The sequence below is a fragment of the Pinus tabuliformis genome, chromosome 6 (genome assembly GCF_031772625.1).
Source record: "Pinus tabuliformis cultivar Carrire ecotype Pingquan chromosome 6, CPIR1, whole genome shotgun sequence".
NCBI lineage: Eukaryota > Viridiplantae > Streptophyta > Pinopsida > Pinales > Pinaceae > Pinus > Pinus tabuliformis.
In genome coordinates, this window is record NC_142292.1 from 477,587,667 (window position 1) to 477,659,755 (window position 72,089).

Consider the following 72,089-nt stretch of genomic DNA (forward strand, 5'->3'; position numbering starts at 1 on the left):
TGTATGAATTAATCCATTGAATGTACCTGAGCTTGGAAAATACTTATTCACCCTTCTATAACCCCCCTTCACCTTATATATTCATCCGTCAAATCGCATGTAGGACACCTAAAACTACTCTCGGGTCTGTTTCTTGTAGCAAAATAGGGGCTTCCTTTAGCAATCCACCAATTACATTAGAACACCTCCAAATTTGCACTCAAAGTAAGTTTATCATTCCTTAACACATTATAATGCACATCAGACCCTAAAGAAGGAATTTAGAATATTAGAGACCCCTTAGAATCCTTAACCTATTAATTATAGCAAAATTGCTTTCTTTTCCGCAAATTAGGGTTTGTTGTTTGAAAATTCTCTTTCAATTTCAAGTTAGTTTAACATGCATAATATAATAGAATTGACCTTGTTCCAACTTTCTTGAAATGATTTGCTTTCTTTTCCTGCAACTAGACTAGGTTTATTTATTGTCTTTTTTCTATTCTTTCCTTTTCTACAAGTAGAGTAGGTTTAATTTCTATTCTTTACTTCTATGCAACTAGAGTAGGTATACTTTTTTTCCTTTACTTTTCTGCAAAACTAGAGAGATTTTACTTCTTTTGCTTTGCTTTCTTACAATTTATGAGCATTTCTCATAGCCTAGATAGCAGAAGTGGTCTCTATCTAACCTAGTTTCTCTTTAGTTGTATCAGATCAACCAAAGAAGAATGCATTGCATGTTACACACATAGTGTTGACACCTCTCAAGTTTGTATGAACCTTAGGTTGAAAATTAAAGTTGAAACTACTAATAGTTTCAACATTCTTGTCGCAATACTAAGGGCCATCAGAAGAGAAAGCCTCGAAGAAAAGAAAACATTTGTGCACAACTGATGCATACTTATATTGGGTTATGAAGGAGTAGGGATCCTTCGATTTGTTTGTAGGAATAATGAATGAAGTGGCTGAGTTTGATCACAAGTGTGTCATCAAAATGCACAACTACTTAGACGTTGTTTATGAGGAAAGAGATGCTCTATATGCACTAATCACAATGGTTCAAGCTCTGATACCACTATTGGAATATACAACTAGAATGAAAGATAAGCATGAATTTCATTTCATTAAAGGTGATACACATATAAATACACATACCTCTACAAGCTAGCCATTATCTTCCCTACACCAAAGTTCTCTACAACCTTGGAGGTATGAGACTCTTTGATCAACTACAATCACTCACCTTTAGGAACACATAACTTTTCAAGCCTGTAGGGTAACCTGGACTCCTAGAGATGGTATTGAACCATGTTCTCACCATTGTGCACATACTTTGGCCCTGTAACTGTTGAAGCAACTCCTTGAAGTCCTTATCCTTTGAATATGCCTCTTTATATTCATCATGGGTGAATAGCTCTATGTGTATTAGACTTCCCAAAGCTATTATTTTTGATGTGGGTGGCCTTGAAATCATGTGGGCCAACTTTTTGTGCTGCCATTCTTATACTTGATCACTAAATGAAATTGTTGTAGAAACCCCATCCACTTGTAATGCTTGGATTTTTGTAGCTTACTTTAGGCCTATAGGTACTACAGTGGCTGGTGCTCTGAGTGTATTATTGTCTCCTTCCCCATTAGATAGTTCTTGTTGGAGAAAAAAATATATTATAGAGGCCCAAGGTTCTATCGCGGGGTGCCAACAAAGAGCCTATTGTAGTCTAGCATAATGTTGGCATATTCGATCTTCCACAAGGGAAGAAAGTCTCTCTCCAAGGCTTGTTGAGACTTATGCATGATGATTAGGGTTTAGATGGTGATAGAATAGAATAAATAAATTTAAATAAGCATCATAGTCATTAAAAATTGTAGATTGACTAGATAACCTTTGCACAAGAGATAAATAAACACATTACACAGAATCTTGACATAGTATCTAAAATTTTAAAGTAGGCACATAAACACAGACACACCGAAACATAAAACACAACAAAGTTCCCCACTATAATCTCCTCTTATAATTATCGATCTTGATCAATATTACATCTATAAATTCGTATTAGCTTGGTTAGATTTGCCAAGAATCTCCCCCAAAACCTTCATTTCACACACATACTTACAACATGATTACAACATAAATTACATTAGTAGATTGTGAATCCTAATTCTGGTAGCATGATAGATATCTTCTACTATTTTTCTCCCTCTCCGTGCTTGCGCATTTCTCCATCCATATCTATATATAGCTTTGGTCCATTTATCTTATCTAGGTTCACTCACGCTCACTTGATGGAGTAGATTTTAATCACATTAACAAGATCCATGCTCAGTTCCTCCACATTTGTTTGATTCTCTCAATTGTAATAGCTTGATCCTTCTTTTGCAGACTTGAAAAATTCCAACATAACCACTTGGTCCTCTGCATACCACTTCATTCTTTTTTGCTAATGTGTTCTGACCAAATTAACCATACTACTTTATGGCTTGCGCTATCTGTTCTCCACAACCATATTCCAACCAAAACCCTACAGAAAAATGAAGGATCCAATATGCCTTGACCACATCCTATTGACTCGGCCTTGAGTAAATATTTTTCTTATTCATTTGGTCTTCCTTTGGTTGCTCAATTGGTCCTGATCCTTCCTTTATTTGTTGAGATGTTTCTCCTTCAAATGAAAGACCCAAATCTAAAATAACCTCCAAAAGTTTACTACCGAAATGGATATAGATATCCAAGTGGTATTTCCAAGTTCCCATCAAAGTAGAACTATTATTAACAAACTGTTGGGTTGTCTCAGCATCTAGTTTCTCATGTTAGGTGGTGAGCGATGCACTCTATTGACTATATACATTTAAATTAAGCTTGTATAACTGCAAATAATTTTCCTAGACAATAAGCTTGAGGTCACGAATCACTTATTTTTCCTTGTGAGATTCATCCTCCAACACAATAATTTGGGCATTGTTCTGAGATATCTCCTCAAAAATCTTGTTCTACTCAGCTCAATCAACAATGGATAGATCCTCATCCTTCAACTTCTTGACTTCTTCTCACAACCTGTAAATTAGCTGATTGCATTTGGCGAGAAGATCTGGCTAGTCTTTTACCTATCTAAACATATTTTGTGAGTCTTCTATGCGTTGTTGAATCTTTGAGTGAAGAGTGGTGACTTGCTTCATAACCTGGTTAATCTTCTAAATATACTCTATAGTAGGGTCTAGTTGTTATTCCAACAACCTAGTAATGGTGGACTGAAGGGATTTGTTCTCGGCTACGAGAACGGTCTAGGCACTTCCAAGCAACTCTAAACATTAAATGGGCTCATAATTAAAATATCCCTTGGCAATATAGAACTAAACTTTGATAATGATGGCCACATTGAATAAGCTTGGCCTGAATGTCGACAACTTCTTGCTTAACTTTATCCTTCTACTGTTGGAGTTGATCATTCTCTTCAAGTGCTTGTGCATGCTATTGTTATAATGAAATTTGAGTATGCATAATTTAGAGGAGTTCCTACTATTGTTGTGCATGATCCTAAAATATTTTTGACTATTTTTGAGTTGTTGAAGTCATATGTTCTTTCGACTATAATGAATAATCTCTAATAAACTAGAAAAGTTGGTCGAAAGACCAATGCTGAAGGTCTCTTGTAGATAAAGCATCATCCAATGGAAGCTTGGTTTGCAAGGGATGACCACTTGCAATCAACATATCTAGATGGCCTTGCTCAGACTATTCTGTAGTCTCCCGCTGTCCTTGGTGAATGGATTGTTGATATATTTATGGTTCCTTAGTGGAGGGTAACACTGGTGATGGAAGCAGAAGATTGGGAGGTGGTAGAAAACTAGTGGTGTCCAATGGATGATCAATAATAGGATCATCAATAAAATGTGTGGAAGGTGCATCAAAGTCGATATATGTAGGGTCATTATTCATCGGACAAGAAATTATCTAGGGTTGGCTTGTAGAAGGAATAGTAAATGGAAGTACTTCCTCCACAATTAATGTAGGCATAGTAGTTACGGGTGGTTCATCATCATCTACTTGAATGAGCTTAGAGAGGTTGATGCCAACCATCTTTGCAGAAGCCAAAAGAGAAGGAATAATGTATGTACAAGAAGATATATCAGAAGCTGCAATAGTCACTTCAAGAAGAACTGAAGGCTGAAATGGATTTGTATGCAAAGGGATTGCATCAGGGATTTGGGCACTTGTGGAAGGTGTCATTGTGGTAGGGGTGGATATGGATCAACCAAGAGGTAGGATGGTTCGAGAGTAAAGTTTCTTGATAAGCGTTTGATAATATTCAGGGTCGGAAGATGGTGGGGAATTTTGATGCTTACTATATGAGGATGATGCAACTATTGAGGGATTCCACTACATGATGCCAACAAAATCATAGTAAATCTCATTTGGCTACTGGAGTTGCTAGACATGAGACCAACTCATGATGTCCTTATGAAGATCTTCCTCTGTTAAATAATAGGGTAATGGGTGGGTATGGAACTTGTCTGTATCTGCATCCTTAGGGCACACATAACAATGGTTATGGTTGATGTTGGACCAAATTTGGTATGCATGCCTATCGAGCAAATACTATGGAACTCACATAATCTGAGTATCCTCAATCATCCAATTGTACCACACACCAAAAGTAGACTCATTCAAAGAAACATTATGGGAGTCTAAATGTATTTTCCATGGTTCATAGGTCAAAGCCAAGGCTTTGCAGTCTAGAGGAGCATGAAGAACACAACCAACAAGAGGTTGCCACTTAGACATAGCAATGGAAAAAAATTAGATACCTGTAAATGAAATAACCCCCTTTTTGATAAGATTCCTTGTAGACATGAAAGAACTCGTTAAGAAGATACTTACATCAATTCAATTGCGCACCTTAAATATAAATTCAACTAAAAAAACGGTGTCAAGTGTGCATCGGCCTTTGGTATAATGTTGAGTGACCTTTATAACAATCAGATGGTAGGAAAATTTGACTTGAGGGTGGTTGATCAGATCAATGGTTGGGCCCCATCCCTTACATTTAGTTCCATCTTTTGATATAAATTAGTTGTGCCTATCTTCTTCCTATGTTGCACCCCTCCCTGAAATGTTATAGAGACGTATTATCCATCCATTGATAGTCCTGTTAAATTATGGATAACATGCACATGAATGGGATACTCCTTATCAAGCCATAAGGACCCATTGTGGATTCAACCAATAAGAAATTTGTTACATCAAGTAATCTTGCCAGTGGTATTGAATATAGGAAAGTCACATAGCATAGAAAAATTACTCATACAACTTTTCAAATGTGGGTTTTACTTGATGGATGATAGTGTCAGACTTAGTGGGTTTGATGTCCAAATATACCTCAGGCTTCAAAGCATGAAACAAATCTCCATCGGTGAATTTGTTATCCACAAGGATAACCTTCTCATATTTTCCATATAAATCATCTAGGGTGGAACATGCGAGCCAAAAAATTCAAACTGGATTGCGGCTTTGATAGAAAAAAACCATGGTTGAATGCTTGTAGTAGTAGACTTGACAAATAGGGGAATGATAGTGAAAATGAGGAATAGGAAGCACAAAATCATATGCTAGGGTTAAAACTTAAGGAAGACTCAAAGACAGATGACAATGTTTGACAAAATGCTCGATAATTATAGACTCATACAGGAATTGCCAATATTAAAGTTATTAATTTGGGCAGTAAATGAGGTAGGTAAAGAAGGACATATAAAATAGAATTTGATTCGGAGAAATTAATTTAGTAGAGACTCATATCCCAAGACAAGATGTCATTGATGGATAAAGTGATGTGATAGACTTACTAGAAAAATAATACAGTTGATAAGCCCAAAAGCATTAACTAATTCAAGGAATTTGACCGTTAAAGCAACAATGACACAACATAAAGGTAGACAACTACAAGCAATTTATGGCACATGGAATTTTACCTTGCCAACCACTATTGGTTGCAATATGACACAACAAGAAAATAAAACCTAGCTAACACAACTATGATAAGCAATGAGAACTGAAATGACTAACAAAAGATAACCTAAAACCTAACCTACACTCCTGGACAGAGAGAAATGAATAATAAAAGTGTCAGTGACCATAGTAGGGCTTTAAACGAGAGCCATTCACCCATCTAGGTTGACGTATACCATCAAGTTGTGCGAGTTTAACAACTCTAGACTCCTTAGTTTCCACAACTATGAAATGTCGCAACCAATGCATCTGTAACGTCTCAAGGTGTTTCAAATACTCGTTGTCATAGAGAAGAACTTGATAACCAATTGAAAAGGACTTGTTCTTAATATGAAGTTCATGCCAAGCCTTTTGCCTTTGCTTCTTCATGTTTTGATGGAAATATGCTAAGAATCTTTGCCCATTAAGCTTCGATAACTCTTGGAGGCGCTCCACAACTGACTCATAATCGAACATCTTGGTGGCTTGTGCAATATATAAATTGGGAACAACGAAACCAGTAGGAACCACAACTTTACCATATACTAGCTGAAAAGGGGTATAATTATGTGTTAGGAAGGAATTTTAGAGCAAGTGAGCAAAAATCGTTTTTGTTGTTATTGGTGATGAGTAGCCTTAACACAAAATAAAAATGGATGCTAACATGCTTCAGATCTTCAAAACATTAGTTAAAAAACCCACAAAAAGATGGAATACAAATACATAGGAACGTATAGCAGCAATGTATACTAAAAACCCAAATAGAAGAAATTTGATTTTATTAAACTAAAGTTGTTTACACTTGATGAGGAGAATATGTAGACTTGGATCTGTAGATCCCCCTCCGTGGGATGGGTCCTTTGATTCCTTGTGCTTCAGCTTTAGCTCTCTCTCTCCTAATGGATGCAGTGAGAAAATGGCGCTAACGGTGGTTTGAACTCAAAAAATGGGGGTTCAAATATCATAAAACAATAATGAGGACGATGAGAATGGTCATGTGTAGAATGAGGAGAAAACCCCTCTATTTATAATAAAATATTAGGATAGATCTAGATCTAGAAAAATAATAAAAAATAGTTAGACCAAAACAAAATCTAGTCATTAAGAACATTTTATTATTTTTTTTGTAAGCTTCGCAGGACTACATCTTTATCATGTCCAATATATCACCCCAATCGAGGCAGAGAATTGAACCAGTGAATTCACATCAAGGAGTGCCTTAAAAGAGCACCCGATCACCATCTATCCAAGACCTTGTGGACCACTAGGAATATTTTGTTATATTTTAGAGAGGGAAAGATGATTTGAAATGATCAAATATATTTATTTAGAAAATGGTTAAAAGAATTAACAAATATAAAATGGTTAGAATTAATTTATGGTGATGAGTTTCAAGATGAATTATCTCCTGACAGAAATAAGGGATAATTATGGAATAATAAATAAATAATGTTTTATTTAACTATTCCTAAGTGGTTAAATAAAATGTGGTTAGAAATAATCATTAAATAATTATTTTGAGATAACAATAAATAAATAATGATTTATTTAATTATTCTTATGGGGTTTTTTGGATTCTGATGAGGAATAACTTAAGAAAATAGTTCGCTAAACTATTTCCTAAGGTGAGAGTGGGAAGCTTCCTACATGGTGAATCCAAACGAAACTTAGTAGGAAATGCACAATTGTTTATTTTTAGGTGATAACAGATTACCCTCAATGTAAGAGTGTAAGAATAGATTGTATGAAAAAAATTTAATGTAGGTTCGCTTTCACGATTGTGATATACACTACTGATTTTAAAATTATTTAAATTTAACAATAAATATCCCAATTTACACAAAATTTATTATTCTATTTATTTAGATTTGACAATATATATCTTAATCTACACAACTTTTATTTCTCTATTAATCTCTATATTATTTACTTAATATTAATTAAAAATTAAATTTATCATTCAAATACAAAATTAATACCTATTAATATTAAAATAATTATAATCTGAAATATGGTAAACATTATATAATCCCAATATTTTTGTTTACTTAATATTAATTAAAAATTAAATTTATCATTCAAATACAAAATTAATACCTATTAATATTATAATTAATATCTATTAATATTAAAATAATTATAATTTGAAAAAATCCAAATTGAAATATAGTTATGGTAAACATTATATAATCCCAATATTTTTGTTTACTTAATATTAATTAAAAATTAAATTTATTATTCAAATACAAAATTAATACTTATTAATATTATAATTAATACTTATTAATATTAAAATAAATATAATTTGAAAAAAATTCCAAATTGAAATATAGTTATAGTAAACATTATATAATCCCAGTATTTTTTTGGGTGTTGTATTAGATAAGAAATGGCCTCAACTGATTACAACTGTGAGGCCGTTTGGTTTTCAAACCAATATAAATTCAATTATGATGATAAGCATAATACTTCTATCCAAACAATATTAATTAATAAAAGGTTATCTAACTTGTATTTTCAATGAAAGTTTTATGGTGGCAAATTCTAAAAATAGTTTTTATGTGAAAGTCGTACACTGAATTGAATAGGAAATGGCTGGCAAATCCTATAAATAGCTCTTAGGTGAAAAATTGTGCAAGTGTTAATATGAAATGCAATTTCCGATTTATTGCTATGCCTAAAATCTAAATAAAAAAATAAAATTATATATATATATATATCACCATTCCTTAAGTCCAGTAGTGATCACTATTCCCTAGGTCCAGTAGTAACCCAATTCTGAGCTGGGGCAGAGGCATGCATCGTTCTATGAATTTATCTAAGTAATTTGGTGTCAAAGCATCGTCCTATGCAGTTCGTGTGAAAGCAATCCATTTGGGTAAATCTCTTCGATGCTAGCCCAATCTAATTGTTGTCAATCTACTAGCGACCCTATCCGAATTTCTAATTTTAATTCTATATCTACGCAATCGGTAATCTCTATCCAGGGATGTAAGAAATTGTCCTCACCGTTGTTGAGGGGCTACACAAACACATCAAAGCCGTTTCTGGGCACTGCATTGGTTTGCAGTTGGAGGGCACATTTGGGTAAAAAATTCCAAACTCAAAAGATCATGGCCTCTGTCGATCGGCGATACTCTCTTCCGGAGGATGCACTGTTTCTTGGCTTTGACAGCTCTACACAGTATGTTATTTTGATTTCATATCTAGTTTTTTCTCTTCTTATCTCTAGTTTTGTCAGAGAAAAGTTATGTTGCCATGCAGGTGCTTTTATTGTATGCATGCATGAAGTTCCAAGACTAATATTCTATGTAGCATTTTTTTATAAGAAATAGAAACATATTATAATATACTTGTTTAGCATGTGGGTATACTTTCTTTTCCCTGTGTGACAAGATTTTTTTTAGTTCATTTGTAAGTATGCTTTCTATTGATCTGTCTGGAGCTATGAAATCCACTCTGCATGAGCATGATAAAATGTACTCTTCAACATGGGATGTGAAAGATTTAAATTTTGTGCCCCTAGTTTGGAAAATCAATGACCTTACCAAGTAACCATGGAGTAATCCCCTGCATGCGGCCACACTGATTTAGAGGTTACATGAATGGAAAATCAGGTTTTATTCATATAATTTAGGCATATTATTTACTGTAAATAAGTTTTGCTAAGTTTTATTCGTTATACCAAAAATTAGAATCTTGCAGAATATCAAGTCCCTGGGATTCTTCTCAGGCTTTAGCAATTGGAAGGCACACCTGATAGTAATAGGTAGGTATGATTGGATAACTAACAAATTTTCAATGGTGTAGCATCAAAGCGTTGCTCTGTCTTCTGCATTTGGTGTGTTCTACATAATATGAAACTCTGTTGAGTTGGTAATAGCCTTTATGTACCATAGCCCATGTAGACCACATTATAATTGAACTTTCAGCCCTTTTGTGATGCATTTCAAAGAAATATGAATTTGAGACACACATTGCACAATCCAAACTTTGATGTTTGCTATAATTCCATGCACAATGCATTTGATTTTGATTTTGAGTTGGCTGAGCTTGGGTTGTAAATGTAATTCAATGCTTGTTAGGCATTGATGTTTTCACCATGGCTTGAGATGTCTGCACAAGCGGCTTATGAATTTTCAGTAATCATAATCTATATGCTTATGCTTTTGCTCATATAGGTTCATCAAGTGCCCTATGACGATCTTCAAATCAGCATGCACCAAAAGAATCTAACAAAAATACTAGAAAGAGGTAAGAGTGAATGGTAAAAACCCATTAGTTCAGCTCTCCATGTCCTGAAAAGAGGGCAGGTCCTTCCCATATGAGTGTCAACTCACTGTAAAGACATAAGATGTTATCAATGCAACTGCAGAAGTAGTAGCTAAGCTTAATTCAAGTAGTACTTTATTCCCCTTTCTTGAGAGGAGCTGGATCATTACATTTGGTGAAAGAATAATTTCAACGTCTGAAAGGAAATTACAAGCTCACAACACCCTTTACTGTTGAACAAATCTTCGTCAAGATTAGATAGACAACTTTTTAACACTTTCAAGGATACATTACCATGTATTTAGACCTTCCTAATGTTTCTGATCCATTGAATTCTAAGGATACACCAATTACTATGCCAATAAAGGCAATGGAGGAACTAAATGATGACACTTCTCAACATCTCTCTTTTTATTTTTCACAGCTTTGAATGGAATCTTATTAGCTCTAGAGAGTTAAAGTATTCTATTAACAACTACTTTAATCAAGATGGCTTGTCGAACATGTGTTAATCTGGCAGATCAAACACCTTCCCTCACATGCACACAAAAGCTCCACACCCATCAGGGTTTGAACCTGGGTTATTTGCATAGTGATAGCCCATCCCAACCACTAAACTACAACTCGATGAATTGATTGATTGATCATCTTTGACCAAGTCTAGTGTTACAAATATAAAATAAAAAGTTAGGAGTGTGATCATCTTTGATCAGATTTGCTATGAAATATTACAATGACGTAGGTGAACTACAAAATTTGAAGCACAAAAAAAGGCAATTATATTATTTTTGTGATTTCCAAATTCTGGAGTAAGAATTGTTTATTTATCATGTTTTGGGAATAATCTATTTGATAATTCCATAACAACATTTCAAACCTCACTTGGGTTCATTTGTAACCGCCTCCTCCCACATTTACTCACTTTCACCGGTTTGCCCGGGGTAAACATGAGCTGAGGGTCACTATGATAAGACTCAACCTCCTATATGACCTTAAGGAAATGGAGTCAACAACTTAAGACCTTATTGACTTCCCTCAGGTGCTACAGGACCTCCAGGAGCAACCCAACCCCTCTAGGTGTCCACCCCTGAGATAACTCTCTTTTTCACTGACCTATAGCCCCAACTGCTCCCTTGCCAAGGCATGCAAGTGACTGTAGCCCTCCAGTTGCACTGATAATCCTACCTCCATGCGACTGTGGACTTTTCCAGTCAGTTCTATGCCAGCGACCCCGAATTCTGAGCCACTTTTTCAGGGCCAGGACTTAGGCCTCTGCCCAGAACTCAGTGAAACTTCCAGAAATGATAAATGACATAGAAACAAAGCTTATGAACCAAAACTTGAACCAGGACTTGACCTGACCTCTCCCAACTAGGATTGACATTCTGTCAAACACATGGTGAACATGCAACCTACAAGTCATGAATGCAAATCTGAACATAATGATCTGAAAACTTATCTGAGGATAAACAAGAAGGAACAATTCCTTCTCACAATAGCTGTCATAACACCAATTAGGTCTTGCATTCATTATCTAGACATTCATTAATAGAAATGTGTTAAAAACCATACTTAGATATGTCAATTAACCATGCTTATAAACAACATATAACCAAATAAATAACAATGAGAGAACAACCATTAAAGCTACATAATAACAAGTACATTTGCTCATCAAAAGCAAGAGGAACTTGCTCTTATTAACCATATGCAAAAGCCAACCAAGTCAGGGACTTCCACTTACCACCCGACCATAGATTGGGTTGAACCAAATCTTTATTTCAGCCAATCACCCCCGTGCCATATTCCAAGCATGAATGTGGTATCTCATGGAATAAAACCATCCATAAACAACCAAGGGAATCCCGAGGTTAAGCCACCTCCACCCTCACCACACTGTGATCTCACATAAACCGGTCCCGAGATCACAAAACCAAACCGAACTTGGATGCCTCAGAATTCCTTCACCATCTCTTGAGGAATTTTCCTGTCTCCACCCACCTGTTGAGGGCTTCCCTGAGAAAGCCATATCCACCCCTAACCCTTGGGATTTTCCTGAGACCATCTTATCCATATTCAAAACCTTCCGGAAGTCCATAGCTCAACTGAGAAAGAGTCCCATCACACCATGACTATCTGAAAATGGAAAGGAAAGGCTGAAACCACTATCAAAACCTGGCAAAATCCATGCCGCCGACAACAAAGAAACCAAAATACACGCATTTTTTCATTTTTCCATTTTTCCATTGCCTTTGTTGATTTCCCCTTAGCCATAAACACAACAAGTGATGCCCACTAGGATATTTTTCCCAACATTCAGCTTGGAATAATTGTCCCATGACCTTGGTCTCATTTTTCATTTATTAACTTTTTTGCATGAACATTTAACCCGAGGCTGTTACAGACCTCTCCTCCTTGGGGGAATACTATCCTCGGTGTTCTATGACACCTACAACCAACAAAATCGCTGAAAACTAAAACATACTGCCCATGGAGCTTTATAACCTAACTCGTTGCAGTATTTACAATGAACAACCTGCTCAAAAGAAAAACCATCATGACAAACATGATAACATAACAACCATATCGCTTATTGGAGCTTTATAACACAACTCATTGCGGTATTTACAATAAAAACCATACATGAATATGTACAAATACCAAAAAACTCATTTGCCTCCACCAACAAATAATGAAGGATACATAGCCCGCATTTGATCAACCATCTCCCATGTAGCTTCATCGGGCCCAAAGTGCTTCCACTGCACTTTAACTTGCTCGATTTCTCTGTTTCAGAGCATGAGCTGTTTCCGCTACAATATGCATTGAGGTTCCGGCTGTAATTCTCTTTCTGGTTCCACTTGCAATACATACCAATCAATAACATGATCAACATCCTTTACATATCTTTTAAGCAATGAAACATGGAAAACATCATGGACTTTCATTGTTGGAGGCAGTGCAAGTCTGTAGGCCACTGGTCCAATCCTCTCAAGGATCTCAAAAGGCTCGCAATACCAAGGTGTCAACTTAGCACATGATCCAATCCTTAAGGAGCTCTTATTGGGCTTGATGCATAAAGACACATGCTCCCCAACTTGAAACTCCTTAACTGCCCTGTGCTGATCTGCATAACTCTTCTGCCTGTCTTGTGCTGCCTTTAGATTCTTCTTTATAACCTAGATTTCTTGTTCCATGTCTGCCAACATGTTCGGTCCAATAAGTACCCTATTCACTGGATTACTCCAATTGATGGGAGTATTACAACTCCGCCCATACAGTGCCTCAAACAGACTCATCCTCAGTGACTCCTGATAACCATTGCTGTAAGCAAACTCAACCAATGGAAGGTACTCCTCCCATCTCCTCTGCTGATGCATGACATACATCCTCAGCATATCTTCCAGAATCCTGTTGACCCTCTCTGTCTGTCCATCTGTCTGCGGATGATAAGCTGTACCGAAGGCCAACTCTTTCCCCATGCCTACAAACAGCTCCTTCCAAAACTTGGAAGTGAACTTAATATCCTTGTCTGACACAATCTTCTTTGGAATACCATGCAATCTCATGATCTCCCTGATCAAGACTTATGCCACCTCACTAGCTGAATATGCAGTCTTCATTGGAATGAAGTGAGCGACCTTGCTCAATGTGTCAATCACAACCATGATAAAATCATGCTGCCTCGATGTCCTCAAAAGACATGTACTGAAGTCCATGGAAATGACCTCCCATTTCCATTCTAGAATCAGAATAGGTTGAAGCAATCCACCTGGATGCTTACACTCTGCTTTCACCTGCTGACAATCCAAACATCTAGCCACGAACTCTGCCACTTCCTTCTTCAGATTCGGCCAGTAGTAGAACTTCTTCACTGCTGTCAACATCTTTTGGTATCCTGGGTGTCCTGAATAAGGCTTGACATGAAATTCCCTCAAGATAAGCTTCTTGAGCCCACTGTCATTCGACACATAAATCTTGTCCCTGAATCTCACCAAACCATCTGCCGTGAGATGATAGTCCACATCCTGATCACCTGTACCCTACTGCTGTAACCTGTGCCGAAGCTCCCTGTACTTGTCATCCTGTTGTCCTGCTTGTAAGATCCGATCCTGTAAATTTGTCCCATACGAGCTCACTGCTACAACATGGTTCATCTGCACTCTCCTGCTGAGAGCATCTGCAACCCTGTTCTCCTTACCCTTGATGTATCTGATCTCAAAGTCAAACTCACTGATTGTGGCCAACCATCTAGCTTGCCTGGCATTCAGATTCGGTTGGTCAAATAGATATCTCAACCCACTGTGGTTGCTCATCAATACGAACCTCCTGCCAAGGAGATAGTGTCTCCACATATTCAATGCATGGATAATAACTGCCAACTCAAAATCATCAGTCACATAGTTCTACTCGTGCTCATTTAGTTTCCTCCACTCATAGCATACAACCTATCTCTCCTGCATCAAGACTCCACCAATTCCTCTCTTGCAGGCATCTGTACACACCACAAACTCGTTATCTGGATCTGCAATCTTAAGAAGTGGAGCATTTGTCAGCAACTGCCTCAACTACTCAAAATTTGCCGCACACTCCTCTGTCCATTCAAATTTCTTCCCTTTTCTCTACAAAGATGTAATGGGATAGACAATCCGAGAGAAGTTCCTGATGAACCTCCTATAATAACCTGCTAACCCCATGAATGATCTGACTTCATCCACATTCTTAGGAGCTGCCCACTCCATGATAGCCCTTATCTTTTCTGGATCTACTGCTATGCCTTCCTTGGAAACAACATGTCCCAAGTAATGCACCTATGTCTAAAAGAAATTGCACTTGCTAAGCTTGGCATACAATTGATGCTCTCTTAGCAATCTCAACACTGTTGCTAAATGCTCGACATGCTCTTCCTCATTCTTAGAATATATCAAGATGTCATCAATGAATACAATAACAAACTTGTCCAGATAAGGACGCAACACACTATTCATCAAGCACATAAAAGTAGCTGGAGCATTAGTCAAACCGAATGGAACTACAACAAATTCATAATGCCCAGACCTGGTCCTGGGAGCAGTCTTGTAGATGTCCTCTTCTTTGATGCGTGCTTGATGGTAACCTGATCTCAGATCAATCTTTGAGAACACTGCTGCTCCCTCCAACTGATCAAACAAGTCATCAATCCTCGGCAATGGGTACCTGTTCTTGATTGTCACCTTGTTCAACTACCTGTAATCAATGCACAACCTGAGAGTACCATCCTTCTTCTTCACAAACAATACTGGTGCACCCCAAGGCGATACACTTGGCCTAATGTATCCCTTATCAAGCATTTCCTTTAGTTGCAACTTAAACTTCAACTCCACTAACTCTGGTGTGCTCATCTTGTAAGGTGCCTTTGATGCTAGTGCTGCCCATGGTACCTGTTAGCTTTGTTGGTGTTTGGCCCAAAAATGGACCCAAAACACTCCCAAAGTCTCCAAAATTTGCTTAAGGAGCATTCAAAGTCAAAACCATCGCATGCCAAGAGCCCTTGGAAGGGCGGAAATACACTATCGGGAGGCAAAAACACATTAAAACAGTAAAAAAACCAAAATCGCAGGCTTAACAGTCCACTTGCATGACAGCCGTCCGATCTGGCCGATCAACGGTCCAGATTTGATCGGCAGATCGCATCGGCGGATCTGATCGGCATAGGCGGGTAGTGGTAATCGGCGCAAGGCACTGCCGATCAGCAATCGCCGATGATCGGATCGGCGGGTCGCAATCGGCGAAAGCGAGTCGGTGGTTATCAACACAAACCAGGTGGAATGAGCGATTGCGATCAGCGATTAAATGTGGACCGTCGATCGCGCGCACGGATCGACGGCCCACGTTACATCGCTGGATCGCTATCGTCGGAAACCTTAAGGTGCGGGGCCTATGCACAGGCATATGTGCGACCTGATGAGCCGGACTCGACGACATTATAAGTATGAAACACATAATATTTCAGGTTCGCGGAAAGCCAGTTTTCAATGCATTTGTCTTGTATTTCGTTATTTAACGGAATACAAAGGGAAGTTGGGTTTTGCGATTTGCGATAAGCCTTGGACCCGAAAGGGTCTGGGAAGAAAAATACATAATATTTGAGTTCCATGCCAAAGCTATTTTCAGTGCATTTTCAGTGTTTTATGTATTTCATAATACAAAGGAAATATGCAGGGAACAGGCCGAATGCGACTTGCGATAACCCTAAGGGCAGACCCGATAGAACAAAAAGCCATGTTTAAGGACTTTTTAAAGTCCGGAAATGTAGAGATTGGCGGGCTTTTGCTGCGTGCAGCGACTTCTGTGTAAAAACAGAAAAACAATATTTAAGGGATTACACAGGCCCGAAGACCCTTTCCATTACCTAACAGAGGCCGGGAGACAGGGACAGAGGCCGGAAGGGGAATACAAAGGGCCACAACACGCGCAGCTCACCCCAAACCGACAAGCAGTCATGGAGCAGCACAGCGCAACACAACACGACACAGCCACAACAACAAATGATCATGGAGCATCAACAACCCAGCGCAGCTCATCAAAACAAACATTGTGGGGCATCTCTGGCACGAGAGAACTCCCAAACAGCGCATCAAACTACCTGAAGGTGGTTATTCCTCTGTCAGAAGGAGAAAACCTCTGAGCCATGCTTGCCTATTCAAGGAATCAAACGGTTAAGGGACAGAGAGGACAGATTAAGACTCCGAGCCTTTGAGAGCTCAGGAACATTGTAAAAGGCCTATAAAAGGCTGAAAACTAGATGTAACAAGGGTTCAACTTCTGGAGACTAATGAGACTTTGCTACTCAAGCTTCTCATCTTCATTCATTAGTAATACAAGCTTCTTTTGCTGTTATATGTTCAATGTCCATTTTCTCTTCTGCTCTAAGCTTGCACTTGAACAGGTTGTTCATGTTTCTTTTGTGTCTAATGCCAGATAACTGTCATCTTATCTCTGCGTTGATGAATTAGATTTGCAAGCTTCTTTGCTGCTTGTAGCTAGCCATTCATATGTGGTCATATATGCATCTGCCGGTATAGTCAGTATTCTCTTTTGCTGCCTGTAGCTAGCCATTCATTTATGTTTATGTATGCATCTGCCGGTATGGTCAGTATTCTCCATCCATTCATTGAATCTACAAACTATTGAGCATTAGTGGTCTAAAGCCTTGTAAGCTGAGGGTGTTCATGCATGTCTTGAGTAAAAACATAGTTGAAATGGTTATCTGGCTTGATCCAAACCATCATTTATTCCAATAGTTCAGAGAACAATATTGAAGATTATATGTTACCAGGCATCTCCGAGTTGCAACCTAGGAGAGTTTCTTGGTGCGATAACAATACCAACTCAATAGAAAAGTCCACCTCCCTGTGGGGCGGCAACTCTGGAATATTTGCTGGAAACACATCCTGAAATTGCTGTAATATAGGGTACCTCTAACTCTTGAAGATTTCTGCATCCTCAACATCCTTACCCTTGTCACTACAAACATCACACACCCTTTCCTGCAATTGCGCTTAGCCTGCATAGCGGTGACCATCCTCACTGATGTGTGAAAATTTGGATGCCCAAATTTCTACTGCAGTAACTGATTATGTTTCTTCTATTTGTTAATTACTGAAAAAAATTATTTATTATTTCCTAAGGTAAACACTGAAACTAATATACTGTAGCCTTCACCATTTAAACAAAATGCGGAAACAAGAAACTGAACAAGAAAGAAATACACAACACATCTACAAAGTTATTTTTGGGCAAATGTCCCCGGAAAAACCCAGTGTGGGAAAACCGGTGCAGTAGTTGAGGGTTTTATTATTATGCAATAGTAATTTCTGAATACAATCTCTGGATGCCTCCTGGCTATCCAGTACAGAGAATATCACTGATAGAGAGATAAGTGAGATTACCTCACACTATCACTAGAGATCTGACTGATCCAGCCACTGAATGAATGGCCCTTGGCTGCCTCTGCGTAGTCACTGCGTCAGCCCAATGTCACAACCTCTAGGAACTACGTCACCCCTTCTGTTGATCGATTTGCTGCCCAAGAACTTTGATTTTCACCTCTCGGTCTCACACCTTGGCTTCTGGCCTCTGGAATCGATTCCTCCACCAAATTTTCGGACCTCCTCAAGGCTCTCTGCTGCCTCTGCGTCAGCCTATGCTGCCTCTGCGTGGCCCTGCGTCAGCCTCTTCTGGCTTTGTGTTGCCTCTTTTGGATCTCTCTCTGCCTCCTCTGCTGAGTATTCCCGGATCAGGAGAAATCTCCAACTGGAACTATCCCTGCCCCTCATTGTAAAAGCTCACTTCGAATTTCTCACCCGCAGCTACTTTGCTTAAGAAATTCGATCTTCTGAACTCTACTTGATGTGTTCTCCAAGTGCCCCTCAAGCCTCTTCTTATATCTTTCTATTGGATAACCAACGACCCATATTAACTTCTAATCAATGGCTTAGATCATTTTGGCTTGATCCTCGTCTTCTTCTAGAAGTTTCACCCACAGTTAGATTAATACCCTTTAATTATTTTAATTTCCTAAGTTTAGACTTAGGGTCTCATTAAAAACAATTAATTATTTTAATAAAACTGTCTCCGAGTGGAATTTCCCAAAACGATTTCTGGGTATTGGAGAATGCATGTGTCTAAGCCTCCCTGCAAATTTTGAGACTTAGAGCACATTCGATGCTACTAGAAATCAACACTCCCTCTTAGCGAGGAATGTGCTCTATCAATGCAACCTGTTGAAGCATGACTCTGTTCTGTAACATATTCTTCTGAGTTACTGATGTTTGACATTCTCTCCACCAACTACTGTGCAAATGCCGCATCTGGATTCTGTATTGCTGTTGACCCTGCCATTGTCAACATTGCATATGTACTGCAACTCCCTCTCAATTTTGCATCCGTGCTGCTACTCTAGCTATGCGCTGCTCAGTCTCTGGCGCTTCTAGCCACTGCAACTGTCACTCAGGCACTCCTCTGCACCAACTGACACTGGTCCATGCTGCTACTTCTAATCTGGGCTCTTGTAGAAAAAAATTTATCCGAGAGGTGGACTCCTCAAGGATCCTGCCCAACTGCAGTCCTTTCAAACTACAACTCTAGATCTCCCCACCTCCCTCTTGGAGATGCCCATGCTGTCATGGCGAACTCCTCCTCGATCTTCGCGGCTGCAACCTTTAGATCATGCTTCTCATCTTTGTCCTTCTTCCTGAGAAGACACTGTGTTGCATACTGACCGAATTCAGCACACACCTGAAGCATTTGATCTTCGAAACATCTTTCTTCTTCTTCTATTGCTCTTGCTGCCCCTTGGATGTGAGAGTTGCATTCTCTTCCTCCTCCTTGGGCTTCGACCCAATGCTGTTGTTTCCATCAAGTTTACACTTAACCAAGTCTCTCCTCAGCTCCTCTTGCTTAAGAGTTGCCCACATTCCATCCCAGTCTGGCAAGGTCGCCCTGCTCAGGACGCTGTGGACAAAAACTTGCCACTCCTCAGAAACTGAATTCAGGGCCAGTCTTACCATCTTGGAACCTTGAGGTGTTGACCCCATAGCTGCCAGCTCATTTCGGGTCTCCTAAAGCTTAGTAAGGAACGAATCAATGCATTCCCCTTCTGCATTTGCATAGATCTCATCTTTTGCTCCAAGTACATCTTTCGTTGCTCGAAAGATCTCTGAAATAGCGTCGACAAAGCATCCCACATCTCCTTGGCAGTGTCTCTGCTAGTGATGTGACAAACTATATGATCCTTCACTCCGTCGAGGATCATTCTCTTGGTCTTCGACATTTCTCCCTTGTACGTTTTGAGCAGATCTGGATTCGTGGGCTTAGCTACCACGCTGTCGACGTAGATCTCGAGAAAATGCTCATCCAGAAGGCATGACATCCTTGCCTTCCAGATCACATAGTTGGATGCACCATCTAACCTATCTTGATCTCTCAATACACTGGTTGCCATCTCTGCCAATCGAAAAAGTCGAATGACCTCCTCTCTCCTGCTACTGCTTAACAAATGAGAATTCGAATTCCCTGGCTAGGAATTCTCTGAGGAAGAAATTCCCTCAAGTGTCTCTCTTCTTCCTTCTGACGTCTTTTTGCCTAGCAACTACTTGCAGAAAACTGCGTCCCACCAGAAACCCCTCTTAGCTGAAGCTTTTGCTGCGCTACTCCCTCTACCGCTGACAAATTGCGATCTGGAAATCCTACGTCCTTGTTGACTCACTCAGAGAGAGATTTACAATGAAAATCTTGCCCTCTTGGCCTGAACTGCGCACTCCCTCTAAGGATTCGATTTGCTGCTTATGCAGTACTTCGACTTCCCTTCTTTCTTCAGTGCTGGGTTCTTCCAACACTGCTCTCTTGTTTCACCTGCAGCTCTAATACCATGTGAAAATTTGGATGCCCAAATTTCTATTGCAGCAACTGATTATGTTTCTTCTATTTGTTAATTACTAAACAAAATTATTTACTGTTTCCTATAGTAAACACCGAAACTAATACACTGCAGCCTTCACCATTTAAATAAAATGCAGAAACAAGAAACTGAACAAGAAAGAAATACACAACACATCTACACAGTTATTTTTGGACAAATGTCCCCGGAAAAACCCAGTGTGGGAAAACTGGTGCAGCAGCTGAGGGTTTTATTATTATGCAGTAGTAATTTATGAATACAATCTCTAGATGCCCTCCTGGCTATCCAGTACAGAGAATATCACTGACAGAGAGATAAGTGAGATTACCTCACACTATCACTAGAGATCTGACTGATCTAGCCACTAAATGAACGACCCCTGGCTGCCTCTGCGTAGTCACTGTGTCAGCCCAGCGTCACAGCCTCTAGGGACTACGTCACCCCTTTTGCTGATCGATTTGCTGCCCAGGAACTTCGATTTTCACCTCTCGGTCTCACACCTCGGCTTCTGGCCTCTGAAATCGATTCCTTTAGCAAATTTTTGGACCTCCTCAAGGATTTGCGCTGCCTTTGTGTCAGCCTACGTTGCCTCTACATGGTCCTGCGTTAGCCTCTTCTGGCTCTACGCTGCCTCTCCTGGATCTATCTCTGCCTCCTGTGCTGAGTATTCCTGGATCAGGAGAAATCCCCAACCAGAACTATCCTTGCCCCTCACTGCAAAAGCTCACTTTGAATTTCTCACTGGCAGGTGGTCTGCTTAAGAAATTTGATCTTCTGAACTCTACTTGATGTGTTCTCCAAGTGCCCCTCAAGCTTCTTCTTATATCTTTCTGTTGGACAACCAACGACCTACATTAACTTCTAATCAATGACTTAGATCATTTTGGCTTGATCCTCGTCTTCTTCTAGAAGTTTCACCCACAATTAGATTAATACCCTTTAATTATTTTAATTTCCTAAGTTTAGACTTAGGGTCCCACTAAAAATAATTAATTATTTTAATAAAACTGCCTCCGGGTGGAATTTCCCAAAATGATTTCTGGGTATTGGAGAATGCATGTGTCTAAGCCTCCCTGCAAATTTTGAGACTTAGAGGACATCCGATGCTACCAGATATCAACATGATGTAGGCTTCTTCTTTCCTTGCATAATTCTCTTTTCCCCACTATTATCCAGGCACTCAATAGCCTTGTCATAACAATCTACTTTGGTCCTGTGAAGGTACAACCAATCCATTCCCAAAAGCATACTATTTGATCCGAGTGGCAGTACATTCAAATGTGCTGCTGTAGGCATACGATTCAGCTCGAACGCACAAGATCTTACCTAGTGATGAACTCTCTTCTTAGTACCTGTAGCCAACTGCACCAACCAAGACTCTGCATGCACTTCTTTTCTCAAGCCACACTTATCCACTAGGTTAGGATTAACATAACTATAATTAGATCTAGGGTCAATCAAAATAGAAACAACTCGACCACAAATCTTACCTTCCATCTCAATAATGGACGCTCGATGATCTGCTTGTTTTTGTCCATAGTTGCATAAATCTGAGGAATGCTCTGACCAATATTTCCAACCGTTTGTGCCTCCTGAGCACTATAGATTTGAGGCCTACCACCCTGGTACAATGGACAATCCTTCTTGCGATGATCTTTGCCACATATCCAACACTGCAATGGTCCCCTACCATCACCTCTGTTCTGCTACTCTCTAGGCTGCGACCCATGTCCCTTCTCAACTGCATTGAACTTCTTGTAAGGAACCACATTTTCTTTCTCACCTGCATCCTGAGGTCTTCCCTGCTTCGGTGGCCACTTCCCTTTAATTTTCTCATTCCCTTTCAAGTCACGCTTAGGCTCAACTTTGCGCTTTGACTGCTCATAACAATGCTTTAGCTTCCTGATGGCTTCCTCCAATGATCTAGGCTCATCAAACTCAATCCGGTCTCTATATGCTGCTGACAACCCACTGATGAATCTCTGAATCTTAGCCTTCTCATCCTTGAGATAAGGCACATACCTCAACAGCTCCAGGAACCTGCTAGTATACTCATCATCTGTCATAGAACCCATCTGTAGCTCATAAAACTCCTTAGCTCTATCATCATAATACCTCTCAGATAAGTACTTCTTCTTGAAGAGTCTCTTGAACTCATCCCAAATCAACTCTTCTTCCCGAATACCCTTGACATTCTTCACATATTCCCACCAAATATCTTCTTTCCCTTTCAGACTGAAGGCAACTATCTTGGGTTTCATGTCCTCTGAATAACTGTGCAATCTTAAGAACTTCTTCATCCCAAGCAACCATGCCTCTGAATCTTCTAACTTCTTCATCTCTCCATCAAATGTAGGCGGCTTGACTTTCTTAAACGCCTCAGGTAAGTACTCACCCCTCCTATAAGGATGATGACAATGATGACTGTGATGATATCTCCTAGATGAGGAATTAGAATGATGCCCATACATACCAGTCCTCCTGCCAGGTGTATCCAGTGATCTGCCACCTCTAATTGTATCCCCTCTATCCAACCTGTATTCGGACCGAGACCTGCTACCATAGGCGCTATTAGTTTTCTCTTCCTGCTCTTCACTGATCCTCAACTGTCCTTGTCTTTGCAATTTTGACAAACTTCGAAGAATCGCTGCATCGACCTCTACCTGTTTCTTTTGAGCCCTTGCAAGTCTTTCTTGAGCCTTAACCAACCTGTCATTGTCCGCTTTGCAACTTCTGATCTCTACCCTCAAACTCCTCAATGTATCTACTATACCAGGAGAATGCTTTCCTCCTTGCTGCCCAACTGATCTGTAGGGAGAGTCATGGGAACTGTAGTCTACCATTTTGCTTGTCATCTTTGATTCTCTTCTTCTTGCAAGTGTACCATGTTAGATAAACCAAATAGATACCAAAATCAAAACCATACCTTATTGATGTTCAGGGAAGGATTATCTCATTTGCAAAATCAGTCCACATTAGCGTGATACATGTATAATTATAACCATATCAATATAACAACATCATGCATGACCATACCAACTGTACACCATGACCCCATGCATGACAACCATAACCATGACAACATCAGACTTTACCCAAAGAGAGCATAACCCGCTCTGATACCACCCTGTAACCGCCTCCTCCCACATTTACCCACTTTCACCGGTTTGCCCAGGGTAAACATGAGTTGAGGGTCACTATGATAAGACTCAACCTCCTATATGACCTTAAGGAAATGGAGTCGACAACTTAAGACCTTACTAACTTCCTCAGGTGCTACAGGACCTCTAGGAGAAACCCAACCCCTCCAAGTGTCCAACCCCTGAGATAACTCTCTTTTTCACTGACTTAGAGCCCCAACCGCTCCCTTGCCAAGGCATGCAAGCGATAGTAGTCCTCCAATCGCACCGATAAGCCTGCCTCCATGTGACTGTGGACTTTTCCAGTCAGTTCTATGCTAGTGACCCCAAATTCTGAGCCACTTTTTCAGGGCCAGGACTCAGGCCTCTGCCCAGAACTTAGTGAAACTTCTAGAAATGATAAATGACAGAAACAAAGCTTATGAACCAAAACTTGAACCAGGACTTGACCTGACCTCTCCCAACCAGGACTGACATTCCGTCAAACACATGGTGAACATGCAACCTATAGGTCATGAATGCAACTTTGAACATAACGATCTAAAAACTTATTTGAGAATAAACAAGAAGGAACAATGCCTTCTTACAATAGCTGTCACAACACCAATTAGGTCTTGCATTCATTATCCAACTAAGTTGCACGAAATGCCGAAATGTTTCGGAGTTTCCGAAACGGGTACGTTTAGAAACATCACCTTCCAAAAATGGAAACATTGGCTGAAACGCCATATATGTTTATATATATCTAAAAATATATTTATAAATAAGTGAATAACACATTATCTTGCAAGAAAATAGAGAATAAGACCCATAGATGACAATAAAGGAAAACCAAGTCTATATTAACTCTCATAGATGATTACATAATGGTCGAGTTTCGGTCGAGTTTCGGAGTTTTGGGTACGAGTACGTCCCGAAACGTCGGGTTCCTAGAAGTTTCGTGCAACGTAGTTATCCAAACATTCATTAATAGAAATGTGTTAAGAGCCATACTTAGATCTATCAATTAACCATGCTTATAACCAGCATATAACCAGATAAATAACAATGAGAGAACAATCATTAAAGCCACATAATAACAAGTACATTTACTCATCAAAAGCAAGAGGAACTTAGCTCTTATTAACCATATGCAAAATCCAACCAAGTCAGGGACTTCCACGTACCACCCAACCATAGATTGGGCTGAACCAAATCTTTCTTTTAGCCAATCACCCCCGTGCCATATTCCAAGCATGAATGTGGGATCTCATGGGATAAAACCATCCATAAACAACCAAGGGAATCCAAAGGTTAAACCACCTCCACCCTCACCATACCATGATCTCACCTAAACCGGTCCCGAGATCACAAAACCAAATTGAGCTTGGATGCCTCAGAATTCCTTCACCATCCCTTGAGGAATTTTCCTGTCTCCACCCACCTGTTGAGGGCTTCCCGGAGAAAACCATCTCCACCCCCAACCCTTGGAATTTTCCTAAGACCACCTTACCTGGATCCAAAACCTTCCAGCAATCCATAGATCAACCGAGAAGGAGTCCCATTACAACATGGCTATCCGAAAATGGCAAGGCAAGGCTGAAACCACTATCAAAACCCGACAAAATACATGCCACCGACAACAAAGAAACCAAAATACACACATGCATATGCCATGCATGCCAAAACCAACTAGGAAACCATACATGCAATCTGTTACCTGCAAGTATTCCTGCTGAAGCTGCTTGATCCAACCTTTCCTTGCTTGATCCTTGCTTTCCTTTGCTTTCCTTGTCCTTCCTTTGCTTGCTTGCTTTTCCTTCTCCTCTTGGTGCTCTTCTCCTCTTTGAGACTAACTCCAAAACTAAACTGACAAAAGGCTACCAACTGATGCTTTGATGTCTTTTTATTATTGATGCCTCTAATTTCTTCATTTTTCCATTATTTTCCTTCAATTTCCTCCTCACATGCAACCTGTGACCTTTCACCTCCATTTTCTCCTAATTTCCTTTATTTTCATAAATAAAATGCCAATTAATGCCTCTTTGCCTTTTCAAAGCCTTTGCCATTGCCTTTGCCAATTTCCCCTTAGCCATAAACACAACAAGTGATGCCCACTAGGATATTTTTCCCAACATTAAGCTTGGAATAAGTGTCCCATGACCTTGGTCTTATTTTGCCTTTATTAATTTTTTTACATGAACTTTTAACTTAGGGCTGTTACATCATCTTCATGATAACACACACACACACACACGCACACACACACACACACACACACACAATTTCCTTGGAAACCTCGCAGGATCCCTCTCCCCCCCTCTCCTCCTCCTTGGAATATCTTGACCATTTTTCGACTATTACACAAGGCCTCCCATTGGTGATGTGCCTTACGTAGATGGTTCAACCTATTGAGCCAACCTTTGAGGCTTCTATCTATCTAGCTATCTATATATGGATTAAGTCCACTACAAACTAAGTCATCAATTCCACTTTGCTAAGAGAATTGTCCGCAATTTTTGTTGATGATGCATCTTTTCCAACTTATGCCACAATATTTTGTGAGCTACGGGTTGGATGGATTGACTCATGATAATAATGGGAGAAGATCATTTATTGAAATGAGACTACGTGCAATAGAAATTTCCTCCTAGTTGGAGAATGAACTAATTGTAGACTGTTGTGGAATATGTGTAGAAGAGTTGATTTTCTATCCTTGGGAAAAGATGAATCATGACACATGGGCATGTGGAGAAGCATGTAATTGGATTTGCATCATGGTTAGACTGAGTGAAGCAATGTTTGAAGAGGAGTGCTACGTTTTGGGCTTGCTTCTTGGACGGGCACTAAAGTGTGGAATCAATGGAGGCGCTGTTGTGGGTTGATAAAAATGACCATTGGAATAGATAAATAGTTTTGAATTTGTGGAGATTAACAATGGCTTGTTATTTAGAGCGGAAGATGAGGTGAGTTGGTCTTTCTCATTGTCCTTCAAAACCTTGTGGGGGCTGTAATATCCATTATATTGTGCCGTTGTGTCAAACTAGTAGGGTTTGCCAAAAATCATGTCACTACAATCCAAAGGTTTAGCATGATAGTCAGTTGTATTAATAAAAGCTTGGATGAGTGACAGGTTTTGATGAACCAACTTTCTTAACCCATCCAATAATATGTGGTTTTTGATGTTGTTGCCATGGAGAAAGAGTGAGTTTATCGATTGTTGAGAAATGGGGATCTTTTGGTTGCCATTCTTCTTCATCAACTATTTGAGCTTTTGCTCAAGTTAGAAATTGTGAGTGAAGAGAGTTTCCCTCTTACGGGTAATGCAAATTGTGGCCATGAGAAACTAGTGAAGAGTTGGAGTGGTTCTTGTCATTGGGATTGTTGGAAAATGTAACTAGGTTTGGTCTTCATAATTATCTTTGTACTTGTATCAATATGTATTTCATGTAAATGCAAAAGGAAGAAAAATAAATTTATATTATTATTATTTCTTTAGTCAAGCATTTTCTTCATGCTTCTAGGGTTTATTGAGTCAAAAGAAAATTTGTCATGTCTCAATCTATTATACTTGAGTCAAGTCCCATTTGGACTTTTGTAAGAAAGAGGAAAAATAATTTCATTTGAGTCAAAATTACCTCAAGAAGCCAAGTTGACCTTGCCCAGGAAAAGACACCTATTCGATTCCCTTTGAATAAGTATAAATAAAGGACAGTTCGAGCTCATTTGGAGACAATATTTTCACATTGGTTGATCATCTAACCTTCTACAATAGAGCTAAAAAGAGATGAAGTCAAGAAGAGAAAGGGAAGGCTGAAGTCTGATCTTTCTAAAGGCTCACACATGTCAAAGAGGAGTCTGTTATGAACTCGCACATGTGGATACTCTACCAGGACAAGTCTTTTGTTGGTAAAATCGAAGTTTGCTATTGATGCTGAATTTGTTGATGGACTTATTGCTAGAAGAATATATTGAAGGAGGGCTTGACTTGGCGTCTTGGCGTCTTGGAGGTTGGAGTCTTGTCTTGGTCTTGGGTCTTGGATATCTCACTTTGATCTAATTCTATAAGAAGATAATTTTTTTGGGTTTTCCCCCTTGTGGGGTTTTTGCCTTGGCTTGGAGCCTACATCTTTGTGTTCTTGTCTCTTGTGATCTTTTTGTTTTTGTACTTTTGGTAATTGCTTGATGAATGAAGAAAACATAAAAATCTAATAAAAAAGGCAACAAATTCACAAGTAATTATCAAGTAAGAGGAATCAACCCTAATCTACAAGACTTTTGATTTCTCAACAGGAATTAGGTTCTCAGCCTCTTGTTGCTATTCCTCAATGCCATTTTTTTCCTGTTACTTGGTATGGTTCAACAAAGAGAGTTTTGGCCTTTTGGCTTGTAAGGCACAACATTCATCATTGGAATCATAGTAGCAAGATTTGAATATGAAAAGGAATTCGTATATGATTCTTTATGGAAAAGATACATAACAAATATGCAATATGGCTTCACTATAAAAGTATACATTTCATGGCTACAAACTATGCATTTTGTTCCAAATTTTAGAGTAATTTCATCCTCAAGAATTCCCATTAAATCAGAAAAATAATTTGTCTCTCGAAAATTTTGTGTTGGGCTGTTTATTTTTTGGGTTTATGAGTCTGTTGGTATCAAATACATGATTAATATCATCAAAGACAATAAAAAGGAAGTTGACGGTACGGTATTTGTACTCTATGGAAAATTAATCAAATTCATACTATTGCCGATTTACATACAACAAAGGCCCATATGGTTGAATGTTGCTAATATGGTTGTCTCTTGATTGTAAACAATAATGATTGAGAGAGAAGCCAAAGAAAAGTCGTGTGTTTGATAATGTTGCGATGACTATTTAATGAATTAATAAGCTTTAGGCAACTTAGCTTTGATTTTGGAATCTAGTTGAAGGGCATGATTCATTGAAGAAATTGGGAAGAGTTCTAGCTCTTTTTTGGTGTGGATAATTAAACCACAGATTAACTTAATGGAAGGGTATCTTCAAGATCCTTTATCTTAAGTTTGGTGTAAAATTGATCTCAAGGATTCAGTTGATAGTTTGTTTAAGGATTTGTCCGAGTTGCAACCACTTTGCCAACATTGAATTATGTACCTTAATGGGTAGACCCTTAAGTAGTAGGAGACAATTTTAAAGGGGGTTTTATTTGTATCCAGCATGTCAGACACATGTTTGACATGTTTGGCACGTGTCCTTAACGGGACATGTCCATCAAGGGGGGCATATCTGTATGCATTATGTCAAACACACATCCAACATGTTTGGAATGTATTATAAAACAATACACATGCCAAACATGTGTTGGAAATGCACCCTACATGTGTCCAACAACAAAGTGCAAAAAAAGCAAGTTAGAACTCTTAAAATGTGATTTTTCTGATGAAGACGTGTGGGATGCATTTTTTATGATATAGGTTTGGACAAAGGTCTTGAGTTGACATTAACCAACTTGGATTTTAATGAACCAGTTAAACTTCGATGATGGTGATCCTCTTGAGGGGTCATCCTCCACACTAACAAATGCATATCTTGGATTGGATATAAAGGAGGACAAGGAGTAGGAAGATGGAGGAGAGAACAATGACAATGGTGGTGATTTTGATGATTTTGACATGGAGGAGGACTCCTAATAATGATGAGCTATGAGATTCTTCCATCTACTAGTGTCTACCTTATTTTATATTTTCCATTGGCATTCCTACCTATAGTATCAGTGACTTAGTATCTGTTACCATAAAATCTAGCAAGCCTTGGAGAGGGAAACCCTACAAGAACAAAGCTAGACAAAGTGCTAACAATGGGGTAGAGGCCCAATGTCACCTTAATGAAAACCCCCTGCTCTTTATGTACTTTCACCGATGGGAGGAGTCCCAGTAGGAAGGAGATCACTTAGAATAGATAGACTAGGTACAAGGCACGAAGTTATCAAGCTAGAGCTCATTAGAAAGAGAGGCTCAATAAAGGTACAAGGCTTCAAATAAGCAAATCACTTTAAGAAAAGCCCTAAAAAAGAAGGCACAAGACCTAGGGGTTTGAGGTTTCTCGATGGTGATAGGTATTCACAAGGTCAAGGCCTAGGAGACTTCAACAAGACCTAGGGGTTTGAGGTTTCTCTATGGTGATAGGTATTCACAAGGTCAAGGCCTAGGAGTAAAGGCTTCTTATGATCTACTTCAACAAGTACTAAGCCCATATAACCTTCAAGGAAGTCCTCAAATTGAGGGGAAAATAACTAGGGTTTCCCTCTTGGAGCAACACGTAGGGCAAGATATTTTATGGATGAAATTTGAGTGGATGCCCCCCAAACTTGGAGAATAGTTAGCCTAGACCCTAAGCTTGATGTTTAAGCTCTCAAATCACCGAATAGCCTTCTCACTAAAATTTCGCTCCAAGCCCTAGGTTTTCTCCCTAGCCTTAAAAGGATTGATTCTAAGGGAGAAGATTATGGTGAAAATTTAGAATTTATCACTAGTGACTTGGACTGGTGCCTTGTCCTTTAGGCACATATGGAGTCAAGGATGGAATAGGTAAGTTAGATCCTTTTTAAGGAGGCTAAAAATTAATGCCCCAGGTATCAGTGTTGTGAAAATCGCGATTAAGAAAAATCGTGATTTTTTCCAAAATGAAAAAATCATGAAAAAATCGTAAAAATCGTGGATGCTCTAGATATTAAAAAAATTGAAAAAAATGTTTTTTTTTTGTATTTTTTTAATGTTGCCAATTGTTTGTCGATTTTTATGAGTTTTCCTTTTTTGGACCCTTGCCGATTTTATCTCGATCGCGATTTTCGCAACATTGCTAAGTATCAACTTTTAACATTTACCCACTTCAAAAGAAAATGGAGTTTGATGGAGACATTAAAGATTTCCTCCACTAGGAACATTCATTACATGTAATACAATGAATAACATATGCAATACTCAACTAGATAGCCTTTCAAAATTAATTTTCAACAATTAGGGCACAAAATAACATAACCTAGAAGCAACAATTCCATACATTAGACAATTTCAAGATAGAAAATATTCAACAATAAGCACTTACAAGACAACATGTAGTATATCCATCCATTATCCAAAGAAGTAGCTCCAAAGACAATAAAAATAACTTCCAAATATCGAAATGCATCCAATAGATCTCCAATAGCCAAGAAGGAACAAGTGTGAAAATCCTCTAAGAGGTCAAATTCCAAGTGTGATGATGATGAGAGACTCAAATGAGGTCTCTTTTATTTATACATGTCTAATCAAGTCTAATTTTAGCCTAAAGCCCCTCTTAGTTGTCAAATTATGGGTAATAACTAGTTGTGATTACAAGCCAACCAGTAGTCAATGTGAAATCATAAAGATTAACCCACAAGAGGGATGAATGCTGACATCATCATTGCATAGGCCTCTTTGAGGAATGCGTTGAGCTCCCTTGGTGCCAAACTGAGTCAAGAGGACTCCAAAAATCATCCTCTAGGGTTGGCCCCTAGGTATCCATGCAAATCATCATGTGGACCCCAATTTTGTGTTTGGGGCACAAAATGGGTTTCATGTGTCTCCTGGTGATCAAATAGCCTAATTCTGCTCCAACATTAAGGTCTCAGAGTATGGTGTTGGTCCTCCCATGTCTCAAAGGGGTCTCATTTGGGCCTCGGATCAACTGCCAAACCATCAGTGCACTGTAAGTTGACTGGGGCACGCTAGTCCAAGTGTATCATCTCGAGAATAATGTGGGACAAAGCACAGACTACTGGAGTTGCTGTAGGTGCCCATGGAGTGGATTGATGCTTTGCAAGTGATAGGAGTCCCATGGCTCTCAATGCTTCACCTGTAGGGTGTCATATACTCCTATAGTGGCTTAGGTCCCAATAAGTTGCCCAATCCATGATGAAACCACCTGCCAATCACACATAATGTGCAGTGCTGCATCTTCACCATTAGATAACATTAATCATTTGTGCATCTAAGTGAACCAAGCTTGTTAATCAAGGGAAAATTGAGACTTCATATAGGGCTTCCCTTCCAAATTTGGGATTTTGATCCCGTAGTAGTCTTACCTCCCTAGGTGGGAGTGGCTAATAAATGGTCCTATTAGGTGTTCCTAGCCCATAAAGGGAAATACATGTCCCTCGTACATCCTTCAATTAATAGGTGGCATATGAATGATGATGAAATGGATGGGGACAAAGGGGTCTTAAGTCCAAATGCCATGGGTACAAGGATAGCAATAATGAGGGAAGTCCATATATTGGGTATATAGATGCAAGGAGGGAGAAAGCATGGATACATGAGTTACTCCAGTCTTTTTTTTCCACCTTTCTTTATTTTCCTTTTGCCTTTTCTTGATTTTTCTTTGTAATATTACTCAGGGCTCTAGGAAATAAGAGCATGCTCTGAATGATGCATAACAGTTATTACTGCCTTAGGGTGAGGCAATTCATTGCCCACCATGGGTTGGGATGTGCATGGGTTACTTTATGATGTGAGAGGCACGCATGGGCCCAAGGAATCAGGGTGATGGCCATGATAAGGGGTAGAGCTCATGGGGATTTTTCCCACATGCTATATTAAATGTCCTGACCATATTTTGCATTTTATGATTTTCTTTTTCTTTTGTTTCTTGCGTGTGGCCATGATATGCTTTTAACTTTCTTTTAACTGCATCAACCTCCAGGGCAACGTTTCCAAGCCTGGCCCAAATATGTGGATAAGGGGAGGGGGTTTGCGAGTGCCCTGTGGACCTAGTGGTTATGTGGACCCAAAGAAAGGAAATAGTGAAATAGGGCTTGTAATGTGCTAAGGAGAGTGGAAACTATGGAATGGGAAAACAGGGCCACGCTACCAAAATCAGGGTTTCCCAAGTAGTGCCCTTCCTATAGCCATAGGCCAATAGGGGAGATCCCACAGGACTAGGATTGAGGATTAACCCCCCATTTAAGGTGAGAGAACAAAACCACGGTCAAAGGCCTTCTTCCAAGTCACCAAATAATCCATGCCCAAATGAAAAAAAGCATAAACACTTGATTGCACAATGAAAAACATAGCTTTTGGGTCGGATTGTCCACCTTCTAATGTATGCTCTTGACAAATGGGCGAGGAAACATGAAACCGATGCAGGGAGCGAAGATAAAGTGGCACATCACATCGGCTACAAGGTGGCTGTCAAAGGGTTGTTGGCTGTCTATTGGAAGAAGATGCATAGGAGAAAAACTCTCCTAGGGGTCCTCACTTTTGGTGGGTAACAATATCTATGTAACACATTTTGATTTTGATGACATCAAATGACTTAATGAAAACACTGTAGTGTATGGTTATAACTTCTAAACTTCTATTTTATGACATGTGTATTATATTCTAATTTCTTGTGTGTTTCATCATCAGTGATGTAGTGACTAGTTGTATCAATATTTAGTAAATGTTCTAGTATATATTTCATTTTTGTATTTGTAGTTTGTAATTTATATATATATATATGTATGTTTCGGTCCTCAAGGGACTGCTCAAACTCAACAAGAAGGTTCAAAGCCATTACAACAATGCTCATCATGCCAATTGTGGGAATTGAACCAGGTGGCCCAACCACCTGAGATAAACCCAATTGATCTTTTCCATTGTTAATTTCTGAAACTAGCCCTTAGCAATAGGTTCCTAGCAGATTTTATCTCTATTGAATAAAAGCATTATTTAGTTATTAACATAAACAAAACCTACTTGGGCTCCCTTCCTAGGAAAATAGCCCACTAAGAAATTTATAAATACAAAATACCTTGGATCTGATCCAGTTGATCAAGCCCTAGCCTTGGCTGATCTGGATCTCTTTGCTGCACCCTTGCACCTTCCTAGGATCCGGAACACTTGAATGGAAGTCCTTTTGCACTCAATCACTGAGATCTCCTCTCATGTCTTTTGCTCACTATGTGGCATGTTTTTCTCCTTTCCTTAGCCTTGCTTTTATAACTTCTAATTGAGCTAAACCCCTAACCCTAATCTCCAAAGTGATTGATGGTTGAGATTAGATCTCGCCTCACTTGAGATCAACAGTTGAGATTAAAATATGATTCACTATAGTAAATTATTCTTTTCCATAGTTTTTTTATCAAAAGTCCTTAGTTTCTTTATCAATAGCCAACATAATTAATTATGTGCTTTTCCTACATTAGACGTAGACTAAGTTACAAAAGCAACTTACTCAATACTTGAAAAAGTATCCCAAAGAGACTTTGGGTGACTTCTGCATGCCTAGACACTTAGGCCTATGGAGAACTACCTGCCCGAGCCACAATCATCAACACCTATGTCCTGTTTCTGGGTCAACATGTCTCATGTCTGATGCTCATATCCATATATCTTCCGCGTCTCATGTCTCCGTGTCATGTGACAGTTGAACTGCTTGTGGATGATAGCCATGAAGGCATCCCAATTGTCTATTGAAGGTTGATTTGTGGTTGCAACTTGCAAGTCATTAATGGGGATGCTTAGCATATTCTTTGCCAGATTTTATCGCTGTTTTAGCCATCACAAGAATAGAAAATTACTATTAGATGGCATACTGTGTTACATGGAGTTACCCTGCCCCTTACAAAATATATTCTCAGTGTTGTTTTTCAATATATTATAAATACATTGATGTTTAGAGTTGCTGGAAATAATTGTAGCTGTCACTATCTGATCATTGTGCATCTATAATATGTATGGTTCATGGATGCTATTTAGCTTACAGTTTCAGCCTGCCATGCAACATGTGTTATGCAATTTTCATTGTCTACTGCTACCCACATATATATATATATATATATATATATATATATATATATATATATATATATATATGCTGTTCCCCAAATATGCTTTAGTAAAATATATGGTTGCTTTGATTGAAATTTGAATCTCTGATGGTGCCTTAAATATTTTCTCATCTGTTTGTTATATGTACAATTTTGACACTCGTATCTATCAAAGTCACTTGCTTTGCTGAATATTTCATTTCTATCAATTAGCCTGATATTTCATGTCTACTCTGATCTCAGGTCTCTCAAAGCGACTGTTTTGGACTATAATCTGTGTATTGTCCTCTCTGAAACAGTTCATTTTGATTCAGAGTTGCCACATTTCAAGACAAAGGATGGAGTATACAGAGATCCATCGGGCAATGGGCGTGTTGTGTCATCACCTTTGATGTGGGTAGAAGCTCTTGACCTCATACTGAACAAATTGAAGAAGGCAAATTTAAAGTTTGATAAAATCAGGGCTATTTCTGGAAGTGGGCAGCAGCACGGGAGTGTTTATTGGAGAAAGGGTGCCCTGGAATCCATTCTAAAAGGAGTGAATCCAAAAGATCCTTTGGCTGTCCAGCTTCAGGATGCTTTCTCCACGAATGAATCACCTATTTGGATGGACAGTAGTACAACATCACAGTGCAGAGAAATTGAGAAGGCTGTTGGCGGAGCACTTGAATTGGCTTTACTTACTGGTTCTTGTGCACATGAAAGATACACAGGACCTCAGATACGGAAATTATATCAGACACAAAAGGATGTCTATGATAACACTGAAAGAATTTCTCTTGTAAGTTCTTTCATGGCATCCCTTTTTATTGGTGGCTATGCCAATATTGATGAAACCGATGGAGCAGGGATGAATTTGATGGATCTAAGGGAAAGAACTTGGTCGAAGGAAGCCATAGAGGTTTGTTGAGTCTGAACAAAATATCATGGCACTTATGGGACGACTAGAATGAATGCACTAATTATAGAAATGAGTAGGCCATGTTATTGAGCATGTTGTAACTTGCCAATAGTCAAAATTGTAAATTTAGCAGGCACGACATAGAACTCAATACCCAAAAGTGGGTGCCTCCCAACATAGGGATTCTAGAGTCTATTACCATGGGAAGATTAAGTTTACAATGATTAATAACAACATTATCTGTTTCCCAGGCCACTGCTCCAAACTTGGAAGAGAAACTTGGACCATTGGCTCCATCATATGCTATTGCTGGTAATTTGAGCTCATATTTTGTAGACAGGTAAAGTTAAAGCTCTCACATCTGCACATTTAATTAACATTTACCGCCAGCTTTAGTTTTCAACAAGGCTACAGGAATTTCTAGGATTTTGTTCACTCACGTTATCTATTCATATTCTTTTGAGTTATGATTCACTGCATTTTTAATGTTATTCGGTTATTTAGGGTCAGTTCAGATACTTTTTAATGAAGATTGTTCTAATTTGTTCTTATTGGAGGTTGTGGATGCCAATTGGAAGTTTTTATCTTCTTCATGTTTGTTTGACTTTATCCACACAATGATTTCGAAAGTGATAACTTCTTTTCTTGCCTTGAAATGATGTACTGTGTTTTTTTTTTCTTTTATAATAAATCCAAAGCATGCTTTATTTTTGGTTTGATAACATTTGTCTTTAATATTTTTCAGAACTTCCCTGCAGCTATAACATATTTATCAAGTTGCATGAGTAATTCCTGTTTATCTTATCCATATGAGTTACAACTTACCCATTCATTTTTATGCATTTACAGTTTGAAACGAACTGGCAAACAATAAGGTTGTTACAGATCAGAAATTTCAGAAGTGATACTATGAAATTTTAAGGCGTCACTTGTAAACTTGTCTCTGTATTGAATCTTTTGATTCACCCTCTTCAAACCTGATATTTCAAGGGTACTGTTAAATGTTCAAAATTTCAGCATCACGAAACAAATATGTTTTGTGTCTATATCTATACAAAGGACTGTAGAGTACCTTCCCCTCATGTAGTTTTCATTGCCTGCATAAGTGTTTGGAGTCTGGACCATCGTTGGGCCTATCCCATAGCCATTCAATCTCTACTTCCTCATTTCCCTTATAAATATAGAGCATTCACCTGTTGAATGTCATGCTGAGCTACCCTTTGTTATATTGGGTGTTGAGATCTTTCTCCTAAGCATACTTGATTTCCAAAACTAGATCTCCAAATGTACCTATACAGAGCTATCTTCCTCTAGTTTAGTTAGTACTTACCACCAGAACCATAGAATACAGAACCTTGGGTATTTAGAATATACAAGTTGTTATAACTAAAATCTGATATCAGTTCTGTTATGAGCTGCTGTTATGATCCTAATGTTACTGACAGATTCTAATTTTATTGCAGCAGATTATAATTATATTACTATAATAGCTTTAACATAGATGGTTACAGATAAACATTAAGTTCAGCAGACTATAGTGGTTTACCAGCAGTTCCATATTTATTCAACTCATCTACTCTAGCACAGTTCACTCAGCAGTTCATGTAGATCATGCAATGGGATAACAACTGCCAGGAACTGCTATGCTAGAAAACTCATTGATAAAAGATAACGAAGAGCACCTCAGCAGTGATAAGACAAGAAAGAAATTCTCCAGAGGAGGTATGGATTCCAACTCAGGCCCAGAATACGCAAAAGCAATATGGACTACCTCAAGAAAAACAAAATCTCCATGGCTCCTATGAATCTTAAGGGCTCATTTAGAGTTTGCTGTCTCCCTCTTATTGGTGGCCCTTTGCATGTGGAATAAATGGTTTCCACATTAAGCTCCCCTAGTGCCATTATCTATAATGTTTCTTTACGTTTGACCCAATGATTTTTGTATTTGGGATAAACACTATAATATTTTCTATAAATTTGAATCAATGCCCCTTAGCTATCCTATTCTAATGTAATATCCCCCCTGGGGAGATTACCCTTGGCGTGCAATTTTGAGCTAGGGTTTTCAATAAACCATGAAGGAATTGTATTTCATAACAGTAGTGCAATATTCATCAATCTATGAAACGGTGATACTCTTTATTGAATACATTAGTATAGCAAAGTACCCAAGCAACTGTAGATTCCACAACAAACCATTATGAAATAGGACTGATTCAACAGGTAATTAATAGATTTACAATGGTCAACAACCTCGCAACAGGGATATCAAATCGACATGATTTCTAGGCTACAGATTGTATCTGTCCCCTTGCTGCCACAAAATCATATCAGCACCCTTATTAAACTTGCGTCCTCCTGATCGCGCCCCCTCTGGTCACTCGCAGCATCAGAAAATTAGTCTTCCAACCCTTTTCTGCCTCAAAAAAGTGGATGCCAGCCTTCTGCTATCTAAGAAAGTAATCTCTAGCCCTTCGCTGCCTCAGGAAGATATCTACTGCCCAGATGGCAGAAAGTCAATCCACTGCCTTAGGAAGACCTTCACTTCTCTAGAAAACAAGTCCGCAGCCTCAGGAAGACCTTCACTGCCCTAGAAAACCAGTGCGCAGGCTCAGGAAGACTTTCCCCAGAGAGGTAATTCACTGCCACAGATGGATAAGTCACAGCCCTTTGCTGCCTGAGAAAATTATACGCAGGCAGAATTTGGTCCTGTAGCAAGAAGGATAGGAGGATTGGCTAGGGTGGAATCTTTCACCACGGAAACCAATCAGAAAAAAGGGGTCTTAAAACCCTCCAAGAGCCTCAGCCCAAAATCAAGAAAGAATAACAATCCATGATGATCATAATGACTCTCCTCCCTTCCTTTTATAGATTTTCTTTGGGGCTTTTCCCTCTTAAATTCAATTTTGAGTGACTAGCAAGTTTCCCTCCATTTGCCCCAAATTTAACTTTTATTATTCAATGTTACTAAATAATAATTCCCCCCTTTTCAAATGACTATATCCTACAGAGTTAAATAGGCTACTACATCCTCCCTTGGGCAATTAATTTGAAGAGGAAATTACAGAGTCCCCTTCCCGACATTGCTTGTCTTCAAGCAATTGCAGATTCGGGTGCTGCAAGATTTGTTCTCCTTGCCTCGTGGCATCCTCTTCTACCTTATTCTTGAAATCTCCTTTTATTCTAGCTCAATGTGTACTCAAAGCCCCTATCAGAAGGTCTTGTTGGGGGAATCGCTCCAAAAACTTGGTCATACTTATTTAGTAAAAACTGAATATCTGCCTGATACTGTTGGCAGCTATTTGACGACTTCTGAGTTGTAATTAGAAATTCCGCTGTGCAAGCTACATCTCCATGCCTAAATATAGCCTCCATTCTCTTAGCTGATACAATTTGAGGAGCACCATTGGACATACCTCGAGGAGCACAATTGGACATACCCCTCAACACTACCTTATTGCCACTAGAGGCCTTGAATTCCATCTCCATTACCTGGTAGTGCATTGAGAACTTCCCCAACAAGTACAACCATTGTACCCCCTGTTACTACTCAAACTAGTGTTAGTTTTTGTAGCATCAGATGTGTTCTAGCCGCAAAATTTGGTGGAGAGGCTAGAATACATGTATTCTCCAAAACCCGTAAATCATTTCTGGAAATTCCACCTAGAGACGACTTAATTAAAATAATTAATATTTTTTAATGGTTCCTAAGTCTAAACTTAGGAAAACTGATTAATTAAAGGGTATTAATTAAGTTATGGTGAGAATCTTCTAGAGGAAGACATGGATTGAGTTCTAATTAATCTTAGCCATCGATTATGTTTTAATCTTGGCCGTTGATGTCTCAACGAGAGATTATAAGAAGAAATTCGATGGGGGTTGGAGAACACACTTTGAGCCACTGGCAGTTCGAATTTATTGGCAAATCGAACTCCAGAGTAGCAATGTTGAGTTGCCGGAGAGAGAGCTAGTGAGCTCAAAGCAGTGAGAGAGGGGCAGGGATAGTAAGGCCGGAGGGAGATTTTCCAGTTCGGTGAGTGCATAGGAGAGAGGCAGTGAGTGCCACAGAGAGGCAACACAGAGTAGAGAGGCAATGCAGTGCTTCAGAGGGGAATCTGTGTTTTGCTGGGGAGCAGCAGTTATGTGGTGCCAGAAGCCGGAGTGGGAGCCCGAAGGCCAGGAGAATCGATCTTCCAGACAACAGTTGATTAGTTAGCGAGAGAGACGCTGGTATGAGTTGTGGGACGCAACACTGCGTAGGCTGACGCAGGGACTGCGCAGAGGCAGCAGAGAGTAGCTCATTTTGGGCCAAGGTTAGTGTCGGATCGCTAGTGGGAGTGAGATTTTTCTCACTAGACTTTCTGTTGGTCATTTCTGTGTATGGATTGCTAGATTTGAGCATCCATAATTTTGTACTCAGATTTACTACTGCATAATAATAAAACACTCAGTTGTTGCACCGGTTTTCCCAAGTGTTTTTTCGGGGACATTGGTCCAAAAATAACTATGTATTTGTGTGTGTATGCATCTGTTCTTCCAACATTATTTTTCTTTTGCAGTATTGTATTTGTGAAGGCTGCAGTGTATTAGTTTCGATATTTACCGTAGGATGCAGTAAATAATTTGCTCAGTTCATTTAACAAATAGAAGAAACTTAATCAGTTGCTACAGTAGGATTCTGGATTTAAGAATTTTCACATGGTATCAGAGCGCAGATCATAAGTCGGAGAGCTCAGTAGCAAAGGGAAGAGGAATTTTGAAACTCTGTGTAGGCAGCAGTTCGAAACCCTCAGAGGCAGTGCAATTCCTTTGGCCAGGAGGGTCGATTTTTGAGGAAAAATTTATTTCTCTGAGAGAGTTGACAGAGAATAAATTTTCCAGATCAAAGATTACCAGAGGCAAAGGGAGCAACAATATTTTCCTTGCAGAGAAGATCTTCAGTTGGGACACAGTTATTTTGCAGTAGTTTGCTAGTGCAAAATAGCATCAAGAGGAAGAAAGAGCACACACTGAGGGAATTCTTTTCTTAGGGAACTTCTAGTCCAAAAGTTTGATTTTTCCCAGCAGAGAAATAGTAGTTGTGAGCAGATTTGCCCACTCCAGCAGGGAGTGCATAGAGCCAGTCAGCAGCTGTGCAGAGGAGAAGAGGAGTTCGACTTTTTGCAGAGATGGCATCAATAGGGCTGAGAGATTAGGATCGGTTGGATGGAGCCTCCAACTATGTGATTTGGAAGGCAAGAATTTTGTATCTTCTAGATGAATACGATCTCGAAGCCTACATCGATAGCGTGGTAGCTGTAATCGCAGATGCAGATCCTCTAGAGGCCTACAAGCAGGAGATGGTGAAAGCAAAGAGGCTGATTCTCAATGGGGTTCGAGATCACGTGGTGTCTCACATAGCTGGCAAAGATATTGCCCGACAGATGTGGGAAGCTCTTGCTATGCTATACGAGGGATCTTCCGAGCAGCGGAAGATGTATCTTGAGGAGAAGCTGAGATGCACAAGGATGCAGAAAGGGGAGCGCATAGACCCCTTCCTCACTAGGCTTCAGGATATCCGAGACTAGCTGTCTGCAGTAGGGTCAGCGCCCCAACCTACAAAATTGGTGCGGTTATCTCTAAACAACGTTTCTGAAGAATGGCAGGTCTTCGTCCAGAGTATTCTGGGTAGAGAAAAGTTGCCAGATTGGGATTGAATGTGGGCTGATCTGTAGCAGGAGGAGATGAGGCGAGATTTGGTGAAGAGCACCATCAATGGTACCAGCAGTAGCAGTGGGACGAAGCAAGTGAAGGAAGAAGAAAATGTGGCCCTCGCATCAAAGGGGCAGCAGGAGCAGCGCAGGAGGAAGGACATTTCCAAGGTGAAATGCTTCAGATGTGGTGAGCTTGGCCACTACAACACTCAATGTCCTCTCAGAAAGAAGGACAAGGAGGAGAAGCAAGATCAGCAGGCTGCATTCGCGGAGATCAACAGACTGTCCTCCAGATTGGAGGAAGAGTTTGCCATGATCACCGATATACCTCCAAGAGTGAGGTGGGGTGATTTGGTTTTGTAGCCCCAAAGAGCTACAAGATGGGTAGGATTCTTGAGGAGGTCCACCTCATGAATCAATACCTTGCTACGGGAGCCCATAGCATGCAGTAGTAGGATGGATCAGTGGCAGTTGGTGCAGTCAGGTGCCGGAGTGACATATGTAGTAGCTAGTAGCGGTCTGATACTAAGTAGCGCAAAGCAAAGTTGGAAGCAATGTAGTTGGCACAATGCAGAGTCAGTGGTAGCGTAGAGGCTTCAGCGATAGCACAAAGTCTAGCAATAGTCAGGACTTGGATGACAAATGCATCATACTGACCACAGTTGGTTTAGTATTTTGGATGCTTTTCAGTTGTAGCAGTAGCAGATGAACAGTTCAGCAGTAGCACAGATGCAGCATATATCAGAGTTGCGTAGTAGTTAATGGGCAACATCAGCCAGACATTAGCAGCGTGACAAGAGGTGGTGCAAAGACAGGGTATTGCTTCAGTGGGTTTTAGCGCTAGAATCCTAGAACACATTCCTCGCTAAGAGGGAGTGTTAGTTTTTTGTAACATCAGATGTGTTCTAGCCATGAAATTTGGTGGAGAGGCTAGAATACATGTATTCTCCAAAACCAGAAATCTTTTTTGGAAATTCCACCTAGAGACGACTTAATTAAAATAATTAATCTTTTTTTAATGGTTCATAAGTCTAAACTTAGGAAAACTGATTAATTAAAGGGTATTAATTAAGTCATGGTGAGAATCTTCTAGAAGAAGACATGGATCAAGTTCTAGTTAATCTTAGTCATCGATTATGTTTTAATCTTGGCCATTGATGTCTCAACGAGAGATTATAAGAAGAAATTCGATGGGGGTTGGAGAACACACTTTGAGCCACCAACAGTTCGAATTTACTGGCAGATCGAACTCCAGAGTAGCAACGCTGAGTTGCCAGAGAGAGAGCTAGTGAGCTCAAAGTAGTGAGAGAGGGGCAGGGATAGTAAGGTCGGAGGGAGATTTTCCAGTCTAGTGAGTGCATAGCAGAGAGGCAGCGCAATGCTTCAGAGGGGAATCTGTATTTTGCTGGGGAGAAGTAGTGATTTAGTGCCAGAAGCTGGAGTGGGAGCCTGGAGGCCAGGAGAATCGATCTTCCAGACAACAACTGATTAGTTAGCGAGAGAGACGCTAGTCCGAGTTGTGGGACGTAGCACTGCGTAGGCTGACGCAGGGACTGCGCAGAGGCAGCAGAGAGCAACTCATCTTGAGCCAAGGTCAGTGTCGGATCGCCAGTGGGAGTGAGATTTTTCTCACTAGACTTTCTGTCAGTCATTTCTCTGTATGGATTGCTAGATTTGAGCATCCATAGTTTTGTACTCAGATTTACTACTGCATAATAATAAAACCCTCAGCTGCTGCACCGATTTTCCCAAGTTGGGTTTTTTCGGGGACATTGGTCCAAAAATAACTGTGTATTTGTGTGTGTGTGCATCTATTCTTCCAGCATTATTTTTCTTCTGCAGTATTGTATTTGTGAAGGTTGCAGTGTATTAGTTTTGATATTTACCGTAGGATGCAGTAAATAATTTGTTCAGTTCATTTAATAAATAGAAGAAACTTAATCAGTTGCTGCAGTAGGATTCCGGATTTCGTAATCTTCATAACTAGCAAGGGTCCTAGGAAGGGATCCTATAGAGCAACTACTAGGTCAAGGGGAAACAATGGAGCAATAGCCCAATGTCACCTCAGCTATGGCTCCTTGCTCTTTACGGACTTTCACCGATGGGAGGAGACCCAGTATAAGAGGAATCACAATGACGAACGGATCAATGATCAATCTAGGGAGAGAAATGATCCTTGAGCTAGGGCTTCCAATATCTCAGGATTCCACCGTCGGATGGTGCTCAAAGTTGGAGGACCCCTTGAGAAGACCCCAGCGCAGTTGTGGACCAATTTCCAAGGTGTTTGGTTGGCTACAAAAGATTTTGTGTGATGCTCTACGAGACCTTTTGGGGTTAGGCCTAGAATTGGGAAAAGTAAAGAAAATAAATGCTATTTTGATCACCAAAGTGATACGAGGATCAGTGCCTTATTGCTTAGGCTTAATGGAGTCAAGATATACATAGATCATGAAATTTTGTGAGCTAAGGAGCCCTAATTGATCTTTGCTAGCCTCTCCAAGGGAAGCAACTATATCAATAGAGATTTATACTTCAAATTTGCGAAGGAGACAGTTTTGAGGGTTTAACCTAAGAGGTGCCTTTAGGAACATTCGCCCAATCCCACAAAGGTCAATGCATGCATTTAATCACTTATTCAAGTTTCCAAAAGACTTTTGCGTTACATTTAACCCATACAAGAATAAAGATAACAACATACATGCAGTTAACCAGTAAGATAACAAGAATAACATCAAAATTTCGTCTTACATGAGAGAGAGAGTATATCCATTTATCAACTTCGCATTAGAGAAGCTCCAAAGACAATAGCGAAATCCAAACATCATAGTGCATCAACAAGTAAAAACTTGCATCACCTAGCTTCCAACTACACCTTTGACCCCCAACTTCGATCCTGCAACTTGACACCGTTGCTTCGCCCCGCAATTTTGACTTTGTAGCTACTGTAGAAATCCTAAGACAGTTCTTCAAGAGGTCTTTCTTGAGCAATATGATGTTTCCCAAGAGCAACGAAGTCAAATCAGAATATTTGCTCTCCCAGCAACTTGATCACTTGCAATTCGGGCCTGCAATTTTGGCCTTCTTGGAAGCTGCAAAAAAACTAGATTTCACATGTGTGAGAGAGAGATAGAGCCCAAAAACAAACTTTTCTTCTTTTCTTGGATTCTCCTTGGCTTCTAGACTTTCACTCTTCCTTTCTTGCTTCTTCTAGCTTTAGATCAAACTTGTTCTTGAGAGATCGAACTTGTGAGTGAGTGAGTGCCAAATGAGGTCGAATCTGCTTCTATTTATAGCCTTTCCAAGGGGTCGAATTCCCTCCTTTAGGCTGACTTGTACTTTGGAGGTTTCCAGGACCTTCTAGACTCAAAATAAATTCTTTTACAAGGTACATCTTGCCCAGAAGGGTCTTATAATCATGATGTTGACTCTCTTGACTCATGACAATATATCCTATGACCTAACAAACCCTAGAAGCATGAAGAACATGATTTTACCTAGAAGACCATCAATAAGGAGCATGAAACCCATGCTTTAAAATAATAACTTTTTCTTTTCTTCTTTTGTTTGTTACATAAGATACATATTGAAATGAGTACAATAACAATTATGAAGACTGAAACTAGTTACATTTCCAACATAACAGACATACAACGGTCAACAACCTCCCAACAGGGATATCAAATCAACATGATTTCTAGGCCATAGACTGTATCTGTACCCTTGCTGCCACAAAATCATATCAGCACCCTTATTAACCCTTGTGTCTTCCCGATCGTGGCCCCTCTGGTCACTCACAGCCTCAGAAAATTAGTCCCTCAACCCTTCACTGGCTTAGAAAAGTGGCTGCCAGCCTTCCACTATCTCATAAAGTAATCTCTAGCCCTTTGCTGCCTCAAGAAGATGGTCTGCTGCCTCAGAAAAACATTCACTGCTCCAGAAAATCAGACTGCTGCCTCAGGATGATATCAGCTGCCCAGAAAGTCAATCTGCTGCCTCAGGAAGACCTATGCTGCCCTAGAAAACCATTCCGCAACCTCAGGAAGACTTTTGCTGCCCAGAGAGGTAATTCACAGCCCTAGATAGATTAGTCCCAACCCTTTGCTCCCTCAGAAAATTATACTCAGCCATAATTCAGTCCGATAGCAAGAAGGATAGGAGGATTGGCTAGGGTGGAATCTTTCACCACCGAAACCAATCAAAGGAAAGGAGTCTTAAAACTTTGCAAGAGCGTCAGCGCAAAATCAGAAAGAACAGCAATCCATGATGATCATATTGAGTCTCCTCCCTTCTTTTTATAGATTCTCTTTGGGGCTTTTCCCTCCTAAATTAGATTTTGAGTGATTAGCGAGTTTCCCTCCATTTGCCCCAAATTTAACTTTTATTATCCCATGTTACCTAAGTAACATTAAATAATAATTTCCCCCCTTTTAAATGACTATAGCGTATGGGGTTAAATAGGCTATTATGTCTTCCCTTGGGCAGTTAATTTGAAGAGCACATTACATCGAAGGATGCAATGCAGCCTCTTAATCACCCCTAATCTATGCTTAGCCCATCGAACACCAAATTATACAGCCTCTAAATTACCCCCAATCTATGCTTTAGCCCATCTGACACCAAATTGGGAACTCAGGACGATTCTTTTACTACTGGACAGAAGATTGACATTGTTCTTTCAACTGGACCTCTCAATACCAACATGCTTTACTGGAACTGCTGGTACAGGTGCAGATTCAAGTATACACACCAGTCAATTCACTGCCCTCTTCACTCCCAGTGTCAGTATGATGTCACCATCCATGCTGGGAGCATTACTATAATTAGTTTGGCATCTTAACAGAAGTTGGCAAATTTTTGAGATTTCATTATACAATTGGACCATGGTAAATGTTACATAATGATAATGGGCCCACCTTTTGTACAAACTTTAAAAGGATGTTTTTCTTTTCACATTGAAGTCAATAAAAATGTAACACTTAGTTTATTTGAAGGAGATACATATTCTAACCAATGCTAAAACATATGCAAATTGACAACTCTGCACTTGCCAAACCAAAGTCAGTGGCCAAGTTTGGGAAAAAAAATAAAAATTCAAACTTGCAGTAGGCTTGACCTCTGCTTGCCTGGAAGGTGACAATTGTTGACTGAATTCTAGCAGCAGGGCACAATATGTTCCTCTTGTGTATTCCCCTCTCAAGTGGCCTATAAAATTATGGAGAAGGTACATAAGTTTTCTCTGGGGCAAACAAAGTGGGGTGAACGGATTCCTCGTGGCTAGGGATATTTGCTCTTGACCAAGGGATTAGGGGCGATTGTGATCCCTAACATAGTAACATGAGATCTCAAGGGGCTGTTCTTGTTTGTAAACGGGTAGTACAAGCAGTGAAGGAGGATGCTCTATAGAAGCTTTTATTCTGTCACTAAATCCTAGATGCTCAACACACTCAAGGTATCAAAGGTGCCTTTCAATTCTGACATAACTGGTATGCTAAAACCTGCATGCTTTTAGTATCAGCTCCACTTAAAAAGGGGTGGGTTGCATCGCAGATGGTGTTTGTATTTCTCAAATGGAAATGAGAAGCCACAATATGATTGGGATTTGGCATAAAGATCTATCTGGACATTTCACCCTCCAAGAGGTCTGTATGGTCTCTGACAAAGTTTGCTCGTAAAAGATTGGATAGAAAAGGGATTTCCTGTTGTGGGGATTTTTGGAATCATAAGCACCAACAATGGCACAGTCGGTATGAACTTAACCAAGTTCAAAAGCTAAATCAGGCAGACAAACCTGCTTGTGAGGACATATGTAGAATGATTCCTGAAAAATATCTTTTTAATATGCAGACAAACCTGCTTATGAGGACATTTGGAGAATGATCCTTGAAAACTATCTTTTTAATATGCAACTCCATGGGTCAGGGCCTAACTAGGAAGATCGGAATGCCCTGGAAAGCCCTTATGTAACTATGCGGAAATGACCTTTATGACCTTGTAAGATGCATCTCCAAATTTGTTCTATGTTGGTGAGATACCCTCAAGCAGGCTGGCCAAGGATGTACCAGTCTATTTAGAAATCTGAATATTTGTTGAAGCACAAAGTATTTTGGTGGCTTATGCTCTGCCAAGGTTTGGCTGTCAATACCAGGGTTCAAAAAGTTGGGTTTACAAAAAACTGCATGCACACTTTTTGGTAAAGATGATGCGGTTGAGCATGTCTTGTGGAGATGCCAATATACCAAGATTTTTTGGGCATGGTTTCAGGCTGAATTCAACTATTTTTTCACTGCTGTGCTTTCTTGGAAAGCTCATCTCCTTGAAGATACTTGGATGATTAGAGGTAGCTGCAAATTTTAATGTGCACAGTTCAGCTGTTCAGTATTCACCTTGTGTTAATCCAGGTGTCAGGCTACTTTTCATGTGGAACCCTCTCATCTTAGCATTTCTGGATTTTTTAGGACAGGAATTTCATGGTAATCTTGTCGTCCCACAATGTAACTTTTTGTTCCTGATGTAACTCTATATTTCATGAAGTAATATATGATGCATTTGAAAAAAGTCAATGAGATTTTTTCCTATAAACTTGAAACTCCGGATTAATTTGATTAAAAATTGTCAGATTTGTTTTGAAAGGTAGCTTGATATCATCTTGTATATAAGTCTCATTATCATGGAACGATTTTGCTACGCTCTGTTTTAGAATATATTCCAAGGGATGCCTTTGTTGTATTGATCTTTTTTCTAAGAAGATATGACCCTTCTAGAACTGTGCCTTATTAGACATTTTTTGATAAATATTGTTTTGTTGTTTATATCTGTTGTTTCAACCTTTCAGGTTCATGTTTGACAAAAAATGTTTGGTTATCCAGTGGTCTGGAGACAATCCAAATAGCTTGGCAGGTATATTTTACTTTTCCGTTTTGCTTCCCACTGTCCATCAAAGGTTGGGAACATAGTGTTACCAAGCACATTGATTTTAAGTTACGGTTTTATGATTATGATGATTGTGGACAAAAAGGTGTAGGGGGATTTGCAGTCCTATGTAATATCTTTCGCCAGTTCAAATTGTAATTCTAAGTGGAAGTGTCATAGATGAAGTCTCTAAATAAATATTTGTCAATAAATGCTTTTCGAAAGTGCTCTCAAATTGAATAAATTCTATATTGTGTTTCCGGGAATGAGAGCCAAGTACTGAGCCGCAAGCCCTCAACTAACAGAGCAGGGTCAATGTTAATCCTTCAAAGATTACTCATAGTCACACTCTTTTCAAAAACTTATGTTCATGCATCGCTAAAAAAGGTTAATGTTAGAAATTTCTAGCTGGCACTTTTGCACATTTCTATGTCTTTTTGATCTGTGAAAGAAAGCTCAGTGCTTTGCTGCTTTTGCTTCAAGGTTATGCTTCTTCCAAAATGTGTTATTCCATCTTTTCTTTTTCTTTCTCCCTGTCCAATGATGGTTTCAATTGTCAAAAAAATGCCCTTATTCAGTTTCAGTGGTGGATACATTGCTAGTTTAATATCAGTAAAGTTTGAAAGAAGGCTATTAAAGGAGAGAAGAAACTAACACTCGAATAATAATGCATACTAACCTCATGCTCTATATACCTGAAATGTTATTAAATACTTTTGTAAACTCCTGGTCCTAATTTTTTTCTCTAAGCGACTAGGTTTGGCTTTGAATCGTCCTGGAGACCTTGCAATCAGTTTGGGTACAAGTGATGTGGTGAGTTTACTGATTACATTGACGCATTAATGATTATTTTTTATCACTTTCTCCTAAGAATGTAGCTTCTATTTCCGATTATATCACCACTTATAGTAGAACATTCATTCCTCTAATCTTTCATTGTTTATGGAATAAAATCTTATGTGTGCTGTAATGAAAGCTAGCAATTCATTTTGTTTTCTTCTGGATCTCTAGGTTTTTGGAATTACAACTGAACCACACCCTGGCCTAGAAGGACATGTTTTACCCAATCCTGTTGATCCAAATTGCTATATGGTGATGCTGGTTTACAAAAATGGGTCACTAACACGAGAAGGTAGATTTGTTTTGATATCAAGTATACATTTTGAATCTTAGGGACATCCATTATTTGAAATACATAATAGACAACTTGTTTGATTCTTGCAGAGATTCGAAACCGCTGTGCAAATGGATCATGGGACACGTTCAACAAATTTTTAGATCAAACTCCTCCTCTAAATGGTTTTATAGTGCTTTGATTTGAATTTTTTTCTTCATATTCGTGTCTTATTACTTGCTAGGTGTTATCATTATCGAACATGAATGATTTATGCAATTATTATCATCTTGTGCACATTATCAGTGAAAACAAACTTTAACATAGCCAGCTTCCTCATCTGGCTATTGGAGAGCAATGCATTAATTCAATTTGTATCGATTGAATTAGAAATATAGAACAGTACTTTTCATCTTTCTACTGAGGAAATGCACTCCAGATCATTCATTTCAGATATCTTTCCACAGGTGGGAAATTAGGATTCTACTTTAAAGAACCCGAGATTCTCCCTCCTCTCCCAGGTAATTTTGATAATATATAGACTATCCATTTGTTTTTAATCCCCTTACTTAGCGTGTTTCAAATGATTTTATTTACTGTTTATCTATCAAGTTTGAACGTTTCCAAGAAACATTGCTATTATCTGAGTCATTACTTGGTTCTGATTCTTCCTGAAGTTGGAATCCATCGCTATCAGCTGATTAACGATGAGGATCAAGCAAAGGGTGGTGTAACAACTCGGAATGTGCCAGAGTTTGATGCACCTTCTGAGGTAGGGCAGCGAGAAAAGTTATGTTTTAGGCTTTTGATTTTCTGAGTTCACTAGTAAAACTTTTTCCATACAATCTGACAGATTAATGGCCACATGATTGTGTTCTTTTTAATAATTTGATGTTTAACACAGGTATGCCTACCTCAAATAAAATTATGTACCTAAATATTAAGGTTTGTTGCTTATTTTCATTCATTTTTTGTTTTAATTGAAGGTACGGGCAATTATTGAAGGCCAGTTCCTGTCAATGCGTGCACATGCAGAGAGGATAGGAATGCCAACACCACCAGAACGACTGATAGCAACTGGCGGAGCATCTGCAAATAGCCAGCTCCTTTCTGTCATTGCTTCAATTTTTGGTTGTGCTGTCTATACTGTTCAAAGGCCAGGTATGTAACTAACCATTTGGTTATATTTTAGCTTTCCCAAACATACCAACGGAGAGAGTAGAACTTTTGTAGTGTACGACCTGACAATATCTTAACTATCTATTGAAGATATACATTACCAAAGTTTAGGTCCGTTAAATGTCATTATTACCAAGCTTCCTCAGTGGTTTAAAACTTTAACGGAATCCAAAACCATTGGCTTTGCTGTCCTAGGATAACTAGTGATTTCCATATGAATTTCATAACATAGTAGTTACAGACTGCCCAACAGGGTTGGATCCAATGGTGGAAGGCGAGGACTGGTTCACCATTGGGCAAGGTTCAATTCCCATGAGCTGACCTGAAACCATAGGGGCACCTTGAAGTAGTGGTCAAATGTATAGCTGCATGCAAAGAGATTATAGCAAATGATCTCATGACCAATGCACATAAGTGGACCAAAGCCCACCCCGATGTACATCAATTTTTAAAAACCCATGATGTATATACCAGTTGGCTTAGTGGTGTTTAGTCCCCACCAGGTCTCAGATTTAAACCTTAAGGGGAGGGGTTGAGGATGGAAGTCACTTTTGGGGGAATTAAACTATATCCCAAGGGATATCCAAGCTTGATTGAGCTTCGAGCAATCCTGGGGATAGCATCCCACTGTGGGTAGATCGTTCTTCGATCCAATAGACAGGCTGGCCCCGGCCTAGGCTCAGATTAGTTACAAAAAAATTAGCAATTACATGCCTTCACTGTTTTTAGCAATAAAGTGGCTTAGTATTCAAAGTCCTTTATCAGAGATTTAACTTGTCATTGTCATGATTCGAAACAGAGAAATTTATAACATGCCAAACAGTCCCTCGTTTCTATTAGTTGTTTGATTATTCTGTGGGTATATTCTAGTTATCATATTTGGTTTTTTTAAAAGATTATTTTGATCATTTTGATGGTTGCAGATTCTGCTTCACTAGGTGCTGCATTGAGGGCAGCTCATGGATGGGTATGCCAAAAGGAAGGTAAATTTGTACCTATTTCACAACTATATGAAGAAAAATCAGAAGATACATCATTGGCATGTAAACTTGCTGCCCCTGCTGGTGACACGGATTTATACTCCAAGTATGGCTCTATTATGTCTGAGAGGATGAAAATTGAGCAGGAGTTGGTGGAGCAGGTTGTTACTAAATAGATGCATCTCCTCATCCACCAGGTCAATGGTCAGTGAAAGCAAAGATGGTTGCATGCATGCCATGGGCTTAATATTTTTTCATATGATAGTCATAGAGCCTGCCATTGGTGGCTTAAATCATATCATTTTCACAGAAATAGTCACTGCCCATAGTCCTGTTTGAGGGTGACAATTTTGCTTACCATCAACACAGACTGATGGCAGCTGCAGAAACTATTTTTCATATATGAATGTTGATGGGTTACTTATATCGAATGGATGAAACTGGTTGTGGGTGATTTGGTAAATGTCCTCATCTATCCTTATGTATTCTAGTAGAATATTCATTTTATAACATTTTCCTTGCTCTATGTTAATAGACCTTTGCATGCTTGACTACTGTAATTTCGAATTGCCCATTGTTGATGAGAAAGTAAGCCCCAAAGGGAAAATTGAATTGTATTTTGATGATTCGTTTATGTATACTTTTGTTTCTTTGAATGTATTGAACTCAGAATCTTGTATTTGGTGTTCTTACGCTTTTGTGGCATTTGAACGCAAAGCTGGACGTCAAATACTAGTTTTTGGTTACCCTTCTTCGCGATAACGGACATAAATTTTGAATGGAATCTTCAGTTAAATTTTGAATGGAAGCTTCAGTTTATCCTTTTTTGTCTCTGTGACATTTCAATAACTGGCATGATTTTGCTGCTTACTCCATTAACCTTGCAGCGTATATTTCGTTGTTGGAGTTATGTGCTAAAAACAGTTGAGCACTGCAGCGGTATACGAAGCTTTTATAGACTAATCAGGGTTAATATGAGGGGGAATGGCACTGATCCTTATTTAGTGGTGAACACTAAGTTGCTCAGAACTTGGAAATGGGTATGTAAAGCTGTGGAAATGTGACCCCACGAAATGGGTACGTCAGGGGACATGCTGTGACACCCCAGTGCATGATGGTTGTTTCCTGTTGATACTTTATTGAGGACCTTGGTGATATGCACCTTGTCACGCTTGACTGGGAGAGATGATGTTTGGGACTCATTAGCTCCTTGATGATTATTTTCTCCCCATGACTATTGATGAGTATTTTGATTTTCACGATGAATGTTCGTAGTTTCCTTGATGATTATTATGAGCATTGGTGATGTAATGATGAGTATTTCTTTGATAATTGATGAAGAATATTGATAAGTATATTGATTCTATATATATATATAGTTGGTGTGGTTCATTTTGCTTTAAAGTTGTAAATATTATAATTTTTGGAAAAAATTAAATAAGTTACGATTTCAATTAAGTCGTGGAAATTGCACCCAAGGAATGGGGTTCAGTGAGGATTAAGCAAAGCTTATTGTTTAGGGACATTGGTGAAGGATTAATTCTTATTTGTGATATTTGATGAATACGTGATTTGTAATATGTGATTAAGTAAACTATACGCAAGTTTATTTACGAAGCAATCATGAGTACAAAAAAGAGAATTTAGAGATGAAGATCAATAGAGAGATTTACTACGCTTTGGTATTGTTACCTCTCACTTATAGAGGTAATTATATGAGATTTTTCTTCTATGATTCACATCACATATGGTGGTCATGATGATAACATTAGTATTTTCCACAGATAGGGGTCCACAGATGCCTCTTATATCATGCTAAGCTCACTCCTTGATGACTATGGTGCTTTGATCCCCGAGGTACATTTGTTGATTGCTTCATATTAAGTGTTTACAGTCAATATATTTGTCATGAAAGTAGGGATCATAGGTCGAATTAGATAATGAATCATGATGCTTGGAAGTTATGCCTTTTGCCTTGTCTCACCTTGGTGGTTATCATCAATTTCTTAGTCAAGTGTTGCCACTCTTGGGGAGAGTGGAACTACAGGGCACTTTTATAAGGGTAACATGCCCATCTCTCTTCACGCTCAATGTGCTCCATATATTCCCCATTTTGTTGTTCTTTCTTTTAGGTTCGCTATTACATGTACCCCGAAAGGTTCATGCTTCATAATCCCACAAGAATGGGCTTGGATGCTTGAGGTTGATACAACCATGTAAAAAGTAGAAAGAGCATGATATGAATTTCAAAATATAAAAGAAAAGTTAAAGGAATATTAATGAGAAATAAAAAGTCAAAAGTAAGCTTGGGCTCTATCCCCTAGCTATGAGGCCATTACCCCAACCCCTATGTAATGATAGGCATAAAATGCATAAATAAAGGACAAAGTTAGATTATCTTGACCCTTGTGCAATGAAGTGCATATACAAGAAAATAGGACTTGTAGAGCAAAATAAAGAATATAAGAAAAATACACGAAAATGGATTATAAGACATAGTGTTGTGGAGAGGGTAATCGAATGCATAAACAATCCCTCTAGAAAGGCACTCATGATGATGAATATCTTATGTAACCTTGCATGTCAATGACACCTTTCCCATGAAGTAAACTACAATTTACACCTTTGTCATTTACACTTGCAACTTGGTTGGTTTCATGGGAAATACTCTTCCTAGTTATTGACACATAATATGGTTATGATGACCCTTCCATAATTAAACTTGCCAAATTGTATAAAGCCACAAGCTAGTGGGAAGTTTGAAGAAGATACCTATTGTGATTTACGTAATGGCTTTTATATTTGACATGACTCACCTTTTATGTTACATTGATTGTTGTACATGCATCAGATGGTCACCGCTGGGTGCTTGGTGCTTCTCCTTTATGATGATGCTTGCATATACATGGTCCTTTTGGAGGATGTTGATGATATATTTCTCCAACACTTGATTAAGGTTGTTTGAATTTCTTGGAGAGAATTGGACCTCATGATGACTTGGCAACCTCGATGAGATGTTTTACCACACATTGGAGATGAGATGTCGCACCTTCAATCATGACATGGAACTTTGTTGATTGGCATTGCGCCTTCAATATGGATATTGCACCTTTTTCTGATGATTGGACACCTTGATGATGACATTACACCTTTTAGAGCTTGAAGTGGAACTTGGAGGTGATACATTGTGAATTTTAGAGGCAATGTTTTAGTTTTGGAGCCCTTGCACATTGCTTGTAGTGAGTTGTCCACCTTTGGAGAGCATTTATGCCACACGTGTGCCCTTGGAGCACACATTTTTGAGAACAACTTGATGTTTTGAGGATTATTCTTCATTTATGAGGCATTGTTGGGGGTCTTGAGACCTATCCACTCTTGTGCTCCAGTTTGGATCATCATATAATTTGACATCTATCTTGGTACTCCCTGGGTGGAAATTTGGAAGAATTTGCATGTAAGGCCCATTTTATTGGTAGTTATCAATTTGAAAAATTGGAGTCCAAAACCTTCTAGATCCATTTTGAGGCATCAAATGAAATTTTTTGGGGTTGCATGGGCTAGAACTTTTGCACACACCATTGATGTTGACTACACACTAAGACCTTTCCAATTGTGTGGAAATCACTTCAATCAAGGCTCACATTCAAAAGTTATGCCTCCTGCAAGTTGACCTACTTTGTTGACTACCATGGTATGAGTGGATGACATGTCAACACCCCATTACTAATACATGTGGGATTAGCTATATGTGGACTTTCAAGAAGGTTATAGAAGCTTCAAAACTTTATCAAAATTGAAGGTCAAGTAAGTTAAAACCTTACCCCTAAATGGTTACTAGGCTATGCTAAATACCATGCCATTAGGAGGAGAAGCGGGTTCCAATATTTAGTAGCACATCTTGTTCCATAACTGAGAAAAACATCTAAAAGTGGTATTTTGTGAGCATAAAAGATGAGGTGGAGGATTATGCATTAGCCATTTAGGCCACAATGCCAAGATGCAACTCTATCGTGAGTCTTCATTCCTTTGTATGTGCATTTTTATAACTGAAGCAAAGAGAGTAGAGTATAGGCCTCCACTTCTAGGATTTTCTCCTTCGTTTGGTTTCCTAGGATAAATCTTGTGTTCATTTTTGTGGATGGTGTGCATGTTGTGCTTGTTCTTTCATTTTCATATTTCAATTATTTCTTAAATTTAAGCCATAAGCTAGATATAATTAATATGAGATCTAGGGAATTAAATCTGCATAAACTAAGAATTTCAAAATATTAAGATTAGTTGTGATGAATTGTTCTAGTGGAATATTCATGCAAGTTTACATATCATATTGTACCATGGAAATTTTATTTATTGTTTCCTTATCTCTAGGGTTGGCAAGAGATGAACACATTATTTTATGCATTTAAGGATTTTAGTGGGTAAGGAAGTTATATATCTCTCAAATAAATAAGAGAAGCACTCATTACTTGTAGAATTGCTACTTGTGGAGATATCACCACTTGTTTACTTTTCTTCCTTTTTACCTAAAATGTTATGGAAGGATGACTAGAGAGGCTTCTCATGGAGATAGTTTTATGGATGATCTTGCAACTTTTACATATTTTCAAGGGTTTATGGATATTTTGATTTTATGAATAAGTGGTCTTTATATTCATGTTGGATTTGTTTATGGATGATTATTAAGTGTAGTTATACCTTTCTAGTGGAAAGGACACATTCTTTTGGTTTCTTCTTGAATAAATCCCTTATTAAAAACCCGAGGAAGATTCCAGTGGAGATTCTTCCTTTCAATTTCTTGGATTTTGTAAGGTACTAGGTAGATATTCTAAGGTTAGTAGTAGACAACATTAAATATCACCCTAGATCCTCTTAATTTCTCCTAAAGGAGTCCTTAATTGACCTCATATGACCTAAAAAAATAAGTAGGCACTAGTCTTTGCTTAATGATCAAGCATAAAATTCAAATCTAAATTATATTTATTGTTTAGGATAAAGTTAGAGTTTATTAGTGATAACTTTATTTTCAACCATAAAAGACTAGGAAATTTCTTATTTATGCATGTGCCTGACCTGTAAATCATATTTAAAACGATAATTGCATTTGCTAGATTTTATTTTTATCCTATTTAGGCTTGGAAAACTAGGATTTCTAGGTTGTTATATGTATTAAAATTCATGCAATTGTTGTATAGTTAAAACCCTAATTTCATTCATCATCTAATCCCTATTTTTACTAGTTTATTATTTATCTGAAGGATTGATTTTTTTTATAGTTAATTTATCATTTTATTTCAAGTTTTGCAACAATGAATAATATTTTCTATGTTTGTAATGTTTGAGGATCATTTTGCTTTATATAATGATGTGATAAACCTTCTAAAGAACCACAGTTCCTCATCCACTCGCATATCAAATTTAACTTCAATAATAACCTAATCCTTAACTCTCTAAACATACCTGATTGGTGGTAATATTAGGTAGCTATATAGGAATTATTAAACTTGATTGTGTCTTTCCTAGGGATTCCTCAAGGATACTAAGAAAGCCTCCTTTGTCTAGGATTCATCCTTCACAAAAAAAGGGAAGTTGTTGTTGAGGTGATGATGTTAACACTTCCATGTTACACTAGTCTTAACATCTTATGATGGCTTTGCACTAAAGTGTAAGAATTCGTAATAATAGGTAAAATTTTAGACATTAAATTTCTTAGAAAAAATCAAGTAGAAGAGGATTTTTTGAACCACTAGGAATTACTTGTGAATGTATTAGGTCTTCTTTACAATTCAATTCACTTCATCAAGTAATTACTCTTCCGAAATTAAATGAATAGTGGGAAAGAAGAGATGACAATGTACAATAATAAGAGACACTTGAATTAGGTCAAATACAAGGGAAAAACCCCACAAGGGGGAAACCCAACCAAATATTTCTTAGAGATATCCTTCAACAATATATCAAGACAAAGATTATATTGACCCAAGAAGGCTTCCGCAAGTGCTAAGTATCCACAAATGAATGTCCAACAACGATCACCGAAGAGAGGTTGATCCTCTCATCATATCACAATAGACAATCATATTAGAACTCATATCTAAGCTCAGATCTCTGACCTAGACTTCAGATCACTATAATAATCATCATATCTTGGATACCAGACTTCATATCTCAGTGATAATAAGCAGATCTCTAATACTAGACTTCAGATCTCAATGATAATAAGAAGATCTCAAATACCAAGCTTCAAATCTCAATGATAATAAGTAGATCTTGAATACCAGACTTTAGATCTCAATGATAACAAGAAGATATCGAATACCAAACTTCAGATCTCAATGATAATAAGCAGATCCGGCATACCAGATTTCATATCACAATTAGAATAAGAAAATCTCGAATGCCAGACTTCAGATCATAATTATAATGAGAAAATCTCGAAACTCTAACATAAGATCATAAATATAATGAGCATATCTTAAGCCTCTGACTTTATATCATAAGTATAATGAGCAGATCTCGAACGTCTGACTTCATATCATAAGTATAATGAGCATATCTACATATCTCAGGTAGTTTCACATAGGAGAGCAGATGAATAATGTGTGTGTTCTAATTGCATACAAAGGAGAGTGGATTAACCTTTCTATATAACCATCATGTGATCTGAATGAGTGATTTTCTAGGCAAACCAACAAGCCATCGTGTGATTTGAATGAGAGTTTCAAGGAAAACCAATTAACCATCATGTGATCTGACTTAGCACTTGTGGAGCAATAAAATAACAATTTTCTTCTTTCCAAAAATACATTTTGACCAAATCAAAAGCATGAAGAATGTTCTAGAAACAATAATGATTTTGTTTTTCTCAAGTACAATGATAATTATGAAGACTGACCATAACTACACATTCTTCAACACTCCCTCTCAGCTGGGGAGGTATTCATAACCATAGTGAAGATGTAATACAAGTTGAAAGGTTCTCTTAGAAAGGACCAAGATTAGATCAACATCATAAATGAATTACCAACATCACCACCTAGTACCAAATCACCATGGTACTCTACATGCATACTCTCCCCGAAGAGACATCAAACAACTAGAGTCTCATAAACATGGTACCATCATATAAATCAATCAACTAGTACTGTAGAACTAGAGCACTGCCTTATCCATGCATGGTAATAATAATCTCTCTATGAAATTAGAGCTAGATGTTGGGGGGATCCTATCCAACCAAGTATGCTCTAACCCCATTCTCCTATACAGGTCACTGTACTTGACTCAGTGACTACAACCCTATCCTGGTCATAATACAAGACACAGGAGAATGGCTATTTTCCTATTTAGGTTACTTGTTATAGTACAGGTTGTAGGAAAATGTCCATCTTCTTATCCAGGTCAATGTACTTGACACATGGGTGTTAATCCATAAACAAGTCAAAGTACAAGACTAAGGAAGATGCTCATCTTTCTATTCAGGTCAATGTAATTGACATAGGGATGTTAAGCGCTATATAGGTCAAAGTAAAAGACACACAAATATTGCTCACATGACCATTCTCCCTATACAGGTCAATGTACAAAACTCAAGGTAATAACCCTATACACGTCATAGTACAAGACACGGGGAAAATGAATATCCACGACACTGATCAATATATCAAACCATTCTTACTATACAAACCACATTGACATAGGGACTACAACCCTATACAAGTTAGTGTGACATAGGAAGAACAACATGATCTAGGAAGATCACTACTCCCTACAAGTCACAAATCATTTTTGAAATACACAAACATTCCTCTAGGGAGAGGTTTTCAACTCTTTCCTCACCAATGGAGATATACTGGAGCTTCACTGCTTCTTTCTGTACCATGTCATGAAAGTAGTGATACTAGGTACCATTATGCTTTGACTTGCCGTGATACACTAGATTCTTATACAACTTCACATAATATCACTTTGGTATCTAGAATCAGACCAAACAAATCAAAAAGCAACTTCTGAATCCAAATTACTTCATGAGTCACTACACATGTTGGCTTACATCTTGCCTTAATAGAATTTTGTGCCACAAAATACTGATTTATGCTCATTATAGGAAGGCCCAAACAACCTCCAGTTCATTTCTCATCACCACTACTTCTGGAATAGTATAAGAATCCTAGTAACCAGTTCTTACCATCAACAACATACTTCAATCAATAGTAAATAGTACCACGAAGGCATCTAAGAACATGCTTTGCTATAACCCAAAGATCATGCTTGGGTTCCATTTGACTCAAGGTGTTTATTGCAAACCAAAAATCTGATCCAATATTGACGAAGACCATTCATGAATCAATTAGTTTCCTAAACATAATGGAGAATCAAATTATTTCCTCTTCCTCATGTTTGTTACCATGGGAGTTATCATGGGCTAGCATTCCAACTATTGAAACTTTTGCAAGATCTTGATAACATCCTTCCCTTGCCCAAGGCAAACTTCATCAGGTTTTTGCCAGATTACCTTGACATAAAAGTTGGAGCCAACTGACCAAGCCTTCTTAGATAAGTATTAAATATTTAGATGAACCAATCAACAGATTCCATGGACATACAATCCACTAGGTAGAACCAAGATTCTTCATCCATCTCTTAACATAGTTAGGTCATGATCTCATAGAAGGCTCATCTTCAACAACCTTCTTCAGAAAGCTTCTGCGTATTATGGAAGTCATAGTAGACTGCAAAGTTTTAACCCTGCTAATTTTTTCTGTTCCCTTTGAATCCAATGCTCATCAATCACAAGTCTTCTTTCCATCCTGTTCTTCCATCCATTGCTAAGACTAGGGAAATCCTTATTATGTACCTACAATTCTCATTGAGAGGCCACGACAAGATAAATCAAGATAAGAGACTAAAACTAAAAAAACAATAGAAATAATCAAGAAAATACTTATCTTTTGAGAGTATATCATCTCCCTCTTGATCTTGGTCTACTTGCATCCTCATCATTATCAAGGAGTTAGAGTTTCTTCTTTCAATGAGAGTAATCCATCCTAGATTTTCTCCAACCATTTTGACTGGTCGGGGACTTGGATAAATTGACTCCTTGATCTCTTTCAAATCAAGATGCCCTTATGCATTCATATATTAGAACCCTTTCCACATCAATCAAACAAGGTTTCTCAAGAAATTTTGCTCAAATATCCTCATGACTTTTTAATCTTCATAAAAGATGTAATATATCAATATTTTTCAATTTCTTCCATTGCATAGGGTTGTATTTCCTTAATCTTGGCATCAATTTTCATAGCCTGTAGATGCGATTTGTCACTAGCATTGTAACACCCTCCTCCCACATTTACCCACGTTAACTGGTCTGCTGGGGTAAATGTAACAACCATGGTGAAAATTCCATGCATATATATATATATATATATATATATATATATATATATATATATATATATATATATATATATATAAGGCCATAGTGATGGGACACGTATTCCAAGCTGAATGGTGGGGGCACCATCTGTTATGAAACCAGCTCACAAAAGATAGAAAAGATAGATGAACACCTTAGAAATAAGTATCTTTGAGGGGGCAACCTCCTTTACATTACACAAATGAAAAATTCTTGGATGATACAAATGACAAGGCCTCCTTTCTATATATAGGAGTCTAAGGGGTCATAATATAATCAGAGCCAACATAACAATAATAATGTAAGGGCACAATAATAACAATAGTGGGCTTCTATGGGGCACAATAATAACAATATGGGGACTACATGGGCACAACAATATACTAAGGGGGTTGTACTAATAACAATAAGGGGTTACACTAGTAGTATAGGGACCTGACATTCCCCTCTCCTTCAAAAAGTGTTGTCCTCAACGCTTTAGTAGTTCTTGATGTTTCTGTATAAAATTATTGTCCTCCCATGTGGAATCTTCAACGGGTAAGTTCTTCCACTTGAAGAGATACTCTGAAATTGATCGATTACGTAGCTGTCGGGTTCTTGTTTCTGTGACTGCTCCAGGTTCCAATATGATTTTTCCTTCATCGTCAAGTTTTGGCAATATTGTTTGAATTGGGATCTTCTGCAACTTTTGAATGAGTGGCCACACTTCTTCGTCCTTCTTCCATTCATCCCTTGCTTCATTTATCCAATCTGGTTGGATAATAGAAATAGCATAAAACAATGCTTTCACATCCTCATCCTTTCTTGAGATTGTATCTGCAACAACATTTTGCTTCCCTTTTTTGTAGATGATTTCAAAGTCATAACCCAACATATTTGTGACCCATTTTTTTTGTTCTTCTAAATATAATCTTTGTTCTAAAAAGTATTTAAGACTATCATGATCCATTTTTACGTTGAAGTGTCTTTCCATTAGGTAAGGTCGCCATTTCTTAAGTGCATGTAGTATTGCCAACATTTCCTTCTCATAAATAGCTTGCTTGAGATGTAGCCGTAAAAATAACCAATCGCCTACATCAAAATTTCTTTCACTGCGATGTTGATATGCTTGTTGTTTCATTCGATTCTGCACCAAAGTGGCGTTATCCTTTAAAAGTTGGAGAACTTGTTGTTGATGCTCGATGTGATCTTTCACTGCTTGAATCTCTTTTTCATTGATATGTCCTTTTATCTTGAGAGTTTGAGGAGTGGTAATTTCTTCCAATGCAATACAAGATATGGTCAGATTCATTTCTTTACACTCGATGTGATCTTTCACTTCTTGAACATTTTTCTTCTTGATATGTCATTTTATCTTGATAGTTTGAAGAGTGGTAATTCCGGCCAATGCATTACAAGATATGGTCGGACTCATTTCTTCTTTCTCGATGTGGTCTTTCACTTCTTGAACCTTTTTCTTCTTGATATGTCCTTCTATCTTGAGAGTTTGAGGAGTGGTAATTCCTGCCAATGCTTTACAAGATATGGTCAGATTCATTTCATCTTTCTCTAGGATTGGTTCCTGGTGTATATCCTCTTCTTTTGACGTTTCTTGATCCTTTTCTTCCTCCTCTTCACAATCAATGTAAAATAATTTCTTCTCAGCACACTTATGACCTTTAATGTATTTGTTATCACAATTGTAGCAAAGCTCTTTTGCTCTTTTTTCTTCCAATTGTTGTGGTGTCAACCTTGTAGGTTGTGGAAAGCTAGGAGAAACAACACTTCCATCTTTATAGTTGTGAGGAGTAGACTTCCTTGTTTCCATAATTTTTCTTTCCACTTTTCTTGCCAACATGAATGCATTCTCCAATGAATTAGGTTCCCAAAGATGAACCTCATGTTGAATATTATCCTTTAAAGTCCCTATGGAGACATCAATCCTATGCTTCTCTGGAATATTATTTTCCCTTATATTTAATTTTTTAAAGTCCTCAATGTGCTCTGCCATTGAACATTTTTGTTTGAGATTTATCAATTGGCTAAAGAATGTGTTTCTCTTTGTATCTTCATAATGTGCTATCATGTCCTCCGTGAAAATTGACCATGTAACAAGTGGTTTATGAGAACAAAGACCTTTATACCATAAAAATTGATCCGGTTCTAAATATGAAGATGCAATACATATCTTTTGTAACAGTTGCACTTCATGTAGATCAAAATATTGCTCCATCTGTAGTATCCAATTTACCGGATCCTTTCCATCAAACTTCCTCATATCGCCTTTTCTTTATTTTAGGAGCTCGATATTAAAACGACTGTAACTCTGTAATTTCAGATCTCCAAGTTCTAAAATTGCGTCCTATAGTAGCCATCTGAGTCGTCTTTATAACCCTGCAAGTCTGATCAAGATTGGATTCTGCAAGGAAAAGTTATTCCCAATCTCCTAAGATGACCTGATTATATAATGTTTCAGTTGAGTGAACTTGTACGGCGTGCCACATGTCACTGTTTCAACCTTTAGATCTAAACAATATGCACAGAAAACTACAGTCCGTCCTCTTTTTGTAACTTCTGACGAAATTTCCATCTGATGCTCGCCGAGAAAGTTATGACGATTTTCCCAAGGTCACTTTTTTAGAATGTAATTTGGGATTCTGCAGAAACCCTATTCCTCAGATTATATCTCTGAACATATAGCGATATAAGATCTAAAATTCAGACCCAAGCTTCACCAAGATTTATTCTCAAATGGGTTTTAATTTCAGAGTATGACCCTTTGTAGAAAAACAATTACAACGAAAATTTCACAATGACCTGTTTGAGATGAAATTATGGAGCTTGCAAAAACCATAACTTCCTTAGATCATATCTCTGAAAATATAGCAAGACAAGATCTGAAATTCGGACTTGAGGTTCAGACCGATTTCTTCTAAAATGGTTTTTTTTTAGCTTCTGAAACTTCGTAGCGAAAATGTTATAGCGCAAATTCCATGATGACCTGTTTGGAGCAGTGAAACCCTAGAATCCAAAGCTCTGATACCAAATGTTATGAAACCAACTCACAAAAAGATAGAAAAGATAGATCAACGCCTTAGAAATAAGCCTCTTCGAGGGGGAAACCTCCTTTACATTACACAAATGAACAATTCTTATATGATACAAATGACAAGACCTCCTTTCTATATATAGGAGTCTAAGGGGTCATAATATAATCAGAGCCGACATAACAATAATAATGTAAGGGCACAATAATAACAATAGTGGGCTTCTATGGGGCACAATAATAACAATATGGGGACTACATGGGCACAAAAATATAATAAGGGGGTTGTACTAATAACAATAAGGGGTTACACTAGTAGTATATTGACCTAACACCATCCTAATGGGTGTTGATTTAGTTTATTATGGCTAAGGAAATTGGCAAAGAAAATGGCAAAGGATTTGGAAAGGCATGAGACATTGATTGGCATTTTATTTATGAAAATAATGGAAATTAGGAGAAAAGGAGGTGAAAGGTCACAGGTTGCATGTGAGGAGAAAAATGAAGGAAAATAATGGAAGATGAAGAAAATAGAGGCCTCATTAATAAAAAGGATTTTGAGGATCAGTGGGCAAGACTTGACCAGTTCAGTTTTGGAGCTCTCTCATTATTCTCTCTCTCTCTCTCATACTCTTGGATACTTAGAGTTTTCTTGGAGCACTCTTGGAGGGTGTGACATACTTAAATTCTCAGAGAAATAAGGCAAAGGAAGAGTAGGAAAGTGCAAGAGGGCATCAGGATCAACAACTACATCAGATTGTCTTGCAGGTTCCGAGTTGCATGTATTGTTCCCTCACTAGTTTTGGCGTGCATGTGGATTTTTGGTTGTAATCTGTCATTGGCATGGAGGATGGATAAATTGACAGTGGATTGTATAGATTTTCCATTTCTTGGATAGCTATGGTGATTGTGGGTTTATTTTCATTGTTTTGTTTTGGTTGGTTCTCATGTTTCCTTAGTTTGGGTTGAGTTGTTTTTTCGTGGAAGACCTGGTTGGACAAACGCTTTGGAAGCCCTGTAACAACTTGGGTTGAGTTACTAGTCCTGGAAGCCTTGGTTGGAAAAATGCTCTAGAATCCTTTGGTGGGTTGAATTACTAGTCTTGGAAGCCCTGGTCGGAAAAATGCTTTGCAAGCCCTGTGTAAGCTGTGGATTGAGTTACTAGTCTTGGAAGCCTTGGTTGGAACAAAAGCTCTGGAAGCTTGGATGGAGACCAATATGATGATGGTTTTGTGATGTCTGAGCATGAGGTGGAATCATTTTTTGATGGGTTGAGGTGGATGGCCTCTGGAATCCTTGGACGAGTTTTGATTGATGTGTTTTATGAGATCCCACACTCATGCTTAGAATATGGAACAAGGTTGAATGGCTGAAGAGAGATTTGGCTAATCCATTCTACGGTCGGGTGGAACATGGAAGTCCCATCCTGGGTTTGGATTTTGCATCATTAATGAAAGGTTATTTCTCCTTGTATTTCTATGAGCATTATGTTGGATTATATATGGTTTATATGGCTATGATTTCATGGATAATTTTATCCATATTATGCTGGTTATTTACATGTTTTATGACAACATCCATGTGTGGCTCTCGTCATGTTCTTATTTGTTATTGAATGATCAATGTATCTATGACCTAATGGATGAAATGGCATCTAATGTGATAAGGAAAAAATGCTTCATAGCGAATCTCAGATAAACAAGAGACCCTTATGCTCAGATTTGTTATTTACACTTGTAGGTTGCATATTTACTAAGTGTTTGACAAAATTCCTACCATGGCTAGTAGGGGTCCAGTCAAGGTCTTGAACAAGTATTTTCTTTAGCACTGTCATTTCCATGTTATTTTACTGATTTGAAGGGATGGTTCAATTATGGGCAGTGGCCCGGGCTTGAAAAAGTGGCTCAAATCCCAGAGTTGCTGGCATAACACTAACAAATTGGGTCTCTGGTCGCTGGTAGGCAAGCCTATGAGAGTGACTATAGGGTTACATTCGCATGCATGCCTTGTCATGGGAGCGACTTTGGGTTTAATTCATCTAAATGCTAGGTTAACTCAGGGGTTGGGCACCTGGAGTGGTGGATTAGCTCCTGGGGGTCCCAAAGCACTTGAGGGAGGTCTGTGTGTCGTGTTTCCGTTGATTCCATTTTCTTAAGGTTACCTAGGAGGTTGAATCATATCATAGTATCCTCTCGTCGCATATTTACCTCGGCTGGCTGGTTGCTTGGGTAGATGTGGGAGGAGGGTGTTACAAAGTGGTATTGGAGTGTGGTTGTGCTCTCCTTGGGATGTGTGTTGATAATTCTTTCATGTTGGTTGCATATGTTCTCCTTATGCATGTAGTCCATGTGCTTGTTGCATTTGCATGGTGTTGATCATGCTTGTAGTGATGTCACCATGTGAAGGTTGAAGGTGTTGTTGTGGAGTATGTCCTCATGTGTGTATGGTTGATTATGCATTGTTATGCACATCAATGTTCACATGTTATCAAATGCACGTGAGGTGGTTGTTGTTGTCATGAATGAGGTCATGTAGTTGATATGGTCATGCATTGATGAATAGACTCTAGCAGGAATGGTGTGTATATGGTTTTGCACCCATGTGTTATATGTTTATATGTAGTTTTTATGCATGTATATTCTTGGTTATAGTTATGCATGAATAGTAAGTCAAAAATGCCTTGTGAAGTCATTCTATGAAAATTTAGGTCATCATGGTGCTATTGGTTGTTATGATGCTAATGTGTTGGCTGAGATAGAATAGGAGATGCAGATCATTAAAGTGAAGTTGCAACATTGGACCTCGAGGCAAGAGCAGATCGTCATACAGGTTTGCATGTTGGGCATGCAGGTAAGTAAGTTAAGGATTGTTATATGCATTAGGTTTATATACATTAGGGTTATGTACATGTATTTTGATGTTATGGTTACATACATGATAGATGATAGTTGATTAGTATAGTCATAAGCACGTGGCAGATAGTCAAGAATGATAGTAACATGTGGTTGTATGCATTGCTATTGATATTTTATGATAGTTAGCTTGATGATTATGTTATATTTGTTGATGAGTATGTTATAGGTTAACTTCTTGTTGCTATATGCTAGTAACCTGACAATTAGGGTTATTACATCAATATCTTGATGTTATATGTATGGTGTTAACTTGGATTGGCATATGCAGATGGTTATGATTACGATATTCAGGTATGAGCCGACATATTTATGATGACTTTTCACACATGGTTGTTATGCATGAATGATAAATGCTCATGAGTTTATGATGTGAACATGTTAGTTAGTATGTGTTTATAAGGTTTCTTGCCGAAATGATATTGTTTTAAGATGGTTGTACTTATACATATGTGTTGAGGTAGTTGACATGTACATGAGTGTAGTAGGTGACAGTTGTAGCGTTATGTGTAATGACTATGAGTTGACTATAGATTATGACATGATTGTTAGTCTTTGTAAAGGTTTGCCTTGATATTTGGAACATGTGGTTGACATGTGTGAGCAGTTGCAGGAAACATGCTTGGTATTAGTGTGACACGGTAATAGTTGATGTGTTTATATAACTAAGCCTCGATTGAAACAAAGTAAAAAGGTAAAAGAAAGGAATTGGGAAAGAATTCATTGGGCTATGTTTGGAAACCCTAATTCCAAATGAATGAGCGCTTTGCACACATGAAGTCTTCTTAACCTTGATTTGTCTGAAATTATGTGGATATGAGCTATATTAGTGGACATGTATTTGACAGGTATATTAGCTAGTCTCTAGTTACAGGTGGATTTATCAAGGGGATTGGAGTCCCTTGAGAGATGGCATGGATGTTTTTAGCTACAAGGAAACATGATTTGCACAACAAAATAAGGTATATGGTGTATTCTTATGTTTATTTATGCATTGAAAGTTATGTGTTTATGGTGGTATGATGTAGGGGATTGCATGGCAAAGAGATTGCCATGAAATCTTGAAGAAGGCTTAGGTTGAGATTTCCTTTGGAATCACTGGGAACCATGGGGATTGATTCATGGTGTTTATTGTTAGTGTTGTGTGTTTTTTTTTTTACGAATTGTTGAGCTTGATTGGGGTTTTGTTTATGTCTGGTGCAAGGCCTTGCCACTTTGTTGTGGTGTCATATTGTTATTGAATTTCATGGTTTTCTTAATAGTTGTTTCTTGTCTTGCCTTTTATGTTTTGAGTCTTGGGAATTGTTTGGGAAAGAGGAAATTTGATGGAGCTCGGGAGAGATGTGTGGTACCCAAAAGGTAATGTAAGATTCAGATGAAGCTCTGTGCATGAGTAAGCGCAGCAGAGGGTAAGACTATGACAACCAATTGGACTAGTTGGGTCCATTGGTGTAAATGGATGATGGTAGGATAGGTAGGAGAAAGGTAACCAGAAAAGGTAAAGTAAATGGACCTGAGATGTCAGATGGCTTGACTAAGTTGGGAACGGTGGTTCTCAATGTTGTGCATGAATAAAGGAAGTTCTCTTAACCTTGACCTTGATATCTAGTATTTATGTTGTGATCATGATTGCTTTATGCTAATGATTATATGCATATATGTATGTATGTACGTTGTTATTTGACAGGGTCATCATGGATCATGATTGTTTTATGCTAATGTTTATGTATATGTATGTATGTGTCTATGTATCTATGTCACTGTCCGAACAGGTCATCAGGAATCGTTCTTGTGGAGGAATGATTGCTTACACATGAAAATGACATGAAGAGGTTCCTGGTCTTACAAGGAATCAATTGGGAAGAGTAGTCATGGAAAATATATGAGGTCAGTATCATGTGGTTATGAGTTGATATTATGTGATTATATTATTTATATGTTATGGACAAGTTATACCAAGGGATACATCAGCGAAATGAAAGCAGTGTGCTTTGCGACATGCTAGGATAAGCATGAATAATACACTGGAAACAAGGTTTCTTGGTAAGGACAATGTGGTTTCAGATGTGTGGTATTACTATTGTGCATATGTTGTACATGTTGCATTTGTGATGTTTTGTGCATGCGGTGTGGTGTATATTTAGTGTGTGTACTTGTTGTTTATGCAATGTTATGTATAGGGTGTTAGTACATATAGTGTTGTATGAATGTTGCATATTCAGTCCTAGGTATAGCTGGTGCTATGTACATGTTGGATGTACGATGATGTCTATATATTGTACTATGTGTATGATGGATATGCGGTGTTGTATGCATATGGTGCTCTGCGTGTGTGGGATATGCGGTGCTATGTACAAATGATGCTATGTACATGTTGGATATGCAGTGCTATGTACATGTGGTGTTGCATGCATGTTGTACATGTGGTGCTATGTGCATATGGTGTGGTGTGCATGATTGTATAAGTGGTGTTGTGTGCATGTGGTGTTGTGTACATGTTGTACAAGTAGCACTGTGTGCAAGTGGTGTTGTGTACATGTCGTGCATGTGGCGCTGGGTGCAAGTGGTACTATGTACATGTTGTGCATTTGGCACTGTGTACATGTGGTGTCGTGTACATGTCGTGCGCGTCGTACTGTGTATATGTGTTATTGTGTACATGTCGTGCGTGTCGTACTGTGTATATGTGGTATTGTGTACATGTTGTACAATGGTGTAAAGTCAACATGGCATTGTGTATACGTTGTGCAGGTGGTGCCGTGTACATGTGATGCTGTGTAGGTGGTGCTTGGTATATGTGGCACTACTGTACGTGTGGGATTGAGTGCATGTCGTACATGTTGTGTTGCGGGCATGCGGTACTATGTATGTGCATTGTGTAGTCATGGTATCGTGACATGTGTATTCATTATGGGAATTTTGAAGTCTAAAATGGGTCTCCTAAGTAAATTCTAAAATAATAGTGGAAATGATAAAATGAGATTAGATTACATCATCAAATTTTAGAGGGAAAAAAGAAAAAACTATTTTTTCAACTTATCTCCCTATGGGTTTACTCAAATTTCAAGCGGAAACACTCATTGGATGTAGAATTTGATTCTTCATCCAAGGAGAAGCCATGTTGCGTACTTTCAATGGACCCTGCTACACGAAAAATGAGAAATACATGAAAAACATGATTGCAATCACATTTTTCATGTATTTCTCATTTTTCGATTAGTAGGGTCCATGGAAAGTATGCAATATGGGTACTTCTTGGATGAGGAATTAAAATTTTCATCCAATGAGTACTCCCGCTCAAAATTTGAGTAAAAACTTTGGAAAATAAGTTGAAAATACGAGTTGAAAAAGTAGTTTTTTTATAGTAGTTTGGAGATTTATGTGGTGTAATTTTTGGGATTGAGAGCTTGGATATTCCACAGTCTGCATTTTTATGTCTACGTTTCGAGTCTAGAACAAGACTCATCTTCAGGACTTGGATCTACAAAGAAGAGAAATGGAAGCTATAAATATGATATGCAACGCTGCAAGGGTGGGTAGCCAACCAGCTCAAGGAGAAGAATCACTTTTTTATTTAATCAAAATTTTTATTTTAATTCATTTTTTATTATTTTTAATAATGGATTTATTTTGACACTTAATTAATAAATTATATTTTAATTTAATTATAAATCTTTTATGACATTTAATTCTAGATTAGAGGAGTAGTATTAATTATTCATTTTATTAATTATATTAAATTATGATTTTTATAAATTAATGTTTTGGTTTATTGCTAATATATTTTAATGTAAATCTTATTATACCTAATTAATATAAATCTTATTATTAATAAACTTATTACTTTTAATAAGAAATTTTTATTTTAATTTTTTTATAATAATGGGTATGCTTAGATTTTTTTAAGCTAGAAAAGATAAATTTATATTCACACTTAATTACTAAATTTCATTTCAATTAAATTGTAAATCCTTTTTAATTTTTCATTTTTAGAATAGAGGACTAGTGTTAATTTATCACTTTATTAATATTTTTAATTTATGAATTTTATAAACCTATGCTTATTAGTTTATTGTTAATATATTTTAATATAAATCTTAATTATATCTAATTTAAAATCATGTTATTAGTTGATATAAGAAATATTACTTATTAATAATTAATATTATTATTAGGGGTAAGAGAGGGGTAGGGGTAGGGGTAGGGGTACGGTGGGATAATAAAGGTTTGGGTCAAAGAAGGGAGGGGCCAAAAGGGGCAAGGTTAATAAAATTCATTAGGGTGAAGCATGAGAGGGTGATAGGGAAATTTGAGAAGAAGAGGGAGAATGTGATATAGGAGAGATTGGGAGGAGAAGGGGGCGGAGCTGAGGGATTGATAAAGAATGGTAAGGATGATAAGAAAGGGGAAACATTTTATTCCTTGGTATTGCGGGGGAGAAGGGAAATCCAATTTCTGCTAACTTCTAAGCCTCCATCCCTATTGAGGTTGTGAGGGTGCTTGATGATTTCAAGGGCCTCCCACACTTTACGTTTAAAATGATGTTTTTCATTGGCAATGACCTTAGTGTCTTCAAGGCAGATATGGTGGTTTGTCTTGCCTGCATGCTCTGCTAAAGCTGAATAAGAATTTCTTTCATTTAGGATATCCGCACCATGCTCTAATATAGAATTAAATGTCATAAAATATTTATAATTAAATTAAAATATAATTTATTAATTAAGTGTCAAAAGAAATCCATTATTAAAACTAATAAACAATGAATTAAAATAAAAATTCTGATTAAATAAAAAAGTGATTCTTCTCCTTGAGCTGGTCGGCTTCCCACTCTTGCAGCGTTGCATATCATATTTATAGCTTCCATTTCTCTTCTTTGTAGATCCAAGTCCTGAAGATGAGTCTTGTTCAACATAGACATAAAAATGCAGACTGTGGAATATCTGAGCTCTCAATCCCAATAGTTTTATTATTTTATTATTTTTTAATATTTGTATTTTTATACTCCAAAAATGGTGGATCATCCCCCATGGCTGACATCATCATCTTGAATCCTATTGGTTCTTATAAAGTTTATTTTTGTTGTACATTTTTCTTAGGAGGCCCATTTTAGACCTCAAAGTTCCCCTAATGCATTGTGTTGTACTCTGTGTGGGTATATGCATTGTGTGGTGTTGTACATCCGGTATGGATGTATGAGTTGTGTTGTATATCGGGTGTAGGTGTATGCATTTTTAGGTGTTTCACGTTGTGTGCAGATGTATGTCTGGTGATGCATGTTGTGTACGTATACGTGTTGTGTTGTGTCATACACCGAACGTAGGAGTATGTATTGCGTTGTGTTGTACATTGGGTG

At 38.2% G+C, this 72,089-nt stretch overlaps 1 protein-coding gene across 2 annotated transcripts; it reads left to right on the forward strand.

Annotated features, from left to right (window-relative positions):
- Positions 1-8,683: 8,683 nt before the first annotated feature.
- XK-2 (xylulose kinase-2) lies at positions 8,684-52,004 on the forward strand. Of its 2 annotated transcripts, XM_089418212.1 has the most exons (12): positions 8,684-8,837; positions 8,947-9,143; positions 34,855-35,512; positions 35,764-35,852; positions 48,038-48,102; positions 48,872-48,927; positions 49,126-49,246; positions 49,339-49,413; positions 49,696-49,749; positions 49,906-50,000; positions 50,215-50,389; positions 51,331-52,004. In XM_089418212.1, the coding sequence occupies exons 2-12, from the start codon at positions 9,073-9,075 to the stop codon at positions 51,561-51,563; spliced, it is 1,692 nt and encodes a 563-aa protein (XP_089274338.1). In that variant the 5' UTR covers positions 8,684-8,837; positions 8,947-9,072; the 3' UTR covers positions 51,564-52,004. The 2 variants fall into 2 exon arrangements, with proteins under 2 accessions (XP_089274338.1, XP_089274336.1); XM_089418210.1 differs by having other exon boundaries at positions 8,687-9,143.
- The last annotated feature ends 20,085 nt before the right edge of the window (positions 52,005-72,089 follow it).

Bases quoted from the DNA above. Each gene is read 5' to 3' on its own strand.
- XK-2 (XM_089418210.1), top strand. From the start codon at position 8,851: ATGCTAGCCCAATCTAATTGTTGTCAATCTACTAGCGACCCTATCCGA. The intron at 35,513-35,763 runs GTTTGTTGAGTC...TCTGTTTCCCAG, and splicing joins GGTCGAAGGAAGCCATAGAG to GCCACTGCTCCAAACTTGGA. The intron at 49,247-49,338 runs GTAGATTTGTTT...TGATTCTTGCAG, and splicing joins TGGGTCACTAACACGAGAAG to AGATTCGAAACCGCTGTGCA.